Source organism: Rosa chinensis, chromosome 4 (genome assembly GCF_002994745.2).
Source record: "Rosa chinensis cultivar Old Blush chromosome 4, RchiOBHm-V2, whole genome shotgun sequence".
NCBI lineage: Eukaryota > Viridiplantae > Streptophyta > Magnoliopsida > Rosales > Rosaceae > Rosa > Rosa chinensis.
The window spans coordinates 45620339-45692427 of NC_037091.1; the positions used below are offsets into that span (position 1 = coordinate 45620339).

General features: G+C 41.7%; 4 protein-coding genes and 1 pseudogene across 9 annotated transcripts; 4 read left to right on the forward strand and 1 right to left on the reverse strand.

Annotated features, from left to right (window-relative positions):
• The first annotated feature begins 4832 nt into the window (after positions 1-4832).
• Positions 4833-6878, forward strand: LOC112199972 (UPF0496 protein At4g34320). Of its 2 annotated transcripts, none has more exons than XM_024340967.2 (2): positions 4833-4903; positions 5429-6877. In XM_024340967.2, exon 2 carries the CDS (start codon positions 5446-5448, stop codon positions 6583-6585), a length of 1140 nt encoding a protein of 379 aa, XP_024196735.1. In that variant the 5' UTR covers positions 4833-4903; positions 5429-5445; the 3' UTR covers positions 6586-6877. The 2 variants fall into 2 exon arrangements, with proteins under 2 accessions (XP_024196735.1, XP_024196734.1); XM_024340966.2 differs by having other exon boundaries at positions 4835-4866; positions 5429-6878.
• A 4690-nt stretch (positions 6879-11568) lies between these two features.
• Positions 11569-14236, forward strand: LOC112199406 (peptide methionine sulfoxide reductase B3, chloroplastic-like). Of its 5 annotated transcripts, none has more exons than XM_040519165.1 (4): positions 11569-12472; positions 12692-12809; positions 13529-13694; positions 13822-14236. In XM_040519165.1, exons 1-4 carry the CDS (start codon positions 12118-12120, stop codon positions 13951-13953), a joined length of 771 nt encoding a protein of 256 aa, XP_040375099.1. In that variant the 5' UTR covers positions 11569-12117; the 3' UTR covers positions 13954-14236. The 5 variants fall into 5 exon arrangements, with proteins under 5 accessions (XP_040375099.1, XP_024196198.2, XP_040375100.1 ...); XM_024340430.2 differs by having other exon boundaries at positions 11569-12138; positions 12264-12809; XM_040519166.1 differs by having other exon boundaries at positions 11569-11806; positions 12264-12809.
• Positions 14237-17693: 3457 nt separating this feature from the next.
• On the forward strand, positions 17694-18128 carry LOC121052856 (pentatricopeptide repeat-containing protein At1g63130, mitochondrial-like). The gene has a single exon (XM_040518766.1). It carries the CDS (start codon positions 17694-17696, stop codon positions 18126-18128), a length of 435 nt encoding a protein of 144 aa, XP_040374700.1.
• Positions 18129-18150: 22 nt separating this feature from the next.
• Positions 18151-18691, forward strand: LOC112199407. The gene is made up of 2 exons (XM_024340431.1): positions 18151-18474; positions 18527-18691. The coding sequence occupies exons 1-2, from the start codon at positions 18151-18153 to the stop codon at positions 18689-18691; spliced, it is 489 nt and encodes a 162-aa protein (XP_024196199.1).
• A 9592-nt stretch (positions 18692-28283) lies between these two features.
• LOC112199408 lies at positions 28284-31430 on the reverse strand (annotated as a pseudogene).
• Positions 31431-72089: the final 40659 nt, after the last annotated feature.

Genomic DNA, 72089 nt, shown 5'->3' on the forward strand with positions numbered 1-72089 from the left:
AAATGTGGTTATGTTCGAATGTATTTAATTCAATAAACTTATTTATACATGTGATCCATTGAATTAAATAAATGAATAGACATATTCTGTGGGGAAGTTTGTTGTCTGGTTAAAAGTGTTATTACGCACACCATACTCCCAGATCGGAGATGTTTTCCAAACTTATTGTCTATTCATACCTCTGTGACAACCGTATCAGGGCAATCCAACATGATAGAGGGCTATGGCAAAACCCACAGTATGTTGTCCAATGGTACTGAACCTACCATTAATGAGGCCTAATAATCTCCACGTTTCAGAAGAACGTTATTGAGTATTAAGGATATTCGAACCAACAGTTACCACATTGAAACCATTGAGAAAAATGCGTGGAATATCTTTGCATAACCTCTGAGTGTGCAGTCAGAAGCGTACATTGGAGAAATTGAAATCTGTTAGCTAGAAGCTAACTAATTCAAGCAACTACTTGCTATGGCATGACCTTTTGGGACACCCAGGTCAAAGTATGATGCACTGTATCCTCAACTCATCGCAGGTGCATCCCCTTCTGAATAAGGGTCCTGTATATAATGACACACTATGCCATACTCGTTAAGAATATTTAATACTAGACCATCATATGTAAAGACTAGTACATACACCACCATTTTTCTGCACAGAATGCAAGGGAAATTTGTGGACATATCCAACCACCATGTGGACCAGTTAAATATTAATGGTTTTGGTTGATGTATCGACAAAGTGATCACATGTTACACTATTGTCCACAAGAAAACGCTGCTTTTGCTAAACTCTCACCCAGATCATGAAATTGAGGGTTCACCACTCGGATTATCCCATAAAGTCTATAAGACTTGATAATACCGGAGAGTTTACATCGAAGTCTTTCGATGATTATTGCATATCCTTTGGGATTGAAGCTGAACATTTAGTTCCCTATGTTCACACCCAAGATGGTCTCGCAGATAGAATCTTGGTAATGCGCACCAAGCTTCTAATTTCTGCATGGAACTATGCAATCTTGCATGCAGCTATGTTGGTCCCGTTGAGGCCCGCTGCTACCAACCTTACTCCGAGTTACAGATGGTGACTGGGTACGAACTTGATGTTTCGCACTTACGCGCATTTGGTTATGCAGTCCTCGTGCCAATTGTGCAGTCACAACGTACAAAATTGGGTCCTCAACAAAGGACGGGCATACATGTCGATTATGAATCCCATCTATTATGTGCTCTTTCGAGCCCTTGACAGGCGATCTCTTTACCACTAGATTTGCTAATTGTCACTTTAATGAGACAGTCTTCCCGCTGTTAGGGGGAGATAAGAACGTTACTATTCCTGATGAACGACGTGAATTGACGTGGAATGTCCCTACTATGTCTCATCTTGATCCCCGAACCGCACAATGTGATAATGAAGTGCAAAGAATTCTAGATCTACAGAGTGTAGCCCAAAATATGTCAGATGCTTTCTCTGATCTAGCTAAAGTGACGAGATCATATATACCTGCTGCAAATGTGCCTGCAAGGATAGACGTCCCTGACTCCCTGTAGGATGTGTCGTCCCAGATGGACGAGGTACGACCATGGCGGCTAACCAGTCATATGTCCATGCCCTGAAGTGAGGTAGACCATTAGGTTCGAAGGATTCTTATCCCTAGAAGAGGATAAACTTGGCACAAATGAATCCTTTTAACATCTCAATCTCAAACCGATTCATCTCATGAGATAAATCCGGATTATGGGTCTGTCCTAGAAGAGACGATGTTGGGGGACGCTCCAACATTTCAACCCACTCCCAAGAATAGAGAAATCTTGGTAAATTTAGTGAGATTTGGAATCGGATCGAGATTATCATCGATGATATATTAGTATTTGCGGTGGCCACCAAAATTATAATAAGCGATGATCTCGAACCCTGCTTTGTTGATCAATATTAACGAAGAGACGACTGGCCAAAAAGGAAATAAGCAATCCAGGTCGAATTAGATTCCTTGATAAAGAGAAAGGTGTTTGGACCAGTTGTTCCTACACCTCCCCATGTTAAACCCGTAGAATTTAAATGGGTATTTGTAAGGAAGCGTAATGAGAAAAAACGAGATTGTGATACACAAGGCTCGTCTAGTGGCACAAGAATTTTCTCAACGCCCTGTAATTGATTACGAGGAGGTGTATTCTCCCGTAATGGACGTCATAACGTTCCGCTACCTTATCATTTTGGTAGTTTCTGAAAAACTGAATATGCAGCTTATGAATGTGGTCGTAACTTATCTCTATGGGGATCACGATACAGAGATATACATAAAAGTTCTTGAAGGACTTAATATACCCGATGCAAATAGTTCTAGACCACGGAACACGCTCTCCATTAGTTTTGAGGCATTCACTTTATGGATTGAAACAATCTAGACGGAGGTGGTATAACCGTTAAGTGAATTTTGATCGGGATGGGATATGTGAATAATAAACTATGCCAATGCGTGTTTATTAAGGAAACAAGTTCCGGGTTTGCAATTATAGCGGTCTATGTCTAAGACATGAATTTGATTGATATTCCTGAAGAGATCAAGGAAACCGCAAAGCACCTGAAGTCGGAATTTGAGATGAAAGGCCTTGGGAGAATAGATTATTGTCTTGACCTGAAGCCCGAGGACAAGTGCATATGAAATTTTGGTCCATCAACCAAATTACATCTAGAAGATGTTAAGTTGCTTTAATGAGGATAAAAGCAAGCACACCCATGGTCGTCTGAAGTCTAGAGAGAATCGTATCGTCCTACAGATGATAACGAAGAGATATTGGTGCCAGAAGTCCCATATCTAAGTGTAATAGGCGCATTATTGTACTTGGCTTAATGCCCTAGACAGGACATCTTATTCGATGTGAACTTGTTAGCTAGATATAGCTCTGCGCCAACACGCTGCCACTGGAATGGCATAAAAGACATTTTTCGCTACCTTAGAGGTACGGCGGATATGGGCTTATTCTATCCCTATGCATCAAGGAATGGATCAAACCCCCTTGATCGTCAGAATGATGCTTGCCTTGTTGGATATGCTGATATAGACTATCTATCAGACCCGCACAAGGCACGTTCCCAAACTGGTTATGTCTTTACCATTGGGAATATTGCAATTTCTTGGAGGTCTACGAAATAGACACTTGTTGCTACCTCTTCGAATCATGCTGAGATACTAGCTCTTCACGAAGCAGTATGTGAATGTACATGGCTAAAAGCCGTTACAAAACTTGTTTGAAGCACATGTGGACTGCGTTCCACCACTGATAAACCAACCATTATCTACGAGGATAATGCTGCTTACATAGAGCAGATAAAGACAAGTTTCATCAAAGGAGACAACACCAAACATATTGCACCAAAGTTCTCCTTCAATCAGCAACAACAAGAGCATCAGAAGATTGAAGTTAAGCAGATTTGATCTGAAGACAATCATGCAGACCTCTTTACCAAGTCACTACCAAAGTCTGCATTCCAGAAGCATGTTCATGGTATTGGTCTACGTAAACTATCTGAATTACCTAACATGTAATTTTTAGGGGGAGTCGAAATCAGGGGGAGTATCCTGAAGCATACCCACTTGACCATCGTGTACTCTTTTCGTCCTTCGTCCAGGGTTATTTTGTCCCACTGGGTTTTGTTACCTGGCAAGGTTTTAACGAGGCACATCTTTAGCATGGTCACCCCACTTATACTACATCCTGAAGATGGTTTGATTCGACATATACATGCATTTGCTCATTTTTTCCCTTCGACCACGGGTTTCTCCCACTGGGTTTACCGGGCAAGGTTTTGGTGTAGCAACTCTAATGCATCTCTCTCATAGACATACTATCTACTTATGATGCTGATAAGAAGACTTCACCTATCTCTATTGTGATACGACTACTCCACATTCACTCGCGTTGTGCTCTTTTTCTCCTTCGACCAAGGTTGTTTTTCTCCCACATGGTTTTTATTACTTGGCAAGGTTTTTGACGAGGCAACTTAGAAGCGCATAGCAGGGGCAACACTATTGACATGGAATATCCAAGGAGGAGTGTTGTAAATATTAATGTGGCTATTCATGTAATAGCAATTAGTGTTGCGTGATATACGCCAATTAAAATTGATTGGTGATTAACAAAATATAATTAGCGATTGATTGATTGTAATCAGACAAGTGATTGATGTAATCGTTAAACAGTTACCTTTTGTAAACCTGAGGTACTCCTATATAAACCTCATTGTGAGATGACTAGAATCACTCCATTTCTCATACTTCATTCTTGGTGTCTAAACTCTCCCCCTCTCAAATTCTTTTACTATCGTTTTACAACATATTTGGAAATGTGTAAAAAACATAGAGGTCAAGTGAGTAAATTTGAAGGTTCCAATAGCAAAACTCTAAACCAATAAAGCAGATTACCTTAGGACGCGGTTGGATTGGGTGATTTCAATATGGAGATTTTGATTTCAGCCTTCCAGATCCAATAGTCCCCACCATCTTAATTTGGACGTAAAGAACTGGGCAATTGTAGGACGAATCTTCCACAAGATATTGATGAATTCTTCGTTAGAAAAAGCCTTCTTGATCCAATAGTCCCCACCATCTTAATTTGGATGTAAACAACTGGGCAACTGTAGGACAAATCTTCCACAAGATATTGATTAATTCTTGGTCAAAAAAAGCTGACCGAGACACTTGGCAATAATACAATTTTTATTTTTTCAATTAAGCTTCTTAACACACTACCTTCCTCGATCAGCAAGTGGGGGACCGTTTTGGCTCTTATAAATACAGCCGAGAGACTTTGTAGTCTTCACAAGCATTTCAAGTTCTTTCATTATTCTCAACTGTGCTGAAAGGTGATCACTCCAATTTTCTCTAAATTTTCATTTTCAGGTACTGGCTTTCTTGTTCCCTTTCTCCTTTTTTTGTTTGTTTAGTTTCTCCTACTTTTTATGCGTCTATGCAGGGAAATTCTAGTGTAGTGGTGGGTATCTCATACCTGCATTTACAAAAGTGAGAACAAATTTTGTTGTCAAAGTTGTAATTTGAGTCCTACTTTGTGTAATCTTAGTTCTAATAATGGTAATTACATCTCTTACGACATTTTACAAGTTTTTGAACAAATTCATTGTCAATGTTGTAATCTTAGTTCTAATAATGGTAATTACACCTCTTATGACATTTTTACAAGCTTTTGAACAAATTCGTTGTCAATGTTGTAATTTTTGTTTAACTATATGTAAATAGTGTAAATGAATATGGTAACTTTTTGTTCTCAATGTTGTAATTTTGGTTCAAATACTTGTAAATTTTTGTTCAAATAGTTGTAAATGAGGGTATCTCATACCCACCAGTAACTTGTCTCGTCTATGCATATGGTTTTTATATTTTCTCAACTTATTGCTTTTGGGATTTCAGTGACAGTTTGACAGATAATGGGTGGAAAGAGAGAGTTAATCCGCAGGTCGTGGATGTCACTTAAGGACCTTTGCAGGCGTGAAGCAGACTGGAACTCATATAAGGTCGCTTGCGAGGAAGATGCAGATTTGAAATCCTTTGACGCCGACGTCCAAAGCCGAACCACAAAGGTCATCAGCACCCTTCAGAATGGAGGTGTTTCAACTGATTATGTGAGTGATGCCATAGCATATGTGACAGAATTTAACAAGCAGACTGTGGACGCAATCAGGGTGTGCAGAGAAGATATAACGAGTGGTGCGTGGAAGAATAAGAAGAAGAAGATTAAGAGTGAAGAAAGCTTTAAGGTGGTGGTGGAGGAGTACGTCGACAACAGCCAGGAGATGCTGGATTTCTGCTCTGTATTGGACAAGTTCCTGAAATCGGCTCGCAACAACCATTTTGAGATTGAACAAGTAATTCAACAGTGCGAGATGGAGACTGATCCTGAGGGAGGAAATAAGTACGTGAGGATTTCGAGGAAATTGAAGAGTCTCAAGGCTAGTGCACACCATTACGATTCTGCAAACAGATTACTAGAAAAGATTCAAAGCTTGCAGGCCAAGAATCAAGGGCTGATCGATAAACTGAAAATTGAATATGAGAAGCTGGCAAACAAGCGGAAGAGCGTTCGCGCTTGGAAGAAGGCGGTGAATATGATATTCATCACCACAGTGGCTGCCCAAGTTATTTCTGCAGTCGCGGTGCTAGCTATGGCTAATCCAGCTGCTTCTGCAGCTATTGCTGTTACCATTGCCCCAGTAATTGGTGGACATCAATGGGCTCTTGGTTTGCTGGCAGAATACGAAAAAAGTTTGAATGATGACAAAGTGATACTGCAAACAATGCATGATGCAAGTGTGTTTTGCATCAAGGAGTTGGGCGACGTAAAGTTTCTCATCGATAAGGTTGTAAATGAGATCGATGCTGTGTTGTTTCATGATTGTCATGCTGATTCTGCCATGGAGGAGGGACAAGTGGAAAACGCTATCAAGAATATTAAGAGTAAGCTGGACATGTTTCTCAAGAAAATTGAGATATTGGAGGAAAAAGGAGAGACTTGCAGCTCTGAGGTATTGAAATCAAGGGATAAGGTTGTGAGGAGCATGAAAGCATAGATAGCAGGCAGCTCTGGCTGGATGAAAAAATGCTTTTGATATTTTGGTAATAAAACTGGAGAAGCTTTTCCATCATGCATGGTCAAACTTTTAAGATTGTATGATCGATAATACGGACTGGTGAAATGAATTCATATATATTTTATTCTATGTTTTTATATATGTATATTGGCCAAGTAGTGAAGTGCGGTATGCCTGTATCTAGACTGCGAGAGTTCTGTCTTTTTTGGTTTTTAAAGCTTTAAACAGTGAATAAGTCATCGACAAAATGTGGATCTCTTTCTAAATTAGTAAATTTCAATATGTTCTTTATTTATGGGTGTTCATCGGCCATGATTGACTTTGCCATTTTTATTTTATTTCTAGAAGTTTTTTTTTTTTGGAAAATCATCCAAAAAGTACATGATTTTTGGCTCATTCTAAACTTTGATACCTCAAGTTTCAAATAGATCAGAATGGTAAATTCGTCGATTTAAGTATTCTATAATAGAAACAAAGGATATCCAACAGTCGGATTCCCGTAAATCGACAACCGAAACTCCACACTTTGGAAAATCACAATCAATACCAAACTTCCTCCGATTTCCACTAAAGTCATCTCTACAAGTACTACACGCTACAATCAACCAAACTAACCAAATTAGGAGGCCAGAATCAGCCCCCATGCGCCATCAACATTGCCAATTTCTTCCTCTCATCAAGCCCAGCAAATTCCATAACTACAACAAAGTGACCCCGACCCAACAATAGTACTCGGAGCTGTTAGCCTAGTTACGAAGGCTGTCAGTTGCCATATTTTGAAGGGTAGTTTCATCCTTTCACCATTCTTGTTCTCCAAAGTTTCTAAGTAGATCCAGAAACCATATTTGCAGCAAAGCCCAATGTGATTTCAGAAAACCTAGTCAAGGCAGAGTAAAATAGAAAGCAACTTTGTATGTATTTGCGGCAATCATAATTTATAGACTCAAATCGGAGAAGAAGACGAAAGGCTCAAAAAGATTGGATTTTGATTCCAATATCTGAAACCCAATACGTCACCGCCACCACCCACTTTGATTCTTTTCAAAGCCAAATCATTCATCATAACCAAACCCAAATTCAAAATTAAAATCCAGTTCCATGAGGAACCCATTTCCAAGAGTCCCTTTAAATCAAGGGGGACCATGTTCTCAACTCACAATTAGAGTTGAAATTTAATTAACCAGTGAAGGCTGGAGAAAAAGGTGTATAGTTTTACACTAGCAATGGTACCCACGCTTTGCTGCGGGATTTGTTGTTGCTAACAATTTACAATAATGTATGATAAAACTGAATAAGACTTGTTTTTTTATCAAAGTGATAAAACACCATATATCACACATTTAATAGGAATAGTGCAGCAAACAGTAATGCTAAATGTAAGAGACAGTTTCCTGCCTCCAAACTTGTTTTGAGTTTACAAAGCCTTTAGCCTGATTCTTCTTTAGAAGAGTTGCTAACATTACCAATATCTTCCACTTCAGCAACCCTGGACTCCTTCACCTCAAGCCTTCCCTAATCTCATCCAGCTTTCCTGCCATAAGTCTCACATGCTATTTCAAACTCAATATCTGTGCTTCCAAGGAATTCGAAAAAGTTTGTCCAATGTTTTCAAAACTCAACACCCTTAACTGAATTATCACCTCGTAATATAGGTTTTTTCCCACTCCCCAAATTTTTGAAAACACATGATTCAGTTAACAATAGCCATAGAGCAAACTTCCCCAAAAATTGAACGAAATTTTGAACCAAAGAATTTGACCCCTCCAGGAGTTATATAAGAAGTCATAAATAGCTTTTGCATGAAACCAACATTTCTACAAATAGATGAGCATATAGATACACTAAGAATCGCAAAATAGCAGGAACAACAATCAAGCTCTATGCTCCGAAGAATTCAACACACCCAATAACAAAGAACAAAACTTCATGTAGACAAACAGATCAAACAGTGTACATAATTACATAGCCATATTAATAAGAAATGACCAACAATTAGATCAAGAACTGATCTTTCAATGCAAACATTGACACCCACATTGAAACAGATCGATCAAATGGCACAAACAAATCAAACAAAATACTATGTTCACACTAACAATACTTCAATTCACAACACATAACCAAATTGAGAGTGGAATACCTTCAATGGCATCCCTGAGGGGTCTTGAAATGGAGCCCAATATCCTTCCAGAATCGATTGCCTCTCTTTCCAAGTATATATGCTTAAATTTCTTCCGTTACGTCTTCTGCAGGTGCTCACAATCTGAAGATCCCCCATAAAATGGACCTCTGGAAAGCCAGATTAAGAAAACATGAAAATTAAATAAAGAAGATGGAAGCAGAGTTTTTTTTTTTTGTATTGTTTTTCATCTTAAATGCATTAGAGATGTTATATTGTTGACCAAAGTTGCCATCCATGTGACACATTTCTTTGTTTGGATAGAAATAGAACCGGTCAAGTAATGCAATTCTGAATAGTTGATTGTAAAAGCCTCAAATCCCTTCTTACCTGATTTACATGCATACACATATACAAAATTAAAAAAAAAATTTAAAAAACTTAAGCTTAGCAACCTAAAATTATCCAATTGCTGCTATTTGGATTACTTAATGTATATTGAAATCTTTTCCTTTTTTGTGTTCCATCAAATTTCTCAGCTACCAAACAACAGAGTAATAACCTTAGAAGTTAGAATTAATAGGCAAGGTGTGAAAAAAAAAATCAAAATTAAAATTAAAATTAAAATTCTCCTCATCTTATATCTGAAAATGGTTATGCGAACTACAAAGATAGCTAAGTTTGAAATCTAACTCATTCTTATACAGTTTGGCAAATCATGGCCTTTCGCTCAGAGATGCTCAATTTCACAAAAGGCCTTCCCCTAACTGCTCTCTCACCTTTTAATTTCGACTTGTTTGGCACTGGATGCCTTTAACTCTTTAGTCTTTCACTGTTTTCTTAACTTTTGTTAGTCTTTTAGAAGAGATTGTATCTAGTTGTTTTAGACTTGTTTGTCCTCTTCACTTCTCAATTTTCCATGCAAAATTCTACTAAATAATTCACAATCATAAACAGGGTGGCAGCTATCTGTAACATTCCATTGTCTACTACTCCTTGTTCAGATAAACTGATTTGGCACTATACAAAAGAGGGAGTTTATACGGTGAAAAGTGGTTACCAGCTTGCTCAGAATTTGAGGGTTAAAGGTGATGGTCAGGAGGGAAGCTCTTCTAATCATTTAGATTTGGTTTGGTAGGTTGTGTGGAAATTAAAAATCCCTGAAGGAGTAAGAGTATTTATTTGGAGAGTGCTTCATGAAATCTTGCCAACAGCATTTTCACTCCATCATCGACATCTTCTTGCTTCTTCAGTTTGTTCTAGGTGCCAGGGAGAGGAGGAGACTATTCTACATGCCCTTTGGTCTTGTCCAAAGGCTAAGGAGGTTTGGAAGACTACTCCTTTCAAGAGTGCAGTGGGTAGTGGACAGTTTGGGACCTTCACAGACCTGTTTCAATATGCAGCATGCATCAGTTCTTACTTTACATGAATTGGGTTTAGTGGTGCTAATATGTAGAAGGATTTGGCATGCTCGAAATGATGTGATTTTCAACTACAAGCTGGTCAATCCTCACTTTCTGTATGCTCAAGCTCTACAATTGCAACAACAATTTTTGGAGCAACGTCTCCAAGCTTGCTACCCTGCTAATAGAACTACTGCTCAAGTTAGATGGACTTGACCTTCTTTTCCTTTTCTGAAACTAAATGTGGATGGTGCTGTGGACGATGTACTTGGCTTAACAGGATTAGGTGCAGTCCTCCGTAATGAAATAGTGATTTAATGATTGCGGTTTCAAAAGGGATAAGGGGTGGTTTTTCTGTCAAAGCTACAGAACTATATGCAGCAGTCTTGGGCATTCAGACTATTATCCAAGCAGGTTTTCAATCGACACAATTAATTCTGGAAATGAATGCTTTGGGAGTGATTAATGATTTGAACACAACAGATTCTGTTTGGTTGGTTGAAGGTTATTTGGTTGATGAAGTGCGAAATCTCTTCCACTTATTCTCTTCAGTTATATGTACATATATCTCAAGGAGATGTAATCAGACAACACATACTTTAGCTAAAAATGCGTTTTTATTTCCTACAATGAACGAGGAGCCACAATGGCTCTTCCGTGTACTTATTTCTGATGTAACTATCTAAATTGCTCAGTCCCTTCGCGTCTAACTGTTGATTGGGTTAGTTGTTGTACCATTCTCTCCTCTATGCAGATTCGATTTTCACATATTTATCGAGAAGGGAATCAAGTGGCTGACTGCTTAGCTAACTATGGGGTGGATAATGAGAGGTATTATTGGTGGGACTCTTGCCCCTCCTTGTGCTTCGGTAGCCTTTGTTCATAATCTGCAAGGTTTACCGAATTTCCGTATTAGCTAATTATGTGGTGCTTGATAGACTTCATGAAAAGGTGTACTTGGGTTATGGTGGTTTTTGCTGCATGATTGCTGATGACCTATAGGCGTGTTCCATTTATGTGGTTGCCGTGTGGTCACATATTTATAATATGCATGGTTACTGCATGTCCTTCTTCTATCCTTCAGTTTGTAACTACTGCTTAGTGCTCACTTTGAGTATTTTACTTCATTTTATTCTCAGAGAGGTTTTGGTTCATGTCCCCCTCTCTCTTCTTGTGTTTTCTTTTCTTTTATTAATATCATAAAATACAGGGATGAGCGGTGGGTTCCCGGTTGCGATGACTCCCTTTCTTTCGATAAAAAAAAAATTTATATATATATATATATATAATAAAAAAAAAAACTAAAAATCTGTATGCAATTCTTATTTCTCACGCGGCAAAGTTTCCCTCCAAAAAAAAAAAAAAAAACAAAAGGAAAGAACACACACACAAAATTCCAATAAAGCAATGAATCAATTCCAGCCCTCCATTTATCACAAATCCAAAACCCAGTACCTCTGCTCTCTGCTCTCGCTCTTTGCGCCTTCGCCAAATCCCCTTCCAGACTTGGCAGTTCTGGTATTCCTCTAAAAACCCCATTTCTTTCTCCCCAAACAAAGAAAACACTATGAATCATTCAAAGAAAAGACTTGCCTCAATCAGAAGCAGCAAAGGGCAAAGAGACCAATGGCAGCCCACAGGTCCTTGCAGATTCCGGCAACACCCTCTTCAGCTGCAGGTGCGTTTGCAAATCATGGCTTTTTATGATTTCCGACCCTCATTTCAATCGTCTCCACCATTCAAGATCACCCATGGGAATCTTGATCCAGACCTATCCTCATCGCCATAATTGGAAATCAAGGAAATTAGATTTCACCCAGACACTAGAATGTGCTGGTCCTGATTTGCAGCTAGAGAAAATGAGCTTTCGTCCCAAAATTAGCATACCCCTCATTGGTGACAGAACTGATCCGACTGTGAAACATGGTTTGATAAACTCGTGCAACGGTTTACTCTGTTTGTCTGGACCTCAAAATAATAAACTTTTGTATGTGTGCAATCCCATTTTGGGTGAGTTCATCACCACTCCACCTCTTGATACCGGTGTTAAGCTCAGCTCTTTCGTTGGACTTGGTTTTAGTGCTGCTACCAATGAGTACAAGGTACTTAACACTTGTTGTTCGCGTCGGGCGCAGATGTACACCATTGGAACAGGAGCCTCCTTATGGCGCTGTGCGATCGCCATTCAATGCTTTTCTACATGGAGCTCTTCATTGGGCTACGCAGTATTGGACTGGTGATGAATTTATGCATTCATTCAACTTCGAAACAGAAAAGTTTGAAACAATACCCCCACCTAGCCACCTAGCCCTTAAAGAGTGGTTGACCTTGGGAGTGTTAGAAGGTTGTCTCCTGTTATGTGTGTTTGATGATGATTCTAGCAAATTTGAAATGTGGATTATGAGAGATTATGGTGTCCAAGACTCTTGGACGAAGATTTTTGTTATTGAAAACTTGTACCTAAGAAGATATCAACCTGAAGAGTATGGACCAATTATGTTTTTGAGTAATGGTGAAATTCTAATGTCCTATGGTGTTGGTGCTGTGGTTTGTTATAACCCAGAAACAAAGAGTTTCAGGAAAACTAGTATTGCTCCGACTGAGTCGGAATTTGTTGCAGTTGCCTACAGTCCATCATTTGTTTCACTCTACGATATTGCAAAAGGAGAGGAGGTGGAAAGGTACAAAAGCATACATTACAAACATGCATAAGTTTTACTACAATTCTCTGTTATACATAATAATTGTGTTGATTCCTAAGTTTTCTACAGTATAAACCAAGTAGTAGTAGTCAACTTATTGGTGTGTTTCTTCCAACATATTATAGGAATACTGATAACAGTTCTTGCAGAACTTTGTGGGACTCAACAAAACATAAATACTCTGTCAATGATTAATAAGTTATCAACAAGGTTTTCAGGCTCCTTCACACGAGCTTACAAAAGACTGGACAAGATAAATAAGTATGATTTATTAGTACAAATATCTAGATATTTCTTAAAAGTTGCTTGTCACTTGTTGGTGTAGATGATTAGCCAAACCTAAAACTTCTGTCAAGTATTAATTGGGTTTTATTCAGTTTTCATTTTTTACATTAAAGATGAGTTCTTCCCCTGAAGATAAGATAGTAACAGATTTTCTTTGGTTCAATATGAGAACAGCTTACTCTTTATTAGTACAGTATCTTCCTGTGTAAGTGAGTTTTGCTGAACTACAGGACATTACATAAATAACCTGATTTGGTAATACTACGGTAATACTCGAAAACTTCTTGAAGAATTTTGAGGGATTCAAGAATTTTGACTCAGTGACACCTCAGGCTGCAATTGTGATAGATTTTGAGTTTGTACAACTCATTTTACCATGCTTACTAGTTACTACTATATCATATGATATGCAGGATAAGAAACCATGAGAATTTCAACAAGCTGTTTAATGAAGGGAGACGTAGTGCTGCTGTTTCTGGAACGTCAGCCCACCAGTGCACAAATCTAAACCCAGGCTCTTGCTCACCTGGTGTTGAAGAGGCTTTCCCTAAACCTATTATTACAACTTCCTCTGCAACTGTAAGCTGTCTAATTTATTTTCTTGTGCCAGTGTTTGGTTGGGAGTGTTTTCCTGAAAGTATCTGATTAATTATTGTTGTTACCATCTCCTTTTGCTGAATGATATTTTTTCGCATCATTTCCCTAGAGCAATGAGCAAGTGGATTTTGCTCTGAGGATTGGGAGTAAGTGCGCTATATGTGGTGGGCAATTGGGTTATGTTTTCAGAGGTAAAGGGTTCGCAATGTGTCAAAAATGTTTTGATGCTAGTTCCTCTTGAGAAATCTTCAATTCCTTTTCGTAAGGCAGCAAAAGGCTTCTTTTTGGTACTTACATCCCTCACTGTAACTCTATCTCTACAGAGCTGGTGATGATGAACTTTTGTTATGTTTAGATTTATTATTTTGCAAGTACTTGTTGACTATGCATTTCCCTATTTTACAAGTCCTTTAGCTAAAATATTCCAATGGCTTCATTTACATGAACATTAAGTGTACCATAAAGTTTATGATCCTGAACTGTACTTTAAAGTATTATGCAAAAGTTTACAAGTCTTTGCGACCTTTTTGTTGTGCTTCTTGGATTATTTCCTTAATACTAAATGTGGCTAATTTTTATTTCGGCCTACTATAATTTCAACATGGCATTGTTTTGAAGGTCTTATAGCAATGTTATTGGGTTTACTGTTTGAATCAATGTTATTGCTCTGAAATTCATCCTTCTAATAGGAAATTGTCATTATTGGTAATGGATCTTATGGCCTGCTGGGGGTTTGATTGGAATTGTAGTTAAAAGTGGTGATGCCATGAATCCCCTGCTGGTTAAAACTTATAAGCCGTCATTGCTGATATGTGCTGCCTCTACTCTGTTCTGGTTTGCATCATTTGCTGATAAGTGTCTAGTCGTTTCCTCCACAGACATGGATCATCTATTGGCTACAACTGCTTGGTTTTAGTTGTTTTTAAAGTTCTAAGTTCTAACTAAAGTTGGCACTTGTTTATTCAATAAATTTAGTTCACTGCTGAAAAATAAACTGTGTGTGTCTGGAATGGGTAATGTTGAATTTTTGTTGAATTAGCAATGTGTTTTCTGGTTTAAACTTTGGAAATCTTGGCCAAATATTGTAAATGTCAGCCTAGACTGACAACAATTTTGTTTGGTAACCATTTCTTTTTTTTTAAGAATAAGTAACTTTATGTTCTTCTTTGTTAGGTAACCCTTCCATTGTTTTTGGTTTTCAACTTTTCATTATCTGCTTGACGGATATTGGGAAATACATGAAAGAAATGAGGGGTAAAAATAAAAAAAGAAGTGAGGAAGAAATGGGAAGTACTTGCAAAATCGTGAAATTGGTATCATCAACGGGACAACGTTGTATTGCGTTTGAAATTGTTCTCAGTCTTTGATACCAATTACAATCTTCAACTATGTTACGTATGGATCTGGATTTGTTGCAAGAAAAGCAATCGATTAGATTATGCTTTTTACTATGATTGGTTGCTGATAATGAAGATCTATAGATGATCTTATTATCAAGATAAAACAAAATAGCATGTACGTTGTAAACCAATAAAGCAAAGAAAATAGGTTTTCCCATAACTAAAACATAATACACCACTAGTTTTTAGTAAGAATCAAATTTAAAAATAAAACCGAACAAAAATTTGTATGAAAAAGACTGCATATTCTATTTTAAAAAAAATAAATAGAATTGAAAAAAGTAATGCTAGGAGAAGTTCAGTTTTTTCCCAATCGACATAAAAAATAAAAAGAGAAAAAAAAGAATTCCAAGAAATAAGTCATCCATCACACTCAAATGAGATTTTGGCGCCAAGGTTTCCCTCCAAAACACCATTTCAAAAGAAGAAAAGAAAAGAAAAGAAAGGAGAATTGGAATAAGCAACAAATCATGACAGTTTCTTACTATACATTCTTCAAAGATCTAAAACCCACTAAACCCAAATCGATGCCCATTCTTAAACATTTAGCAGTAGTTATTAGTAAGTGCTGCTTCTACTCCCTACTGGTTTGATAAATTAACATCTGGCTCATCACTTTTCCCTACCATTGCTTATTTTTCAGTTTTCTGTAACGCATGGGATTTTACAGAGTGATCGATTAACCAATTGTGTATTCTGGTTCATATATTATACTTTACAACTCCAGATCAATCACTGTAAATTTCGACCTATACCAACAACAATATCGTTTTTTCTCTTCCCCTCTTTGGTAACCATTTCGTTTTTGTTTTTTAGTTTGCATTATCTGCATAGCTCTAACCATGGTTAAATTAATGGCTCTTGGAGGAGTGCCTCAGGTCAGGCTGGCTATGGTGGTGTGTTTCGGGATTTCAAGGGTACATTTCTTGGTGGCTTTTGTTCTAATCTTGACATTCCAAGTTCAGTGGCAGCTGAGGTAATGGCGGTTATTAAAGCAATTGAGCTAGCTTGGATTCGAGATTGGAAACATGTGTGGTTGGAGGTTGACTCAACTCTAGTTCTTCATTTTCTTAAATCACCCAATTTGGTGCCTTGGCAAATTCGAGTGGAATGGGGTAATTGCTTACACCGCATCTCTCAAATGCAATTCCGGTGCTCTCATATATTTCGGGAAGGGAATCAAGTTACAGATGCTTTTGCAAACTTTGGTCTCACTTCAGATACTATGGTTTGGTGGGACTCGCCCCCGGATTTTGTTGCTTCTTTTTGCAATAGAGATTTTATGGGGCTTCCTAATTTTCGCTTTCGGTAGTTTTTTGCTTGGTTGTTTGGTCAGATGTCTTTCAATTTTCTTACTGGAGGGGTTAGGTTCATGTCCCCCCCTATCTAGTTAGTATTTCTTCTTTCTTCTTTTATTAATAAATTTGGGGGGAATTTTCCTCTCTCATTAAAAAAAAAACCATGGTTAAATTAGTTGTACAAGCTAAAAATCTATCAAACTGCAGTCCAAACTCCAGATAATTACTATACTCATGACAAGCAGTAAGCTAATCTCGTATGACCAAAGAGGTTATCTCACCATTTACTTTTCAATTCTTATGTAAAGAATGCAATTTAAACAGCCCCAATATTAGCAAGAGTTCCGGTTTGAAATTAGGCTATTCACCACCACCATTGATCATAGCATTAGCAAGTGACTAGCTTCATTCCAAGAGTTTAGACAAGATCGTACAATGAAAACAATGGAAATTACTATCATGAAATTTGCGATCACGTATATAGGAGAAGCTTGCCTTCCAAAAAAGCCGTTCTTTCTCATGTTTTCGTCTGAGATTGTATAGGTAACCAAATACCTAGCTAGCTAGTTGCAGACCTGCAACCTTATGAATGAATTGAAGTGGTCTTTTGGCTTTCATCAACGTTCTTAATTACAATTTTCTCCTACAGCTTTCATCAAGTGGTCAACCTTCCCGGTCTACTGACCGTTGAAATGTGGCTTCCGGTTGACTGCCACGTGGCGAAAGTTCAACACTATTCCCCAAGTTTGTTGTATCTTGATAAGACATCCTCCCACCGCGTTTGTTAGTTTATTTATTTCTACTTCTTCAAAATTTGAAACCCCCTTCGCTTCAGAGGAAGGAGGACCAATGCAGAAGAGAAGATATTTGCTCGGAGTCTGAGTTCGCTCTACCGCTCAGGCAGGTCTATCGCCGTCAGCTTGCAGCTGCTCACTCACCCGCCACGTCAGCACTACTTCTGTTACTCCACCCGGCGTTGCTGCTCGAACAACCCTCCTCAACTTCTCATCTCCGATGACCAAGCACCTCTCCTCCGGTACTCCCTCTCACCCATTCCACCTCATTGTCTATAAACTACATGTAAAGTTCAAACCTTTATTGAAGTAGAAGCAAAAAGTCCATAAATTTTGGACTCGATATTTGAATTTGTGATAGAGTTTTGGTACTAAAGTTAGGTTCTTGATGAAATTGCAGATGATTATGGGTCCCCCTTTCAAGGGTTTTGGGAAGTAGGAGACCATGTAAAAAGTTGCAGCAAAGATTATGACGTATATGTACAGCAGATGTTTGAAAAGATTCAGGTAGATTTGAATGACAGTCTTGTGAAATATGCATTTGAAATGTTTGATTCTATGAAAGATGAGGGGCTGGCCGACGAAGCCAATAAGATTTTCAAGCCTTTCCTTCAGATAGAGAGCCGAGTGCCGGCCGTGGCAGTTTTCACTTACATGATTGATGGCTTGCTCAATACCGGCCAGACCAACATGGCTCTCAACGTTTACAGGTACATGTTAGCCACTGGAGTCACTCCCAGCAGCTACACGTACAATTTACTCATCGTGGGACTTACGGTTGCAGCTCAATCGGACACTAATATGCTTGGTGTTGCCAAGAAGTGTTTTGTGGAAATGTTGGATAAGGGCAGGAAGCCCAATTTTGATGTTTACTGTAGGGTGTTTGAAGGCATTGCCTGTGTGGAGAGTCAGGGGGTTCCTTGAGTTGATAAAGACTAAGGTGTTTATGCCTCAATGTGTTAATTTTGAGAAAGAAAACCTGGAGGATGTGATCAAGGCAATGAAGTTGCATCATTATCTTGAGAAGACGGCTGATGAGGACATGCAAAGAGTCTTACATGACTGGCACATCCAAGGCACCCAGAAACAGGCAGACAACATGTACAAGGCTTTACTTGATGATGGAAATAGACACGAGGCGTGGTTGCTCTTTCAGAAGCAGTACCATGAGTCGAGTGTGCACCACATGGTTGTCCTGTATACCTGTGTTATTGAAACCTTCATCAATGCTGGCAAGACCAAAGGGTGCTCTGGAGGTGTAGCAGCGCATGTTGGATGATGGGTATTCCCCGTGCTCCTACACTTACTCAATTTTGATCAAGGCACTTGCTGCTGACCCCAGCTTCTTCGAAGATGCAAAGAAATACTTTCTTGAGATGATGGAGAAAGGAATGCTGCCCAATACTGCTATCTACACTGCAGTGTTAGAGGGGTTTGCGAGGCAGGAGGACAATGCAGCTGGGGAGGAAGGAAAAAAAAGTTTGTGAAGGTGATGATGGGCAAGCGGTTTGTGCCTTACGTCGAGGATGTAAGGAAGGTTCTAAGGGGGAAACCAGCACCTGTAGTTACAATGGTCATGGACATCATCTCTTCCAAGTGTAAAGACTGATGGGTTATCAATGTTTGCACTCTCAACAGCTAATGTTAGGATTAGGGTTCAGATAGGGAGCTAATCTTCAGAATTAATGACTATTTCAATGTAGAAAATCATCTAGGCTGGTTTCAAAATGGATTTTGTGCTGTTCTATGATTGCAAATCTTCAGAAATTAATGACTATGATTGTGAATCTTGACATTGAAATAGTTTGTGGTAATGAATTCCTTTACTTTGATGTTCTGCATGTTTAGGTACATCAGGTATCCTGCTTTCAATAGGTTGTTGGTATGAAGAAGAAACTGATGCAAATATCAAATTGTACAAGTTGGTATACTTGCAATACAAAACACTGCCTCTCCTTTGGTATATCCAAAAGAAGAAACGATCTGAACTTGATGGAAATTAAATGACATTTTACTGATTTTAGTCATGCTTGATCCACAGTTCAGAAATTCAAAATGAGAGATTGAGGGAAAGCAAATAGTTTCAGGACATATTGTGTTTCTGATCATGGTTTTGTTTCATAACTTCATGCAATGGTTAGTCTGGAACACATTTAAATGATTCTTCATAGTGTGCAATCCAAATGAGGTCTTCTCTGAGATATCTTAGATCATATATCAATTTTTTCTTTTGGCTGAATTTTCTTTCTTTTCATTTTTCATCCGTACTTCAGAGCTAAGGAGTTCCCCAATGTATCAATGGTTAGATGCAGGTACCTGGCAAGGATACTTCAGTTACTTGTATAAGGGTTGTTGTAATGCCAGAGCATCTCCTTCAGCAAACAATACAGAAAACAGATGTTTCTCTTTTTCTAGCCAGTAATTACTTTGGATCTACAGACCATAATCCAACTGCAATTACTTGCTTAACTAGGAAGTTTGGTGATGAAAATAGCATAACAGCTGCAGCTGCTACTTCTGCTGCTATGTAAATGTGTTCAGATCATTATTTTCTGATAGAAGAATTTGAGGCTGATCACCCATTTATGTTTCATTGTTTCTCATCGGGGAAGACAAGACACTACGGGAAACACGTCGTTGTGGCAACTGGCAATCTCCTTGCTGGATGATTATTCTTTAGTTTACGTTAACTGTAGTGTGTGTTCTCAATATATTTATAAATACTGACCTCGAAGACGATCAAGAATGGACTTAAAGTCGATAACTATCACCCTATCATTTGTGCTCTCTCATAATATCAGTAGTTCTCAAAGTCCTTCTATATCCATGCCTTTCTTGATCACAACCTTCAAGTTATTCTTCATTTGTTTTTTTGTAAGTTTCTTTTCCTATACCTCCTTTGATGTTGGATTTGATTATTGGGTTTTTGATTTAGATTTTATGAACTGTGCTTCTCTTTTGATTTTCACATATGAAACCACAGATGATTATATATTTTCGAACAAACCTGTTGCATATAGAGAAAAGAAGAGGAAGCAACACAGAGGATTCGTCTGTGTGATATAGAAGTACAGCATTTTAGCATGCGTTAGATGTGCAGTCAAGCTGCAAATTGCTACTCATGTAACTCACTCGATGATATGCCATGTCATTTTCTGTGAAAGGAAAAAGCATCATTTTCATGACCAAGAAGTAACTAAGGGGCAAGCAGGTTTGAATTAAAACCCTCAAACAGAATTTGATACTGTGATTAAGATAACAAGAGAACTATGAAAAGAATATTTTCATTCCAGAAATAGATCATTTTAGATTTGGTATAAAAGTTCATTTGGATGAGATATTAGAAAAAACTAAATGATCATATTTTACATTACTATGGTGTAATCAATACTTGAGTTGAGTTATAATCAACATAATCACTTCAGTTGAGTTATAATCAACATAGTCAATTTGTTCTAATACAATCTAGAGGAGGGAAATGGATATAATTTCTTTGTATAGCTCTGCACATTTGCTTGTACGATAGATGTCGATCTCATGTACTCCTTTTTCATTATGTGAGAGTTACTGCAATTCTATTAATATAATTATGTTTAGTCTTTGTATTATGACCATTTTTTCGTTTTAGTCCCTGACATTCTTAATTAATCTGAAAAGTCTTTAACGTCAAAATTTCCGTCTGATTGGTCATTCCCGCGTCAAATTAGGAGTTGGCCTTAGGTGAAATGTCTAATATACCCCTATGTTATTTCTTTTTCCTTTTTAATTTCTTTTTTTCCTTTTTTTTCTTGTTTTTTTCTTTAGCTGGCCTTAGGTGAAATGTCCAATATACCCCTTTGTTATTTCTTTTTCCTTTTTAATTTCTTTTTCTCCTTTTTTTTTTCTTTTTAATTTATTTTTGCTTTTTCTTCTTTTTTTCTTGTTCCTTTTTAAATTTTTTTCCTTTTTTTTTTTTTTTTTTTCTTGTTCCTTTTTAATTTCTTTTTTTTTTCTTTTCGTTTTGTCTACTTTCTCTTTCCTCAACCCACCAATCCTATTCCGATCAAACTTCACAACCTATCTGTTTCTCTCCCCAAATTGAAACCAAACCCAACAAAGACCTAGCTTGGCGGTGCAGAGATGGACATCGAGCAAAAGCAAGAGGCTAGGAGCTGATCGATCACTTCTTCACCTTCTCTGAAGCCATCTCCCTCTGTTGGGATCCGCCCTCGCCTCCATTGTCGCCGACGCCATCTCCCAAACACAAGCAGATCCCAATCAGCTCAGAAATTCGCCGCTAAACCACTCCCCTCTTGTTTTCATAGCCTACTTCTCTCTCTCCCACTCAAATCTCACTTTCTCTCTCCACATCAAGCCTCAATTTGGAAATTTTTCACTGAAAACTACCATTTTTTAAGACCTTGAGGTTTTTGGGTCTTGCTCAAAATGGTGATTTAGATTTTGGGTCTGATTGAAATGATGGTTTTTGATGGCCAAGTTGACCAAAACCAGAAGTGAAGAAGAAGAATAGTGATGGAAAAGAAAAATGGCCGCCGGCGTGGAGAACAATAATTGGGATTTCAGGTCAATCTGGATTGGTTCGCCGACGTGGCGCTATTGATGCAACAGGATATGATGGTCATTAAAAAGGAAAAAAAAAAAAAAAAGGGCTACCAGCGTGGAGAACAAGAATTGGGGTTTCGGGTCGATCTGGATTGGTTCGCCGACGTGGCGCTACCGATGCAGCAAGATACAATGGTCATTAAAAAGGAAAAAAAAGAAATTAAAAAGAAAAAATGAATAATAAAAAAGGAAAAAGAAAAAAGAAAAAAAGATATTAAAGAGGAAAAAAAAAGAAATTAAAAAGGAAAAAAAAATAGCAGAGGGGTATATTGGACATTTCACCTAAGACCAACTCCTAATTTGACGCGGGAGGGACCAATCAGACGGAAATTTTGACGTTAGGGACTTTTCAAATTAATTGAGAATGTCAGGGACTAAAACGAAAAAAAGGTCATAGTACAGGGACTAAACATAATTTAATCATTCTGTTTAATTACTAATTAGTGAATCAAAAGTAGTTATATGGTTACAAAAATTAACAGGCATATTGTATAATAGGATTCATCTCAATCATAGGTTACCACAGATGAATTGTATGTAGAAATTTCTTAGTGTATTTGTTTTTTTTTTTTGTAATTAATGTATTATTATTTTATTTTTCTGGAAATGGGGCCAATACGGTTGCCCTCAAGTTTTGATCATTAATGAAACCGCATAATACATTTTTTGGTTGGTTGGGGGGGGGGGGGGGGATTTTGCCTAAACCCCAAAATACAATCAACATAAAGAGAACATTCCGAGATAACAACATGAGTCTTACCTAAATATATGCTTCTAACAAGCACCAATTAGCGAAGAATGCACAGTTGGTTACTCTAGATATTACTCATGTTGAGCCATAATTTACTAATATTACTCATGTTGTGACAGGACCCGCCCCGGATTTCACCCTGAAATCCGAAGAGGCCCTGCGGGGCCCACTTTAGAAGAAATTCTACCAAAAATTTGACAGAACTTCCCCTAAAAATGGACAACCCAAAACCTGTAGAAAAACATCCACACTTCTAAATCATCCATCCTTATTCTCCTGGAGCCACCATGCTCCCTATATCACAACATCTCACATCTCTCATTTCATAAACAATTCTGAATTTAAGAATATTAATCTCATAGGTTATCAGAGCAATCTAATATACAGGCGAACAAGAGAATAGAAAGCAAGATAAATGACCGATGCTTTTATAATGCGGAAGCTATGACAGCTATGCCTCAACCCCAAGTACGCTCGACCTCAAGCTAAACTGGCCGGCAAACTGGGCATTTAAAACCGAAGGGCCCAGGGGAAAACATTTAAAATCCGTTAGAGTGAGTGGACGAAAAATAAGTACTTTCAAATGTATAAGTAAAACTTAATGCTTTCCCAAGTAATTCTCTAAAATCTCGCATGCAGTAACAATCTTGAAAACACTCTTAATCATCCTCTTTACTGAAATCTCAATCACGTAACAAGAACATCTTGAAACCTCTTAAAATCTCATCCTCAATCTTTATAAAAACATCATTTTCATGAGGCTCGTTTGATGACTAGAAAGGACTGCTGTCTAGTCATCTCATGCCATCTAGGAGGGACTGCCACCCAGATGACGCATCGGAAGGGACTGCCAACCGGAATAGGAGGCGGTGGATAGAAGGGACTGCCAACTAGCCACAAGTAGTAGACGGGACTGCCGACTAACCACAGGTAGTAGACGGGACTGCCGACTAACTACCTCATGTCATCTGGAAGGGACTGCCAACCAGGTGACGCATCGGATGGGACTGCCAACCGGGCTGTAGTCTGGAAGGGACTGCCAACCGGACTATTACCTAGAAGGGACTGCCAACTAGGTAAGATACGCATGCGCCAAAACTGGCCTCCTTAATAAATTGAATAGCCTCCTCAAGAACTGAAAATAACCTCTTTCAATCACTTGCTTTCGGAAAGAAACTCGATATTACCTCAATAAATCAATAATAATTCACCGAAAGCATAACTCAGTAATAACTCGCTAACTCAATCCTCGATATCTCAATAAATCCTCGAAAGCATAATCACATACTCTATAATTCAATAATTGCTTTCGGAAAGAAAGCTCCATCTAACCCAAGTCTGATAAGTGCGGAATTCAAAACCCAATAAATCTCGATAAATCAATCATGCTCAAATATTTGCTAAATCCCTCGCACTCGTATATCTTCATAAAAACTGATATTCGAAAACAATAATTCTCATAATATTTTTCCGAATCAGTCACTCCCCGAAAATCATTTCCCAACTCAATAACTCATGAATGACTATCTCAAAAATCTACTAAAAGCCCTCGGGAAGGAATTTCAATACTAATCTCGTAATCCATAAATAAATCTCGATAAACTAAATCTCAAATATTCAAAACATAATTAAATCTCAATTGGAAGAAAATAATAATAATACTGCATGCGGAATTAATTTAAAAACAAATGTCCACTCACAGTACTATTTAGGCGACCACACAAACGGTTTCCTTCGTCGAGCAGTAGCTCGGTACGTCGCCCTCAACAATTAAAGAGAAGCTTGGACCCGAATCATGAATAGTAACTCAGAATTTCAAACCTTCGATTCGACCTCCACACTGCAAATCGTGGCTCAAGGCTAGGGGCAACATGATCCTTGGGAAAAACCGCTCCTTCGACGCCGGTTTGGTGGCCGGAGATGGCCGGAATCGCCGGAAATCGACGAAAATCCCAAACTGCTACAGTGAACTTGTTGGCTTCGATTCGTCGTCTATGGTGAATGATAGGGTGCAAGGCATATATAGATAGAAACCTTGTTTCAAGACGAAGAGATGGACACCAATTTCATGGCCATAGGTGGCCGGACGAGGCGGCAGCGACGCCGGAAAGTTACGTCGGCGAGAGGAAGAAAACTGGAAATTTTCGGGGCTTTCCCGAAATGGAAAGTCCAGATTTCTATTTATAGACATGAATTCCACAAAATTACAAAACTGCCACTAACTTAAAACCCTTATAACTTCTTCGTTACTACTCCGATTTTTACGTACCACATATGCACGCGCTCGGTTTAACGTCCTCTACAACTTTCATGAAGGAAATTTTCTCAAATTTTGACCCGAACAAAAAGTCAACTTTTAGGGCCCCCTAAAAGCATTGAAACAACAGTAAAAGTGAAAGTAAAAGTTGTTTACCGTCCAAATGACTAGTAAACCGGTGAATTCGGGTTCGGGACGTCACATGTTGAGCCATAATTTACTAATATTATCAGCTTCCCACTATGTTGCCACTGGAAAAACAATCTGGCAACACTTACTTTCATCCTACCATTGGGAGGTTGCGACCATTTGACGAAGTAAGAAACTCGCCGCCTAACCAGAGCAGACAAGGCACACAAGATGTGCAGTCCGGGACAAAACCCACGTTGCCTTACCATAATAGGGTAGGGACTTATTACCAACGTTAAGCCACATTTAAATAAATAAATAAAAAACCAACATAAATAAAAAACAATAAAAACATAACCAGCTCCTATCCATCTACATCGTGCTAAGGCCACATTTGGCAACACTTACTTTCATCCTACCATTGGGAGGTTGCGACCATTTGACGAAGTAAGAAACTCGCCGCCTAACCAGAGTAGACAAGACACACAAGATGTGCAGTCCGGGACAAAGCCCACGTTGCCTTACCATAATAGGGTAGGTACTTATTACCAGCGTTAAGCCACATTTAAATATAAAAAAAAACACCAACATAAATAAAAAACAATAAAAACATAATCAGCCCAATCTAGGCCAAATGTCTTTGTCCAGTCAGCTCCTATCCATCTACATTGTGCTAAGGCCACGTTTGGCAACCAAGATAGGAATGGATTATGATACATAAATGGATTAGATTGGAGAAGAAATCCTTAACCTTATACTTCATTTGTTACACTAGATTTTGAATTGGATTGGAACTCTATCCATTTAGAAGAAGAAAAAAAAACAGAGATGAAGCAAAGGAGATTGCATCTAGTCGTTAATGGAGCATGAGCTTAAGCTTCGCATCGGCAACCGGAGATGGCCGGAGAAGAAAAACACAACTATAATAAGCTGTAATGGAGGTTGGGGATGGCTGAAAATTTCCCGGAGATCGCCGATTTTTAGCCGAAGAACTCTTGGTGGAAACAAAAATTGCAGAGATCGAATTCACAATCGACCAATCATTCTGAGGTTCCTTATGAGGACGTGATGATATTTTAGGAACCAATAGTTAAGATGCAAGAGGAGGAAGACGTTGCCTGACTTGGCTGCAGATGTCTGGGTTTCGCCGGATATGGCCGGAATTCACTGGAATTGGTCGACCATAGGGGTAAGAGTGAAATCATTTGATCATCTTTAATTGTATAAGAATTAACTAAAAAAATTATAAAAAAATGGAATTGGTCGACAAAGATGTGATGAAGATGAAGGCTAGTAGTTGTTATTGGCGTGTATATGTTTCACGATAAGGTCGGTGTCTGTCAAATTTTATATCCACTTCTTATTCCACCTGTTCAACAAGATTAGATATCCTACTCTGATAGGAATTGAAATTTCCAATCTATAGAAATCCAGATTGCCAAACAGATGAAACAGTTAGACATGAAATTTTTAATCCTTATCAGGCAGCTTAACCAAGCAAACAAACGCGGCCTAAGCCTAATAGCCGCTAGGAAAATTGGCTCGGGTTCGACCATTTTCTTTCATTTCTCAAGTTCAAGTCCAAGTCCGTTGATGTACTCAACTCCCTCGCCCACAAGGCATTTTTCCCTGGTGGTGTATCGTGTTTGAATTTCATTAACGGTCTTTGGGTCGACTAGTCACACCCACTAGAGTAATTCCACAAACAGTGTGAGTTTTACATGACCGCTCTGAATGAAGTGGATTTCAAAACCAATAATCTGGGACATCTGATAATTGAAGCAAATTCATGGGTCCAAAAAGAGACAAACGGCTTCATCGATAGTTGCTCAGTCGTTTCTATATCTCCTTCCTCGACGCTCCCCCTAAAAACTTTCAAATCTTCACACCCACCCGGAGCAACAGCAACAAGCCCAACTCAACCCGACATTCAACCCCTCCAAAATCTCGCCGAACCTAACCCAACCCAGAACTAGCTGGTAAATCTCACTCCCGGACTACGACCCCTCACAAAGACCTCCGCACACCAATACACTCAGATAAACTTAGAAAGGTTTAGAGACGGCGTACCTATTCACTCCTCCGATTGAAACACAGAGACAACGGTGCTCACAATACGACAATTTAGACAGCTTCACGAAAAACTCTGAGCTCTCCACACACCAACGACCCCAAATTCACCTAGTTATTGTCTCAATCTCCAACACGAACAGAGGAACAGTAACCATCTCCATATTTCTCCTCTGTCCTTATATAAGGACCTCGAGAACACCACGACCATTGAACGTGCATGGACGATGACCCCAGATCTCACCACGTGTCCGACATCCCTGAACGTTATAGAAGTCATGCGCCGTCGCCTCGGCTCCTCACCACTATGCCATTATTACACGTTACGGACTCCAGTACACTGGTCTTCCAGCACACGAACACCAATAGGATCACCACACGTGTCACCAAGGCATAACTTATGCTCTAAAAGACGCATGCAACCCCAACCACCGATTCGCGATAGCGACACAACGTTGAATGCCAACACGACCTACTCACCCCAGCCAAGACTTCTCTTTAGTGGGGACTTGGGGGACTAGGGGTAATGGTTGTACGGAAGCCACGTGGCATAAACTAGCCTTGCATTTCCGATACTTTCACCAACGATAAACTCCCCACCCAAGAGAACTCTTAACCGGGGACTTGGGGGACTTGTTGGTATACATATACCTCCTAGGCACAGGTATCGGAAGCGCAAGACTCGTATCGCTGATATACCAGCAAGATAAGCTCCCAGCCGAGGGTTCCGATACTCCTTGGGCGATATCGGGATCCCGAGAGTCCCACATCGAAAGAAACGGAACCAAGCTCCCACAAACCTTCTACATTGAGGTCATCTCCAACAACCTAAAGAGGTAACTGTTTACTACTGCTTTCCATTATCATTATCTTATCTGATACTGACATAGGCATCAGAGCGTTGAAGGCCGGCACACCCGGTCTTCCCTCTGACCTTCGTCTGTTTTGTAGATAAGCAAGACCGATAGTGATAGTAACGGATCGATACAACCCGTGTTCAGTTGGATCAGACACCCCTCGAGACAACTGAAACAGATTAATTATGAAAAGTTTGTTTGAAATGTAGTATAATATTTTGATAAGTTCAATTCATGAATAAATCTAGACACAAAATTGGACCAAAATAAAGTGATACAGACCTAGAATAGTAGAATGTCAATTCATACATTCCCAGTTATTTTTCTTATCATATCTAAATTTATCCAAGTGTAATGGATAATTGTACAATCGATTCATGCTGCGAGTTTACAGTGAAATGAAAGGAATTTAACTAAGCATAGAGCTCCAATTTAGTTAACCTGAGCGTTGGTATAGCAATCAATGGAGTCACCTTCTTAGTCACAAACCTGAATTTGTTCGAAAGGTCAACCTTTGTATCCTCAAGCAACCTCCACTCGAATGAGTGCAAGAATGAAGCCAACAAATAGATTAACATCCTCCCTGCCAAGGGAATCCCAGCACAGATTCTTCTCCAAGAACCAAATGGAAGATACTGAAACTTATTGTCCAAGTAATCAAAGCAGTTGTTGGGGTCGGTGTTTGGGAACCTCCCAGGTCTAAATTCCAAGGGATTGTCCCAAACACTAGGTTCTCAATGAATGGACCAAACATTCAGAAAAACCCTGGAACCTTTAGGAATGTGATAGCCACCAACGGTGGTGGATTGGCTTGGACAGCGCAGTGGTAGAAGGGTCCCCGGCTTGGACAACCACCAATTTCGGCAAATGAAAGTCCTTAACTAAGTGGTTCATCACCACAATTTCTGCTAGTTCTTCTAGCTTGGACTTTTCTCATTTCATCTGGATGCTGCAAAAGCTCAGACATTACCTATTCTACTGTTATAGCTGTGGTGTCGGTTCCTCCCACCACAATGTCCTGTAGAATTTTGTGAATACGAGTGCACATGAGTTTAGTGAACTAGAAACAAAAACCTCATCGGCATTTTCACAGAGTATTGAGGGAAAAAAAAGGTTTCATATCATGTACGCGCATAAATGAAGAATTAATTGAAGTATTAGAAGTGTGAAAATAGTTTAATTAAAGTCTTTTTTTTGTTATAGATTTAACTTCAGTGATTTTTTAAGTAGCAGAATGAACTTCCAATTGTTTTTCTACGTAAAATTTTTATTTTTTTATTTTTTTTATTTTTAAGTACGTGATATGCTCCTAACAAAATTGCTTCCATCAATAGATGTTCCTCAAGAAAACCTACCAAATTAACTGTTCCTCAAGTTATATGGAACTAAAAGCGACAAAAAGAAAAAGAAAATAAGTAACTAGAAGCAATTTGTAGATAGCGCACCATGAGCAAGGCCTTCATTTGTTGTATCATAAGCATTGTTGCACTATCTTGATGATTATTATTTTCCAAGAGGAACTGCAGAAAGCCCTCTGGCACTCGCTCATTTTGAGCCTTATTCATTTGCGCTTCTATGGTCGAATATAAATTTTTTTTTTCCGTTACTGACAGAAGCTTCTTTGCTTGACTCCCAATTCCCTGTATATCGAACCTTGCTAGCGCAAGGAAAAAGTCTGAGACGTTTGGTTTCTCAAGTAACTCGATCATTTCTTCCACCACCTTTCTAAACTCGATCGGATCCAACATCAGATTTCTTCTCTCCTTGTAGAGTCCCACCCCATAACATGGTTGTGTTGATAGTTATGGATAATGCAAATTGCCCCAAATCAATTGGGGTCCGAATTTTGTCACTAATAAAAAATGTGACTAATTGACTTCACAACCTCTTCCTTTCTCAGAGCATAGCAACCGTCAAGGTTGGTTTTGCTTAGCATTTGACTCATGAGCACCTTGCGCATCCTCCTCGAATCTAGACCATAGGTTCAAAGACTATATCAGATCCTCCATATGAGAGAATTCGTGCTGCGACTGTAAGGTCTCGGTAGGCAAATATTGTGTCTTAGTCATGAACCACTTCTTTCACAAGCGATAGTGAGCTGACCATAATGGCCAGTTTGGTACTGAACTGGTGGTGACAAGTATGGCCATAAACCCGTGACAAGTCATGAACCACTTGTAAATCGGGCCATAAACCCGTGACAAGTCTGTGAACTGGTGGTGAAGGCTGGTACTTGGAAACAGAAGGTAACCGAGTAGTGGAACACCATTTGGGCCTGGCGGCAATGGAGCTTGTTCCGGGTTCCTTGAGTGCTTCTTCCAAGTCCGGAGGAACTAGAAACTGACAGTTTCCATGATGATTAGGAAGATGGTGACAGCTTCTTTGAGATTTTCATGTTTCTCACTGCTAGCATCCCACATTGATGACCTCATATGGCACAATTGTTGGTACTAAGCTGGTTAGAGAATGAAGTTGGAGATTTTTGTTGGCTTCTTTGGTCAATTTATAAGAACCCACAAGGTTGACTGATTCGTCGTTAAGTATATAACAATACACAATTGTGGTGAAAGTTTCAAAAAAAAAAAAAAACACAATTGTGGTGAAGGCAACTGTTGATGTCTAAGATTTAGAGGTGGCTAAACCTTGGTTAACGTTGGTCATGTGGGCGGACCGCTACTCGTGATATTCTCAAAGTTTCCGCTATCTGTCAAATGAAATACAAAGGGCGTCAGAGGGAGACTGCGTTGGGCGGTTTTCTCTTCTCTGATGCCTAAGTTAGTCAATGTATTTGTATTGACAGAACAACAGTAGATAAGTAGTAAATGCGTAATTAATGAGGAGAGAGGAGAAAACCTTTTATAGGTGGGGAAGAGGCTGACCTCTTCCATGTTTTCAATGTGGGACTGATGTGCTTCAATTCCCAGCTTCTGGAGCTTCTGATGCTATCTTGGAGCGGCGCATGGCGGCGCGTCAGCTATGATATGGGGGTGAGCCGGTGCTCAGGTGGTAGCCTGCTCGGCTGTGTTTCTTTAGGTCACTCCGTTGGCTGGAGTTGGTACCGCTGGCTGTAGCATGAGCGTGGCTCATTATAGCTAATTATGCTTGGCAAATGCTCATATAAGTACAAGTCCCCCAAGTTCCCAGTCAAGGAGGGCAATCTTGGTTGGGGAGTTGCCTAGCGGTTTGAAGCGTTACTTTTGCTAGACTTGCAAAAGAATAATTAGTGTCAGTGCGTTGTCAACCATGGACTTACTGAGCAAACTCTTTATACCCTTTCGGGTAGGCCCATGCTAGGCCCTCCAGGGAGTCCTCCACTCCCTGGCTAAGATTGATCTCCTTTTGGTCGGTGTATTATTTGTTGAGGGGAGCTGCGCTGAGCAGAAGGTGTTGGGTAGTGAGCCCAATCTTTGATACCCTAGTGGCGGGGGTCAACGTGCCTGATCAGGGCCGTCGTTGACTGTTGACATGTCCCCGTGTCCCGGAGGGAAGTAACATGACTGTAACGCTACGTGGCGGTCGTTGTCAGGCCTCTGCTGATAGTAAGCGGCAAGAAGTGTCATGGGGACCTGCTTGGTTGCAGCAGAGACTGTTGCTTTTAGGATGAAAGGGAGAAGTCCCGCTAGCGAAGTTGCGCTTAGCGGAGACTGTCTCACTTGGCAGATGAAAGGGAGAAGTTCCGCTAGCGGAGTTGTGCTTAGTGGAGACTATCTCGCTTGCCAGATGAAAGGGAGAAGTCCTACTAGCTGAGTTGCGCTTAGCGGAGACTATCTCGCTTGCCAGAAGAAAGGGAGAAGTCCCGCTAGCGGAGTTGCGCTTAGCGGAGACTGTCTCACTTGCAAGATGAAAGGGAGAAGTCCTGCTAGCGGAGTTGCGCTTAGCGGAGACTGTCTTGCTTGCAAGATGAAAGGGAGAAGTCCCGCTAGTGGAGTTGCGCTTAGAAGAGACTGTCTTGCTTTCCAGATGAAAGGGAGAAGTTCTGCTAGCGGAGTTGCGCTTAGCGGAGACTGTCTCCCTTGCCAGATGAAAGGGAGAAGTTCCGCTAGCGGAGTTGAGCTTAGAGGAGACTCACTTGCTACATGAAAGGGAGAAGTTCCGCTAGCGGAGACTGTCTCGCTTGACGGTTGGTATGCCTGCTTTGTGGAAGGTTACTTCAGATAGACACTTTGTCTGACAGCTACTTACACGTGGCGGTCATGCATTGGGTTGGCGTGTTTGCGTACGCCTGCTTATCATGCTCTTCTCTTCGCCATTAATGCGAGTAATTATTGTTTTTGTAACCGAGGTGACGCTTCGATTAATTCGGATAGTGGGTGAGATTGTGGGACACGCGTACGGTGCTCGGTTGATGTCGTTTTTTAGCAGACAGCCCGGATTTGTTTGATGTTGACATAAAAGAGAGGGAAACCACAGTGGGTTTGACATCTTCTACACTTCAAATCCTAAGTAGTTGTGTTCAAGCTTTTTTGTTGTTTGAGATTTCGAGGGTTTCGTTCTGCAAATCGAACGAAATCGTTGCTGTCGACGAAAAGGTCCGTTGGAGTGAAGAAAGGCATCCCCATCCGCATCAGAGATAGTGTTTTCAGGTTGGTGATCTGAGCCTCGTGTTTACTTTGTTGTTTCTGTCAGTTTCTGCTTCTGCCATTTGAGGTGACTTTTGTCATCCCTCAGTGTGTTTGAGGATCTAGAATGATTTTGGGGATGGGGTTAAGTGTTTGTGGCAAAGAGTTTGAGGTTTATAGCTTCTAGATGGTCGAATATGGGTTTTGAGGGTGTGCATTGTGTTCTTGTTTTGGTATTTTCTAGGTTTTCTGGGTATGGCTGTCCTTGATGTTCTTGGCTAAAATTTGACATAAGGTTAGCTTAGATCCTGTTGGAACTGACTGACTTAAGTTTTAGGGTTTGTGATGGCTAACGTCGTAGAGATCTTAAGCGGTGAGGATTTCGGGTCTGACGTGTCGCTCAGTGGTTCGGATAGGATATTTATTGACTCGTTGCATCCGTCTACTATTGCAGGAACCTCACTGTCAGAGTCGATAGACATCGAACCTTTACAAACTATACCTTGGGAAGTAGCGATGGGTCGTGGGCGTCTAGAGAGTTCTAGGGTAAGGGAGGATGCTGCTGCTCGCAATAGGTGTGAGGAGAGGCTGGTGAGCAATAGCGCCGCTAGTGGTTCCGCTGATGGGGGAGAGGCTGGCTGGGTAGAGATAGAGTTAGCTTGGGTCCTCCGCGACGATACCTCATTTGACGAGGTGGGAGGGCCGATGACCGCGGTCGTCGTGAATCGATTGAAGCAGGTGTTTCGCCTTCCTGGCATAGTGAAGCTGCGTCCGCCGACTAGGGATGAGAGGGTGTCGATTCTGCCAGCTGGGTACTCCGCCGTTCACGAGGCCATTTTCCGGCAAGGGGTCTCGTTTTCGCTACTGCCAAATCTCCAAATCCAGGACTGTGAGTTCGATCTTGCTTTTGGGTAAATTTGCCTCAACATGTGGCGGTTGTTGATGGCGCTGAACTCATTGTGGTGTTTATCTGGCTGCGAAGGACCAGTCATGGTAGAGATACTTCATTTCTAAGAACTCGTCTACATGAGGCGTCAGGGGTGTAGCGGACAGGTGAACCTGACCCGTTGCCAGGGGGCTCCCAAGTTGATCGAGAATCTGAAAGATTTCGTGTCCCCCGGGTTGGCTACCTTCTGCGTTGCGACCACGGGGTGGGAGTATGATGCTAGGGTAAATGAGCAGGCGCCGATGTTTAGGATTAAGTCGGAGTTCCAACCAATCCGAGGTTGTCGCCAATCCCCGCTGACCAAACTTGGCGGTTTTGGCTGTGATATGCCTTTCTTTTTTCTTTGCTTGTCTTTGTGCAGCGGGCTTGCGCTTTAACTTGACGGGTGAGGAACAGTGCCGCGTAGCAAGGATTAAAGGTTGTTGGCAGAACCGCAATCTTCTCGACCTTCGCCTATTCACCGGTTGGGAGCTGTTGGTCGATCTTCAGTTGACGCGCTCCCTTGGTAAGTATCTCTCGCCAACTTGTGGTTTGAACTCTTTGCCCCATACTGACTAGCGCTGTGCTTGTTTAGATTCACGGTCGAGTAACAAAGCGAGTCGCGACGCGTTTGACAAGACCATGGACGGCGCGAAAATATAGAATTTCCTGGAGGGCATGTCTGCCCCTAGGTTGGCCGCTCAGCAGACCGTCGTCGATCCATAAACCTTGGTGGTGGGCCAGTCAGAGACTCTGGTGCTGATGTTGATGCGCACCACTCTCATCTTAGCGCCGGCGGTCCGCCCGTGGTGCAGGTAGAAACTGGAGCAGATCGCGTGGCTGCAGGCTGGAGCAGGGCAGAGGCCCCCCCCCCCCCCTTGAGAAAAGGGAGAGAGTGCCGGCCAACCGTCGTGGGCCCCAGAAGGAGAGGGTGGTGTTGGGGAGGGAACCCGTTACCACTGCGGGGTTGGAGCCCCAAAGGTCACCGATGCTTGTTGTCGAGGGTACCGCCTAAGGTGCCTTCCTTCAGAAGAGGAGTCAGAATGACATCGATGACAACGAAGAGGCAGTCGACGCAGTACCGATCGGGGTGCACCAGTAGAGGTAGAAGAAGGCCAGGCAGACGCTGCCGACAATGACTATTGTTGCCGCTAGGGAAGGGCCAAGTAGAGGGCTGGATTCTTTTGGCGCTTACGCCGAATTCCTGACGGATCCAGAGCGGGCGTTCCTCTTTCACCTCTATGAGCGGCTAGGGTTTGGCGGATTGGACGGGACCGTCCTCTCGACCACTTTTTAACAATCGCCATTCAGCTCGGCATTTGGGCATCTGTCCTTTGGGTTGCATGAGTTGTTTCTGGCAGCCCAAGACAAGCTGGCGGAGACCGAGAGGCATCTGACCAAGGAGGAGTGCGATGCTTTGGATGCCCGCAGCAAGCTAAGTGTTTCCATTGAGTGGGACCTTGAGCGGAACAACCGCGTATCCCAGCTGAAGCAAGACATTACCCTGCTGAAGGACCAGCTAGTGGCGAAGGCTAAGAAGGTTGAGATTCTTCAGAGGGAGTCCGCCGCCAAATCTGCGAAGCTGAAGAAGTTGGAGGGTGAGGTTGCCCGACTGGGAACGAAGAAGAGTCATGCAGAGGTGGCCGTCGTGGAGGCCTATAAGAAATCTGCTGCATTTAAGCAAGCTCTGACTGAGGCGGCTAAAATCGGTGCAGCCACCAACCTGGAGCTGCTGAACAAGCAGGGCGCCATCAATTGGGTGAAAGCATTCGGGCCGATTGGGCCATCAGGTCAACAAGGACCTGCAAGCGGTGTGGCTCCTACTCAAACTGAGGGTGCCTACTCAGGTAGTGGTGAGAGCGGTGAGTGTCCAGTGGATGACTCTTAGCGGACTCCGCCCCCAACCCAATCAGAAATTTCTCGTGCTGGCTTCATTGCGGCTCACACCCAAGTGGATGGCACCGTGGTTATGCCGAGCCCTATGGCTCCTGGGTCCGATCAGACGAGCCACTTGGCCTAGCGACAGCCGCCGGTGGATGGTGAAAAAGTCTTTGTTGCGCCCAACAATCCATGAAGATCATTCGAGCCCTGTGGCCTTGCATGTGTTTTTTTTTTGTAATGCCGCTAAGGCTTCTTTTTTGTAACTTTGACAATAGTTTTGGGCAGGGAGTCCCGACCCTAGATTTATGAAGTAATGCTATTTGCCTTCGAAATTTTACCAAGTGCGGGATTGTTTCTAATGATATGATTATGTTGTGTGTATGTTTGTATACCGCTGGAATTTTGACTTTGCTTTTGTTAATCAATGAAACATTAAAGGAATTAAAATTGTTCCAAGTGCACAATGTAGAAGACGTGGTCCGCCGAATGTTGTTGGCGTTACTAGTTAACTTGTGCTGGACTTGGTGACAATGGTTTGAATAATTCCTCTTTTCATTAATAGCTGACATATTAGCGTTTACAAAAGCGGGGTTGTACCCGTTGGGTAGTTTACCTTAGCTAAATATTGAACAAAAATTTAGCTAAGTCAAGATGCTCTTGGGTAGCGGCATGACTATTTGTAATAATACCGAAGGTGTTCGGTATTCCAAGGGTGGGTCGTTGTGATGCCATCCTTGTCCATTAAGTAGAAGGTGTCGGGGCTAACAACTTCCACTATTTTGTATGGTCCTTCCCAAGTTGGGCGGAATGCCGTTGGTGGAGGGATGACCTCCTTCATGACCCAGTCCCCCAGTTGGAGGTTCTGGGCTTTGACTCTAGCATTGTAGAAGCACGACACCCGCTGTTTGTTTTGCAAGTTGTGCGAGTGGGTCTGATGGCGTTTCTCCTTAAGGAGATCCTTGTCGAGGTTGACACATTCGCCCTTGGTCTCGGGGCAGTAATCCTCAACCCTAGCGATAGGTTGGGTGACCTCGCTGGGTAGTACGGCTTCAGTTTCGAACATCATACAGAATGGTGTTTCACCGGTGGCGGAAGTGGGGGTAGTCCTGATGGCCCACAGAACTTCCGAGAGCTTCTCCGCCCATAAACCCTTAGCGTCGTTGAGCTTCTTTTTTAGTAGCTTTTTGATTATCTTGTTTTCTACTTCAACTTGGCCGTTGGTTTAGGGATGAGTGACAGATGCAAAACTCATCTTGGTGCCCAGGTTAGCAGTGAAAGATTTGAGTTCCTTGTTGTTGAACTATGTGCCGTTGTCTGTGATGATTGTGTGGGGGATGCCGTAGCGGTAGTAGATGTTATTCCAGAGGAAGTGAGTTACCTTGGCTGTAGTTATTGCTGTTAGCGGTTCCGCATCTATCCATTTGCTGTTGTAGTCGATGGTAACACTGATGTATTTGAACTGGCCCTTGGCGGTTAGGAATTTTCCAAGCAAGTCCAGGCTCCACACGGAGTGAATCCATGGGCCGATGATTATTGAAAGGGGCTCCGCCGGGGCGTGGGGGAGGTCAGCGTACTGTTAACATTTGTGGCACCTTCTTGGCATCGTCTCTGAGCGTGGGCCAGAAGTAGCCCTGTCGCATTGTTCGATTGGCCACGGATCTGGCGCCGGAGTGGTTTCCACATTCCCCAGCGTGTATCATTGCTAGAACAGACTTTCCCTCCTCTGGGGTGAGACACCAAAGGTTAGGATGGGTGAAACCCTGGCGGTAAAGCTTGCGCTAGCATGCTTCGACCTTATCTGCTAGCAGCGTCCCCTTAAGCTTGTATTCGATGATTTCATTCATCCAGCTGGGATTGACCTCAATATTAAAAATCTCCGCTAGGGTTTTGGTGATGCTTGGCTTGTCAAGGTATTCCACCCTTGTGTCCGCTGGACTTTGGTGTGGTTGAGCGGTTGCCAATCTTGCCAGTAAATCGGCCTCGACGTTCTTTTCCCTGGGGATCTGTGTGATGGTGTGAAATTTGAATTTTTTTAGAAGTGTCTTGACGTACCCCAAGTATGCCGCTCACTGTTGGTCCTTGGCCTGGTTAACGACTAGCTGGGAGTCGCTGAATATGTTGACACTGTCAGCCCTTGAGTCGATGGTGAGAAGTAAGCCTGCAATGAGCGCTTCATACTCCGCCATGTTGTTTGAGGCTGTGAAATTGAATTTTAATGCGTATTCCACGTTCAGTCCCTTTGGGCCTGTCAAGATAACTCCTACGCAGCAGGCCTTGGCTCAAGCGGAACCGTCCACGTGTAGGTTCCAGTATGATTGTTGCTCGGGCGCTGGTTCCCAAGCGGTTATCATTTCAGTGTTGGCTTCTGCCCTTAGGCTGGGTTCATCACGATGAAATCTGCCACCGCATGGCCTTTAATAGCGGTTCTTGGCTTGTAATCAATGTCAAACTCGCGAAGCTCGATGGCCCACTTGCTGAGGTGCCCGAAGTGCTTAGGGTTCTGCATTACTTGCCTCATCGGCGGGTTTGTTAAGACATGAATTGTGTGGGCCTGGAAGTACTGGTGGAGGCTTCTAGCGGGGACAATGTGTGCGAGACTGATCTGCTCCAGGGGGTATATCTTGTTTCCGCCCCATTCATGCCTCTGCTGGCGTAGAATATCGGGAGCTCCTCTTGGCCCTCTCGTCGTACAATGGCGCAGCTTACCGCTGATGGGGATACCGTAGGTATATGTACAGTATCTCACCCTGTACAGGAATGGAAAGAAGGGGAACTGCTACCAAGTATTCCTTCAAACTCTGGAACCCCACCTCATAGTTTAGGGTCCAGTTAATTTCTTTCTTGTGGGTCCTCTTCAAAACTTTGAAAAGTGGGAGGCATCTGTCAGTGATTCTGGAGATAAACTGAGAAAAGGCGGTTAGCTTGCCCTGGAGGCTCTGAACGTGTACCTTCCACTCCGGTGACCTCATGTTGAGGATGGCTTGCACATTGTCAGGGTTAGCCTCTATGCCTCGTTCACTGACGATGTATCCTAAGAATTTGCTGGCGGTGACGCCAAAGAAATATTTTTCGGGATTGAGGCGCATACCATAGGCCAAGAGGATGGCAAACTATAATGCGTAGGTTTGCCACGTGTCCGCTGGCTTTGATGCTTTTGACCAACATGTCCTCCACGTAAACCTCTATTATCTTGCCAAGTTGCTCCGCGAACATGGCGTTCATCAACTGCTGGTAGGTTGGCCTAGCGTTCTTCAAATCGAAAGGCATGACATTGTAACAGTATAGGTCCTTGTCAGTTGTGAAAGTGGTGCACTCTTGGTTGCCGGGGTGCATCTTGATTTGATTGTATCTTGAGAAGGCGTCCATCATGCTGAGCAACTCATGTCCCATTGTAGCGTCAACCAGTTGGTCGATGCGGGGTAGCGAGAAATTATCCTTGGGGCATGCCTTGTTAAGACTCTTGAAGTCTACACACATCCGCCACTTTCTTTTGGGTTTCTTGACCCTGACCAGGTTGGAAATCCATTGAGAGCAATTGACTTGGTGGATGAACCCAATGCCTTGAAGCTTGGCGACCTCTTCCCCTATTGCACGGTATCTCTCTTCGTCGAAGGCCTTAGCCGCTGCTTGACCAGATAGAAGGATGGTTTAATGCTCAACTTGTGCGTGATGATCTCAGGGGAGATGCCTGACATGTCAGCGTAGGACCATGCAAAGACGGCGGCATTGTCATGTAGAAATTGAATGAGTTATGCCGCTATCTGACTTGACTCATAAACTCTCGCAAGCGTACGAATAGTTGTCAAGTAAGGGAAGTATTTCAACCTTGATTATCGTACCTCAGGGATTAGGTGTTGGACCTAATCGAGGTAATTGGCGCTAGAATCACTCAAATGCATACAATGAAAAATAAAAATAAAATAAAGTAAAATAATATTCACAAGGCACCAAGCCTCGGCAATGCTCGGCTTAGCTCACATAAATTTAATCAAAGCCACTAACTTGTAGGCCAAATGAGTTATGCACAATGGAATGTAGAATTTTGTTTGGGAGTTTTGAATTGAGAATTAACTAAATTAAATGCAAACTAAAATAAAAGCAAACAACTAATTATCAAGCAAGAAATTAAATTTGGATTTTCAAATTAATGGGAACATGGGAGTGTCGGGTGATTCACACCAACTATCTTGCAATTATCGACGCCAATTTCACAAATGCATGCATTTCCTATATGTGTCGAGTCCCATATCTAGTACAGGTTAAGGCTACTAAACCAATTATCCTTTCGGTGTATTGATTATGCCGGTTAAGGCCACAATCAACTCTCTAATTTGGGCGTTACGCCGGTTAAGGCCGCAATATCCAAAATTAGAGGCCTAGAGAGCAAGATAATAGAGACGCAAGCAAGCTTAGCTACAATTAAGCTAGCTAATGGTTACCACACTTAAATCCTAGATGCAACAAGACCAATGAGTTGTCAATTTATCAATCTACTCATCACAATTGCCCACAACATAATTTCAAAGGGTGACAAAGCCTAGAGACATGCTTCTAAGGACCAATAAATTTGGATTTAAAGCATACACAATGGAAATTGCATTTATTAAAATTAAAGCATCAATATTTATACAAGATGAGTTAGGGCTTCACAACCCTAACTCCCAATTTAAACTACTCACTACCCATACAAGAATTCATCAACAAAAGTACACAAAAATTATGAACTAGATAATAAGGACGAGAGGGGAGAGTTAGCTTGGTCACTCCTAGCTATGGGCTAGTATGAACCAAGAATTTCTTCACCCAACTACCCAAAAAAATAAGATGTGTGCTCTTGATGATGATTTCCTTGAGGCCTTGAGTGTCCAATCCCAAAAGATGAAATTAAAAATGAAGAAGGGAAAAGGAGAGAGTGTGAGGTGACGTGGGTGGTGGACGAGAAAATGGGAAAGATGGATCTGGGGGTGGTTGCGGCACTGTTGGAGAAGAGAAAGGATTTGGGGGTGTACGGCTACTGCAGGGTTGGTCAAAATAGAGAATGATGGGATATATATATATATATATATATATATATATATATATATATATGGAGAGAGTGGTGAGAATGGGTGGCTGCTGCTTTCGTAACTAAGAGGAAATGATGGGATAGGGGCTGCCATGTGGCAGCATGGGAGTGGGCAAGGGGAAAGAGAGGGATGGCCTTGCACTCTAGCATGTGGTAGCCTTCAATTAACAAGCAAGCAATTAAGGTTTAATTGCAACATGGGGCATTTGGCTGAGCATGATTAATTAATTGATCTCTTAATAATTAATTAATATAAGGGTTAATTAATCAAATAATTATTTAATACAACTTTTTCTTTGCTTCAATTTTCTTCTTCTTTTGCTTTTTCCGAGCTCAAACCAATGATTTTCACATATTTGCTTGGGGCATTGACTCCTTACCATTGTTGACTTTTTGTCGATCACTCCAATTAGCTCTATTTTTGCGCAACTTCTTCCGAAATCCATAACTCCACTTATTTACTACAACATAAATAAAAATGGATTAATTACATAATAATTAGTTTGAGGATTAGCTTAATTCTAGTGTTTTAGATATAATTACATGCATATAAATGCATGTAATCACTATCTCTGGGGCTAGTTGAGCGCCTATGCGGACCATCCGCTCAGGGTGCTCGTCGGAGATGCTGATAACCCTCAAGGATGTCTCTGGGTTGACAGGTTCCTTTTTTACATATTTCTCCTCGTCATCCCTAGGGTCCTCAAAAATATTTGTCACCGGTGCATGGTTTCCTACTGTTAGGATTTCATGGCGGCGTGTCGACCGTGCCACAGTTGTTGAATATATAACATTCTCGTGCCAGTTGTTGACTTCCTTTCACACAGCCTGTCCCGTTGGGTGTGGGGAACTTCATGAAAAGCATGTATCTGGCTATGATGCACTTTAGCTTGTTAAGCGCTGGTCGACCGATGAAGGCATTATATGAATTGAACCAGTCAACGACGATGAACTCTGTATGTATCTCTGCTGTGCATGGACTAGCATCGATAACTAGTTGCATGTAGTTAGAACTGAGTGGTTGCGTGACGTCACCGAAGAAGCTGAGCAGTGGCTCATGATCTTGGAGTAATTTTCTATTCTGCTAGAGTTGGTTGTAGCAACCATTGAAGATGACATTGAAAGTGGATCTGCTGTCAACAAGGACCCTTCCCACAGACCATTTATCGAGCATGGTGTCGATCAAGAATGGGTCGTCATGGGGCAGATGCACTCCGCGCTCTTCTTCCTCTGAGAAGGTAATGGGTTCCCAACCAGACCTTGGGAGTTTAGCGGATCTCTCATAGCGGATGTTGCAAATTTCTTTGGGGTGGTTAGCGCGTGCATAGCGCATTCTTGCCCTATGAGACATGTCGGTGATCTGAGCACTGCCATTTATGGTATTGATGCGGCGCATGGGTTCGATGTTGGCGACCACAGGTGGCGGTTGTTGCACCTTGAATTGTTCCATCTTACCGTCACGGTACAAAGTCTCAATAGTTGTTTTGAAAGCATTGCAATTGTTGGTGTTGTGACCGCTGTCCTCATGGTATTTACACCACTTGCCAGTGTTTCTTGGTTTTCCCACTCTTGGGTACTTTCTTGGGAGTGGCGGTGGGATCTGGTCTTTGCACTGGTCGTATATCTCTTTATACGAGGTTGTGAGGACTGTAAACACCGCGTACCGCTGGGAGGACTCCGTTTGTTTGTTACCGTTATCCCCATGGGATGAGCGGTTGTACTTGTGGTAATGTTAGTCCTTTTGTCGCTTGCTCTGGTAGCTGCCCTGTTGCCATTCTCTCTTCTTATTTGTTGGCGGCGTAGCAGAGTTTTTGTTAGCGGTCTCCTGATGGCTAGAGGAGGGCTGAGTAGACTTTGCTGGTGTTGGCGGTGATGGTGGGGTTTCTCCATATGTGATGAACTCTACCTGTGAATGGATGACGGCTTCGCTCATGACATGGTCATACGCAGCATTTGGATGGTTGTAATTGAGATGAGAGAGAAATGGTCCCTTTAGGAGTCCCTGCTTGAAGGCTGCCAATGCCATTGTTTTATCAAGGTAGCGGCACTGAGATACCGCCACTCGCCACCTGGTGACAAATGCCTTCAATGTTTCCTCTGCGCCCTGCTTGACGTTGAACAGTTGAGTTGTGTTGTGATGTCCAGCGGCCAACAGGATGAACCGAGAAAGGAAAGTGTTTGATAGTGCATGGAATGAGTCAATGGATCCTGGTGGGCATTCAAAGAACCAGCTCATTACCTCACTATCTAGCATTTCGCAGAACAAGTGGCAGAGTGTGGCGTCATCAAATCCCTTGTTGTTAGTGACTTTTTTGAAGGTGTCCATATGGACGAATGGGTCAGTCATGCCGCCGTAATGTGGCATCTTTGGCGTTTTTGCATGTGTTGGCTGGACGGCATGTAGGATCCTAGCGATGAATGGCCTGGTCTGGACGCAAAGAGCAGATTTGGAATTAGCGCTGGGGCTCCTATCTCCTCCTGGATTAGCCTTTGCTCTAATTGTTGCATCCTTTCCAGGATTTGGGAGGTTGCATCGCCAACGGGCCCCGCTTGGAGGTTTCGCTGCGCCCGCTCCCGCTTGGGGGCAGGCTGATTACCCTTACTTCTAGCCCTGGTCGAGAAGCGGTTGGTGTGTGGCCGCTTCCTGTTCTAGCATTAGTCGGGGTAGGGGAGGTGGTCCCATTCCTAGTAACTCGGGTGGGTTCAGCGGTACCTGCATCTGTATGATTGGTGCAGGTACCAATCTGCAGGTACTGGGTCGACTACGTCTGGTGCTCTGCTATTGCTCGCTTTGCGCTGGGTTAGAGTTTGCCTCCAGCGCCTTCTTCAGTTAATCGAATTTTGACATCAGCATGGCCACTTGCTTTTAGGCCTCGACCTTTTCTCTGCTCTCTTGCTCGCACTCCCTATTTTCCTTGTGGAGGTCCGCCAATGCCAACTCATACATAGAGGCGAGATCCTGGCCTGGTGGTCGACTGCTGCCCGGTCGGGCCTCTGCTACAATCTGAGTTAGCAGGACCTGGGATAAGCCCTGGGGTTCCACGCTAGGGTTGACCGGAGTGTTGAATAATGCGTGGTTAACTTTAGTCGCGGGGTTGGTGGGATGAGGATTGGCGGACTGATCTACTTGGCCCTCAGCGTTTCCCCCGCTACCGTTAGTCATGGTGATTGTTGTGGTGGGATGGCCTTTTATTCAAGGATTCCCACAGACGGCACCAATGTTGATGTCTAAGATTTAGCGGTGGCTAACCTTAGTTAACGTTGGTTCGGTGGGCGGAACGCTACTTGTGATGTTCTCAAAGCTTCCGCTATCTGTCAAATGAAATACAAAGGGAGTCAGAGGGAGACCGCGTTGGGCGGTCTTCTCTTCTTCGATGCCTAAATTAGTCAATGTATTTGTATTGACAGAACAACAATAGGTAAGTAGTAAATGCGTAATTAATGAGGAGAGAGGAGAAAACCTTTTATAGGTGGGGAAGAGGCTGACATCTTCCATGGTTTCAATGTGGGACTGATGTGCTTCAATTCCCAGCTTTCTGGAGCTTCTGATGCTATCTTGGCGAGGCATGTGGCGGCGCGTCAACGGTGATCTTGGGGTGAGCCAGTGCTCAAGCGGTAGCCTGCTCGACTGTGTTTCCGTAGGTCACTCCATTGGCGGGAGTTGGTACCGCTGGCGGTAGCATGAACGTGGCTCATTATAGCTAATTATGCTTGGCAAATGCTCATGTAAGTACATCAAGATTTTCTGTCTTCATTATGTATTGATGTTCATTTGTATACAAAGTGCATATGATTAAGTAGCAACCGAGATTGATTTTCAGCCCACTCACTCTGAATTCATGGTCATCACGTGGCCTAGAATATATACATTTTCACATTCTCTCACTCAAAAAAACATAAAATGAAAAACAAGAAGGAAAAAAAAAATAAAGAAGCCAAAAATAGAAGAAGTCAACTCTCAGATTCTCCTGCAATAATATGTTTAAGACATAAAACAGAAAAGATATTAAAACTATTGACATGTTTACTTACTTGGAATGAAAAATAATCATGAATTGGAAACAACTGGAATGAGAGAAAAAAAGGAATCGGTATTGATTTCGGAGGAGTTGATTCCTTAACCCATCTCCCCCCTTCGTAATCAAATTCTTGAGTATTCAGGAATCGATTCCTTATAAGGAGGTGAGACCTACACCCATTCTAATTCCTTCATGTACGTGTTAGTAAACACATGCCGGGATCATTCTGATTCCTTTATGTGTTAGTAAACGTAGGAATAGTTTTGCTCCGTAATCATTCCCTCTCATTTCAAGTAAGTATATGTTCCCACAGCATTCAATTCTCCTAGTTGATTACAGGAATTGAAACCACAATGTCAAAAAGGAAATTTAAGCACTCAATTGTTTCAGGAGTGTGCTTATTTTTTGAGCTAATATTATATTATGTTCAAAACTAATTTTTCAAATTTCAAGTGATGCTAAACTGAACACATTTAAATCAATGATGCAATCACTATTATGATTGACAATTAATGTGACAGTCAAAAATGGATCTAAATCATCTTTATTCCTCTTTAATTAGCGTTGGCGGAATTTTAAATGCATTTCACATTAGGTATATATATATTTTTTGATTTCAATGAGGAATACCTAAATATGTTCTACGCCTTATCATCATTCAACTTGCAAATAGGATGACATATCTTTTTTTTTTTTTTTTTGTGAGAGTAAGAGTCAACCATTTTATTAATAATAAACATAAGAAAAATTACAACTTATAGATGTAGAAACTACATCAAAATATAAAATACCAAGAGAAATACTAGATGCAACAAAGCATCGGAAATAAAACCTAGCAAGGATACGAAGGGGTGCAATTAAGCATTTGATGAGGCACTAGACACAATCCGGGCTATGTAAAACGGTACCAATAGTATGGTCGACCATACTTCCATGCAAAGATATATGTCGAATAGAGGGTAACCTTCTATCAAGGTAACCGCCTGTAGTGTGACCGATCTTACCTACTCCACGCAAAATAATGCGCTGAATAGAGAGCAATCTTCTACCTAAGTAACCAAAGAAGCAATTCCAACCAGATAAATTTAGGGCCCAAAAAAGTCTCCCAGATCCCAAATGAGAACCGTAACAGCTTTGGCCTCATTCACTAGCTGCCAAGCCCCAAGAAGGAAGACCTAGCCTAAAGCCCTACTTGAGCAACCCAACAGAATAGAGGTCCAGGCCTGCTAGGGTCTACTTTGGGCATCCAAAGCCTCTCTAGGCACCAACCTTGATCGCGGCTCCAACAACTGCTCCACCGCCCGTCGTAGGAGAAAGCACAACCCAGTCCCACCCGCCTTCATCAGATGTAGTGCAGGTCCAGCCCAAAGCCCAAGCGCTGCTCCACTCCGATCGTCGCTCCAACGCACTGGGAAACTGGATCGAAAACTGGCCCCTCACAAGCCCCTCACTCGCCACCAGTCCACGGCCTCACACCGTCGACTTGAGCTGTACCCGAGATGGCAGAAGACGTCAGACTCTCGAGGCCGTTTTGATCCGAGAAGGCAACGTAGCCATTGCTACTCCCTATTGAACAGAGATACGATCAGAATGGGTCTGAAGGGAAGAGATTGCCACAGGCCAAAATTGAGCCACCAATTTCGGCCACAGCGCTACCAGATCTGAAACACTTTCCTCCGATTTTAGTTGAGATCAAATTGGATGAAGAGGTCGAACTCTCGGTGCCATCCCAGTCCAGGTATGCACCGCAACCGCTTACCTCCTCAGAAAAGAACTGGCATGATCAAATAGCGTCTGAGAAAAAGAGGTCATCGCCGGCAAGATTGCGAACCACAACCTATCAAGCAACATGGTATGAGCCATGCGCCAAGGTATCGGCGTCGAGAACGATGCCGGAATTTTGCTCCATCATTGATGGAGTAGGGTACATAAAGGCCAAGAGCGGCGCTCTCCCAACCCTAGCAGAGCGCTAGGTATTTTCATTCCAATAGGATGACATATCTAAATAGGCTAGTTCGTTTATTGAGTCTGAACAAAAATTCAACAAGATACAGGTTCATATTCGAATCTTAAATTAGGGTTTAGGTAAGGTTTCAGGCTAAGCTCAACACTATTATTATATACGGCGTTGGATTTCCTTCGTATTATTTCAAAGGCAATTCATTATGCACCCAATTCCTAAAAAATCTAATGGAAAAAACCCACATATTATTTCTTTTCAATCTACACCCAATTATTGCCAACTATGATAAAATATTAGATTTCGTTTTTTAAAGAATTACACAAATTGTCATAATTTAAATCTGACAAACATAAGTCAGCTAGCAAGATTAACGACATTTTTAAATACTTTAATTGTAAATTTTTTTATTGGTCCCATTATTATCGTAGTTTCATTAAGAGTTTTTGTCTATTTACCCCAATTTTAGGGATTTATTTTTCCACTTACCCCATTAAGTTTTTTGAATTCCCTCTTACCCAAAGTTTTTTTTTTTTGAGACTATTTTACCCTCAACCCTCTGTTACATAGAGAGAGAGAGAGAGAGAGAGAGAGTGGAAGAGCGAGAAACCATGGATACTTCACCGAAGCCCGGTCATCGGTAGCCGGATTCCCGTCACTGGCTGCAACCCACCAGACTTTTATGAAAACCTCGCCCGAGATCCCCAAAGAGGTTGTCAGGGATTTCATAGGTCGCCAAAAAGGTTTATTGCCCTCAAATAGATCTTTATTACCCCCTAATAGACCTCTATTTCCCCCAATAGACGTCTATTGCTTCCCAATAGAACTTTCGGTCGCCAGAATAGAAACTAATCTTTCTAAAATTAGACAAATAAAACTTTGATTAAAGAAAAAAAACCAAGGAGATTACATCAATTCAAAATATTTATTGCCCCCCAATAGACCTCTATTGCCTTATAACACCCTGACCCTGGGTAGTGAGGAGTGCTCGGAGAAGAGAAACAAGACTGATGAGAGGACTTAGAAGTATGGGTTCTGGCAACGCATCAATGAGATGAGTTTTCCCGAAGCGAGAGGAAGCTTCTCCTCTTCTCGTTGTGTCTTCTCCCCCTCTAGAACTTCCCCCTCTCTCCTTTTCTTTCTCTCTCTTTCTTTTTGCCTCCCAAAGACTCTCGACCTTTCCCTTTCTCTCTAGATTTGCTGTGTCAACAAGAAAATGATAGCATGTGTAAGCTTAGAGACCTACATATATTTGTTATTTGAAAATCTAATTCATTTAAATTTCCTTGAATACTCATTGATAAAATCAATAGTAGTCAATTTCTTCATTTACTAGAAATAACTAATTTATGTTCGAATGTTTTATTCACTTCTCAAATCTATTGAGATAATAAGAAAGTATTTATTCTATTTTCTCGTGGTCTCATAATCTTTCTTATATGAGAAAGATATTATTTGTTAATAATTTCTTATCACTAAACAATAATATAATACGCAAATAAAATTAATTATTTCTAGAATGTCTCGGGTATTACAAATCCACCCTCTTAAAAAAATTTCGTCCTCGTAATTTATAATTGCCTCAAAACATCAACTCTGTATTATCTCAAAAGAACGCATCTCTTTAGACGTCAAATACTAAAGGCTTCACTTTAGAGTTTGTAATATCCGAATTAAAAAGCATGTCACCAAGCTGGTGGCAGATTTTTAGCCAATTGATTTCAGATACCACTCGCTAGCCATTTCTTACATGGTATGATGCACTTTCTAAGAAAGTAGGAGAATGATTTAAAACCGTGGAAGACACAAAACTCAATATTCTTCTTCTGTAGTATGTAGATTTCAATTAGTATCTCTCTCAGTGCAACTATGTTGCTGAAACAAATGAAAAAGTGCAGCAAAAGTAACATCCCATTCTCATTGTTGTCCTAGTCAAACTGAGAAACGGAACGCCTACTGTATAACAGTACAGCACTCACTATAATTATTTCCCAATTAGTTTAGTTCCAGTACGAGCAATTGACTATTATAAAAGATACTGCCACAATATCAGAATATAATCCCAAACAGTCAAACTATTATACATGAAATTTATGAGATGATGCACTTATATATAGATCTAAGAGTAGATATAAGAAATTAACTGGACTTCCTGGTCTTCTCACAAATAGAAAGTTAAGAACACTACAATTTACTGTGGAAGCGTCATGATTCATGACACCGGAACAGAATGCATTCCAGGTATGACACCAAAAAATATATTCAGGAATGAAAAGATATGGATATGAATATAGTGTTTTCAATATCAGTACTTGAGCAAAGCTCAAATTTAATAGATTATTCCACACGTATTGCAATTCAAGATGACCATACCTGGTCTTCATATCGATAAAGCCACAAACATTTGACCATACCTGGTCTTGCAATTCAAACTGAATATTGCCATTCATAAGGTAGATCCATTTTCATCATCAAATTTTATTCCTTTTCCTTTTTCTCCCGGTTAGGCCCTATACCTCTTGAATTAAGGCCACCGAGAACACCCCGTACTGAGCAGAACCTCAGATTAAGGCCACCGAGGACACCCCGTACTAAGCGGAATTCCCAATTGGGTTTTGGGTTTTGGGTTTTTCACCCTAGGGAGGCACAATCCCTACTTAATTATCCGCTCTAATCCATGAGCCCCAATCAGGTTTAGGGTCTTTCACCCAAGGGAACTCGATCCCTCCTTAATTATATCCCAGGCCTAACCGGTTTCAATCCAAATATTTACTTGCATTCAGATCACATAAGCCATCCATGATCTTTGATTTTTCTTTCAATAACAGATCATTATGATTTGAAAATAACAAACACAACTATAGCCCTGAACAGGTCATACATACAGAATATATATACATTTATATAATGCAAAACATTTATACAAGCTAACTGATTATTTAGAAGAAGTAATTTACCTCAATGTATTACCTGCATTCCGGAGATTATTGCATCCTTCCCAGGCTTCGTTGACGAGATATATGTATAATTACATATACAAATACATAGCAAAAAAAGAATTATATACATCTATATAAACAAATAAATAAACGAGGGAAATAAAGAAAACCTTCCAAAATCAAGTATGGAGGCTAGTTTAAGTCCACGTGCATCTTTTACTTCTGCACAACTTCTCTATAATTTTATTGGTGGCATCTAAATGTCCTTTTGGTAAGTCTCTGCTGGATCACATGAATGCACCCATACGAATAAACTTCTTTGCAAAGTTGCTTCATCAACAAAGAGATCATGCAAACAACAGAGGTGTTAAACTAAGACAATGTCTTTCCACACAAGGACAGAATAATTAAACTCAAAACTAAAGTAACGAAGAATCTCTATGAATTTTAGCAAGCTTCTTCTCTGGAATTATCTTGATACCAATCAAAATCGAGCAAATCATATTGCTATTGCCTATTGACTCTCCTGAGAACTATTGTTACTTCAAGTTGGTGCTTGATGAAAATTACCATGCTTGGTGAATAAGTGATCCAATTCAATCCAAAACTAAAATGCCGACATGCACAATTAGGATAAAACCCATAGAATACTTGTCTGCACTCTTCTCTGATCTATTTGACTCCATCTTTTTCCATATGGAAGCTTAGCTACTTTTCCACAACGCACATTTGTCAATATAAGAAATAGATGTATAAATAATATTTGATCAAGAACATCAGTAAAGCTGAAATATGGGGAAAATCACAATGTTACAGCTCTGCAAGTGCTCCACACCATACCCACTATAGCAGCAAGTAACGCAAAATCGTTATCATTCTTCTAATTATCTTAACACGTGCACAGACATGTATGTAAGTAACTATATAAGCATTCATACCTATAAATAAAATATATAGAAGCTCTAAGAGCAAAACTAGGGATGTATATATTCTCCTACTTGTTGAAATGACTGTGATCAATACGTATTAAAAGTGGTTGATTCTAATTTGCATATCATCAATGCTTTTATGGATTTCAGAAAACAGGTCGCAAAGACTGATCTGCCTTTAAAATAAGAACTAGACAGCACCAGAATTAAGTCCTATAATTATAGAATTAGAACGTCAAATAGGAAAAGGTAGAGAAGACATACCATTTTCATTGGGATGGGAAGTCTTGTAGTAGCTAGCCTGAGCAGAATCAGGAAAAAAAATCTATATACTTCCTTCTAAGTTCATGACAACCAAATCTGATTGCTCTTAATAAATCCTAGAGGGAAGATAATAAGCGAAGATAGATAAATGATAAATTGGAATAAAATTTGGAAGTCAAGGCCCCAATTTAAGCAAACCAAAACACGGCTAAAATTCCACGATCAGATCCGATCTCAATCACAATTCCAAACTTGCATGTAGTTATCCTAAACCCAATTGCCCAAAACCTCCAAACAAAATAAAAAGAACGAACCAAAACCCATCAATCATTGATCTAAACGACACAGGATTCCCAACAATTCAATCCCAAATTGCATCGCAACACAGAAACAAAAACCTAAGATTCAGAAACATACTTGAATCACTTAGGACTGCCAAATCACAAATCAGAAAGCGTCGTGGTCCGAGGTGTGAACCCATGCTCTGATACCATTTTGTAACACCCTGACCCTGGGTAGTGAGGAGTGCTCGGAGAAGAGAAACAAGACTGATGAGAGGAGTTAGAAGCATGGGTTCTGGCGACGCATCAATGAGATGAGTTTTCCCGAAGCGAGAGGAAGCTTCTCCTCTTCATCCCCCTCTCTCCTTTTCTCTCTCTTTTTCTTTTTGCCTCCCCGAAGACTCTCGACCTTTCCCCTTCTCACTGGATTTGCTACGTGTCAATAAGAAAATAATAGCATGCGTAAGCTTAGAGCATTTTTAGCCGACTCTCTATTTTAGCTCATTAGTTATTTTAGAGAGCATGTTTAGTTTTTTCTATATTTTAGCAGCTACACCAAACTCCTAAGTGGCTCTCTATTATAACTTTTAGCTATCTCGCTCCTAAATATAGAGAGCGAGATGAGACTCTCTATAATTTATAACATTCATTTTGAGTTATTTTATGTAATTTTTAAATACATTTAAACTATTTAACATTCCTTTAAAAAATAATATTAATTCAAAACTCACTACAATAGAGAGCGCTGATGCAGAAGTAATTCTAAAGTGGCTAGCCAAAATGACTTTTTAGCTACTTTGACTAAAATTTGACTAAGAAATAGCTAACATTGTTAAAGATGCTCTTAGAGCAAGTTCACCCGTTGGGTCACCAGGTCACCAGGGCAGGAAACTATTCACTGCCACTGGATCTTTGCTTCCACCCGTTGGGTAAGGGTCACCAGGTCACCAGGGCAGGAAACTATTCACTGCCACTGGATCTTTGCTTCCACCCGTTGGGTAAGGGTCACCAGTCAGTTACTGTTCATCGATTATTTTATTATTATTATTTTTTTTTTTGAAAAATGAGAAATGTATGATGTAAATAAATAGTATTGATAAACAATTTGAAAATACAACCAAAGAAAATTTTATTGGTAGACAAATTATATGTCCACCGACACTTTTTTTTTTTTTTTAACTCCACCGACACTTTTATCACATGCACACCACCGACAAGTTTTTTGAAATGAGTGAGTGATAACCCACCGACACTTTTATGTGTGAAAATTTTCAATAAATAGACATGATGTTTTCACTACATACACACACCATCCGAGCTTAACAAACCTTCACCATTTTCATATCTCTAGCATCACATATTTCCTAAATTTCCCTCCTTTCAATGAACAATTTGTGGGATCAAATTCGACGGTTTCAGGATGAAGATGATGAAGAGATGATGGCCACCAATGCCATTGTCATCACTGCAGTCGCAGAAGAATCTGGAAACCAACACCGAGGGCGCGGTTCTCATCCAGGTCGTGCACCAAATGAGGAACGACTTAAAGAAGAAAGGGGCAAAGGTATGTTGGCCGACTACTTTGTCAACCGGCCAGTGTTCAAAGATTGTGAGTTCTGAACACGTTACAAGATGAGTCTCAATCTCTTCAAGCGTATATCTACTGAGCTTTGCCAGTATGATCGTTACTTTGTTCAAAGGTCAGATGCTACCGGCAAAGTTGGACTGTTTCCGGAGCAGAAGATGACAGCTACTTTGCGAATGCTTGCTTACGGTGCAGGGGCAGATCAATGTGCTGAGTATTGTCGGATGGCGAAATCCACCTCCGTCGTAACCCTTCAGCAATTTACACGAGGAATTGTTGATCTTTACTCAGCAGAATACCTCCGCGCTCCTACTACTGTCGACCTCAGACGACTTCTTGCTAAAGGTGAGAGGAGAGGTTTTCCAGGAATGATTGGGAGCATCGACTGTATGCATTAGCAATAGAAGAATTGTCCGACAGGTTGGGCTGGAGAATATAGTGGTAGGAAACAAATCCCCACTATCATCCTGGAAGCAGTCGCATCTTACGACACCTGGATTTGGCACGCAGTCTTTGGAATGCCCGGGGCATGCAACGACCTGAACTTCTTGGCAAAGTCTCCGTTGTTTGATGAGCTTACCGCCGGTAGAGCACCTCTGATCCAATTCTAAGTTAACAATAGAGCTCACAGTTTAGGGTACTATCTCGCCGACGGTATTTATCCTCGATGGGCGACTTTCTTGAAAACTGTTCGAAATCCGACACGCCCCAAGGAAATTGAGTTTGCAAAGGTTCAAGAGGGGTATAGGAAGGATGTAGAAAGATGTTTTGGTATATTACAGTCACGGTTTGGTATTGTTAGAGGAGCTGCTCATGGGTGGCATAAAGAGGACCTTCGATACATCATGTTGACGTGTATTATATTACACAACATGATTGTCGAAAATGAATGACCTGAAGACAGCGATGATGAGGAGGATAACAATATGAGGCCCAGGATTGCTGAGGTATGGGAAGGACCAACCGGTAGAGACTTTGATCCTGTTGGTAAAGATGCTCATCATATGAACGGATTCATGGACCGCTACCAACAAATTAGATCTGAGCACAGTCACTCCAACCTTCAGGAAGACCTCATTCAACACTTTTGGGAATTTTTCAAGGCAATAAGAGTATCTAGATCTGCTATTTGTGTGTGTTTTCATTTAGTTTTATGTTTTTAATTATGTTTGTGTGGTTTCTACTTTAGTTTTTATGTTTTTAATTATGTTTGTGCGGTTTCATTTAGCTTTTCATTTGTAAGGGTATTATTCAAATAAATTTTCATTTCATCAATCCAATATTACATAAGTGAAAAACCAAGCATTGGAATCATAACAATACAATTATTTAAAATATATAACTCCCTAGTTTTCCTAATCCTCATCTTCATTAGGAATCCAATTTGTGTTTGTGGGGTCATCCATATGGTTGGGGTTGGTGGATTCGCCCGAAGAGAAAGGTGGGGAAGAGACTCCACCGGTGAATGGTGGTTGTGGATAGCCACCGGTGAATGGTGTTTGTGGGAAGCCACCGGTAAATGTTGGTTGTGGAAAACCACCGGGGAAATGAGATTGTGGATAATACCCACCGGGGAATGGTGGTTGTGGATAGCCACCGGGGAAAGGAGGTTGTGGATAATATCCACCGGGGAATGGTGGTTGTGGGATGTTAGATCCACGGGTTGCATCTGCAGCTTCTTTCTCCGCAATTTTTTGTTGTTTTCTTTGCCAGTAATTCTTTTTGGTTGGCGTCATCTTACTTGTGTCCATCTCCATAATACGCTATTCCCTCTCTTGAATATCCAATTGCAAGCGTATATAATCTCGTTGTTGTTGGTCACGGAGATGTCGAGCATATTCCTCATCACGTTTCTCCTTGGCAGACAGCATTGATGTTTGGTTGGTTGCTATAGTCTCCACAGCGGCTGTCAGAGGACTGGAATCATTCGGTGCTTTCTTTCCTTTCCGAATAGCTTCTTTGGCAGCCTTCTTTCCTTGAGGCCTCACCGAAGGATTGGGAGTTGCATCGGCGTTTACCTCATCTGCATCTATGTCCAACTGGACATGAGAATCAGGAACGGATTGTTGTGTGTGCATCCGTTCAGTTCCTCCCCTGGAGGTTTCTCCCACTGAAGAGGAATGGCTTGCAATGTCATTAAATTGTTGAAACCCCTTAACAATCTCGTAACATTCTAAATTAATGAAATCACCTTTTTTTGGTTTTCCTTTCGATTTGGTCATCCCAGCTCTCCACAAATCTTGTGCTTGATGTAGCTATGTTAATTTAAACAAAAAAATATAAATCTATTAGTATAAATATAAACGAGGTACAATGTATCAACTAATTAAATCCACCAACATCACCTACTAACTTTAAGTATAAGGTGAGTATAATGTATAATTAAAATAAATTTAAGTCTAAAGTTTGATTATGAAGTACTAATTTGAAGTATAATTATCAACTAAATTTTAATATATCTACTAACAATTTAAAGTATAATTATCAATAACATATTTCAACTAATAATTTAAAGTAAGATGTATCAACTAATTAAATTTTAATATCCACTAAAAGAATCATAAAAATTAATATTGGTGTTACACTACAAATTCATACCTCATCAATCATATTCGCACCACTCTTGTACCAACTTTTCGCTTGCCTTAATGCACAATGCCAAGCATAAAGTTCGACTTTCAAGGTTTTCCACCTCCCTTGAAAAGCTTGCAATGATCGGACATATCCATCCCAATGTTCGGTATAGTGTTGGCGTACCTCTATCCATAGATCATATTTTCTTCATTCCGTACCCTTTGCCGGATATTTGCTAACATCCCTCCAAGACTTGCATAATTGAATGTCTTCATTAGTCTGCCAACGTGTCCCGTCAATACTTGGATCTGATACAGGTTGGACAATCGTATTGCCTCGTACGTTCATATTAGAATCAAAAAATTTCGGAAGATGAAAGCTATGAGGAGAAGGAACAAAAAATTTTGAGGAAGAAAGATGATTTTTTTTGGTGTGAGAAGTAAAATTAGAGGTGAGGTATTTATAGGAAATTGTGGGTATATTTTTTTTGTTACCGTTGTAATCTAACGGTTAGTTTTTTTTAATTTTTTTTTAACCTCTTGTACCAGATTTATAGCCGTCAGATCCCTTTAATTATCAAAATCAACGGTCCAGATCTGTGGACCGTTTCATTCAAACTGCAAAGTAGCCCAACGGCTATACGCCACATCGCACCCCCACGCCATTACACGACAAAACCCTGGCGGCTACGCGCCCTGCTATCGCCTGCTGTCTTGTCGCTGCTAGAAGACACACGGTTGGCCTTCAGTTCTTCGGCTACGCGCGTCTCCCCTCTCCTCTTCTTCTTGGGCCAGCGTGGCAGCCTGGGTCAAGGCCTCAGTCACCATGGTGCCCGAGATGGTGCCCTGGGCCTCCCACTGTGGTCTTGCCCTAGATCCGGTGGAAGGATGAACAGTGGAAAATCCTTGCCCCCAAGCCTCCTTTTGACGTGGTGCTCGGGCATAAGGTTGCCCGGTGAACTTGCTCTTAGAGACCTACATATATTTGTTATTTGAAAATCGAATTCATTTAAATTTCCTTGAATACTCATTGATAAAATCAATAGTAATCAATTTCTTCATTTACTAGAAATAACTCATTTATGTTCGATTCTTTTACGGTGCGTTTGGATGAGAAAATTATAAAAATCCATAGGAATTTATAAATGATGGAATCTTTAACTCCATCAATCTAAAATTCCATTAATTGCAATTTCTATTGTTTGGTTACATCTATTTAGGATTTGAAATGTGTAATAAATTAAGAAAGTCTAAAACAAATAAAAAGATAAAATAGAAAAAAGTTTTGTTTTGGAAATATAAATTGAATACTGCAAAGGAATTCGTAAATGACACATATTTTGGTGAAAATGGAAGTGAGGAATTTAAATAACGAATTCCTTCGTTTTTTTCCACATAGAAATTTAAAATTTCCAATCTGATAATGCCAAACGAGGGAATTGGCTTTTAAGAATTATGAAATCCTCACGTTCAATTAAATTCCATCATTTTTTCCCTTATCCAAACACACTTATTCACTTCTCAAATCTATTGAGATAATAAGAAAGTATTTATTCTATTTTCTCGTGGTCTCATAATCTTTCTTATGCAAGAAAGATATTATTTGTTAATAATTTCTTATCACTAAACAATAATATAATATGCAAATAAAATTAATTATTTCTAGAATGTCTCGAGTATTACATGCCTCCCAATAGAACATTTTCTTTTTCATTTTTCTTTCATTCTGCACCCATTTAAAAAAAAAAAAAAACTAAACTGATTTGGGCACCTAGAAAATGCTCTGGGCACCCACGTCTCTTCTGTTCTCCACCGGTTGTAGACGGTCCGTAATCTTCGGCATCATTGATGACTGGAGATCTCACTCCTCATCCAACGGTGGGAAATTAAGATCAAATTCTAGGGTTCTTCGACCTCAACCACCGAGAACGACGAGTTCCAATTGCTATGAAGGGCTAGGTGGCGAGTTCCAATCGAATTTATCCTTCAGCTCCGATGTGTTCCAATCGGATTTATCCTCCAGCTCCGAAGCTTCCATGGCATAGAGAGAGAGAGAGAGAGAGAGAGAGAGAGAGAGAGAGAGAGAGAGAGAGAGAGAGAGAGAGAGAGAGAGAGAGAGAGAGAGAGAGAGAGAGGGTGAGGCTGGTGAGAGTGAGACAAGATGCTGACATATCATCATAATACAAAATAAGAGAGCAGATGAGGCTGGATTTCAAATCGGTATGGCGACTGGAGTTGGGTAGCCAGAGATTGAGCTCTGAAGCCGGAGAGAAGCTCACAATAATCTGAGCGTGATGGAGAGAGAAAGGGACAATGAAATTCTGTAATTTATTAATTGTGTGTAGGATAGAAAGGTAAATTCTAGGCTAAATGAGTGAGTGAGAATATTATTCTGTTAATGAGGTGAGGGAGAATGTTGTCTCTAAAAAATGGGCTATGGGTCAAGGCCCTTTCATTAAATTCATCATGATTGCTAGAATTATGGAGTTTTTCTTTATATAATTTCTATATTTACTTTTCGGTAATTTAAATTTTCTATTTTAAAGGTAACTTTCTGTTTTACTTGGAATATAACTTAAAGGTAGAGGTTTAAAATTTTAACCCAACTAATATATTGTTTTTTTTTTTTTTAATTACAACCTGAAGATTAGACATATGTTTAGCTACCCTGAATTCTAGAAATTTTCATATCAACCTATTTATTAGAATCATTTTTCACATCAACCTCTATCTTAGGTATTCTATCATTGCAAGTTGACCATGTATATTAGGTTGAAAGTCTCTATATTATACCTATATGCATATACCTATATAATAAGGTACCTGATCATTAAAACACTTTTTCTAGTTAATTTGATTTCAAGTATGTATCTAATATATATGAGCTTTATTTTTTATTTCTTTTTGTATGACAACTCTATATTAGAATCAATTTTTTATTTATTTTTTGGTATCATATACCTCTTTGTTAAGTTTTCTACTATATTATACCTATAATCGTAGAAGATACGATCCTTTTTTAGCTTGAAGGTTTATGGTATTTAAGCCTCACTTGGATATAACTATTCAGCAGGTAAACTAAAAATATAGTAGTTGAGAGTGAAAAGCTATCATGAGATCAATATGACAATATACCTAAATAAAAGTTGTACATACTAGTACATACTGCCACAAGATTTCATACCATCATCAAGGCCCGCAAAGCCGCCAAAGTTCTACGTCATGGGCCGGGTCCAGCACTCACCATGACGGTACTCAAACTAGGCAACAATTTGGGTGACGAAGGCCTCGGGCCTACCCAGTAGGACTCTTCGAAGTACACACCAAACCCTGCTATAACTACAAAGGAATGGGTTGCATCCCACATCAAACAAATGGGAAACACCTGTCCCATGCTCAAGTATATAAGTTAAACTCAACCACCTTCAAAGGGGTAATAACTTCTCCTTCATTATTGTTACTCTGTCAAATTAGCAATAGAACCTGAATTCAGCATCAGAGAGGCATAAACATTCCGGTACGGTTTTATACCTCTGACGTTGTGTGTTCATTTTGACAGGGTCCCTGAGTTATCTTGGTACCCACTAAAGGATATAGCATTCTGCCTGACGTACCTGAAGAAGTCACCAGAAACATTGGCACTGTTTGTGGGAATCAGTAGCACTACCTACTCTATACCATGGCTGAGCAAGAAGAGGCAGCAAGCGCGAGTAGAAGTGTCGTCAGGGAATTGGTTTTTAGTCCCGGCACCTTCTCTTTCGAGACATCGAACACTGGAATTAAAACTCATGGACAGGGAGCCTTGGACCCGGTGGCTGGCACCAACTCCTCACCAGTCCGGGATCCTCTAGAGCCAGTTTCATAAATGAAAGCCATGAGCGTGGAGATCACAGCCTTCCATGAACATAGTCAGATCGATTGGGAATATCAAAGAATTAATTGAGAGATTAACCTCCTCTCGCAGTAGAGGTTGCAGGAGTTGGAGGATGAGAACACGGCACTGGCTCGCTCACTAGACAGACGACACCAAAAGAATGAGGCCCTTACTCAGGCAGTCACCAAGGCCGCAACCTTTTGTAGCAGGGACAACAATGGCCCTGGTGACTATAGCCGTATGAACCCTCGGAGCAGGATCTTCCAGAATAAATACCGTTGGCCAGAGACTAATACACCTGCCAATCTAGCTGCACCAGGAGAATTTGAGGGACTTGCCGCCCCTTCCCCGCCAATGTTGGAACAGGCAGAACATCCGATAACTGACCCCAACACGGCGCTCCTTATACAAATGAGCTATTCCTTGGCAACCCTACAAGTGAGGGTGGAAGCAAGCGAGAATCGAGAATCATGGCACCCTGTAACCACCTTTGAGGATTGACTGAGACCTTTCACACCAGCGGTCCGGAACACCGTCTGTACAAACGCCACCAAACCACTTAAGATCGACTACATTGGAGTGGGAGACCCGTATCAACATTTGCAGGCCTTCAGTTCACAAACAAGTGCCAAGGGGTACATGGACGAGGTTTGCTGCAACATGTTCCAGGAAACACTGTCTGGGGAGGCTTTGAGTTAGTTCAACCCCTAATAGGTTCTGCAGCTGGTGTCTGCTGATAGGTCATCTGCCTCTTACAGGACTCGCCCTGCGTAACTTGCCCTCTCCTTTCCCTAGGAGCCTCTCAAATCCAACATCTCACTCTCATGCATCTTGGCCTCCTGCTCATGGGCCATAGCACTAGCAAAGATAAGTGCCTTTGTAGGCAGCATAAGGGGGTACACAATCTCCTTGATCTCATGCTTTAGTCTCCGCAGAAACTTCTTGGCCAGGGACGCTACATCCACTTGCGGGACGAACCGATAAAACTGGGAGAACTGTGCCTCATAGCCTCTGACGCTCATATTCCCCTGAACTAGAGTAATGAACTCAAGCTCTAACTGCTCCCTCACTGCAGCCGGAAAGTATGTGTCCCGGAAGAGTTCCACAAAACTCTCCCAAGTCAAGGTGGACACATCTACAGCCCTCTGTGTACCACTCCACCACACTCGTGCCTCACCCTGGAGAAGATATGCAGCTATCTTCCTCTTCTCGATCTCAGTACAGATGGCCATCTCGAAGTACGTCTCCATGTTCTTGATCCACTGATCGGCCAACATGTGGTCCGTACCTCCCTGGAATAGGGTCGCTCCCAACCTAGAAACCTCCTTAGCCAGTCTAGCTAAACAAATGGCCTCGCCTACATCAACGGTAGGTGGAACAGGCACCACATACGGTATCTCCACCTCCTCCTCAAAGAACTCCTCCACAAAAGGGACCTTGCCTCTACCCTTAGCTCTACCCCTTCCTTAGGGCCTACCTCAGCCCCGAGCTCTGCCTCTTGGAGGATCCATCACCTGAGAAGCAGCAACACTTGGTTACTACTTGTATAAAACTTAAACACATGTATAACTTAAATACAATACCACATTAACCAAGACACTAACACAAGGAGGGCACACAAAGCTCTTATGACTACCTAACATTCTAGACGACACCTAACACCCCTACATACCCAATAACTATATCAATACCGAAGAGTATAGGATGGAGATCCGCTACAAACGCTCGAGTAGTACTGACTATCACGAAATATGTATCTTACGCTCTAATACCAAACTACCACGTCCCGAATTTTGAATAAAGGAATTCAAATCCGAAACGCAAAAACTTAACAAGCACAAGAAAACACTTGGAAGATTTTTCATTTCCAAAAATAATTTACAATTTATCAATTAATTTTGAATAATAAGTAAATCCGTTCATAAATGAATCACATGAGATTTACTCGCCTCTAAATCCCGTTGCGTCTTGTCTTACTACAAAGATAAGGTATCGAATACGCTCCTTCAATCACCTAAGTAATATACGTCACAACTTAGTATACGAATCAAAAGCGATTAAGTTTCGAACCCCCATTTGAACTAAAACCCTGAAAGTAATGCCAATCGAGGCGAGACTTCATCCAAGACCATTCAAGGTCTCCGGAATACTTATACGATTAATATATCAAAGATACAAGTCGATTGAATGGTCGGATCCTCATAGATTTTAAACCGATCGAATCGAAAACGCTAAAACCCTAACATGCTCATACATACGTTCTCCAAAAATTAAGCATTATATATCAAAATGCTCATATCGACCAGTAGATTGTAATCAGGGACAGAAACTGTCCCTGAAGTTGCCGGAAAATGCCACCACAAATAGTGGCAGAGCTGCCGCCGACGTCCAAATTGGGCTGTAAGACCTATGCCAAAATCTTCCTCTCAACATGTACATCAACATTCATAACTAGCACAAAGTATGAATCAAAGCCATTTGGCCAAAATTTACCTCGAAAGATTTGAAATCTGATAAACCTTAGAATCCCAATCTTCAAAATTCGATCTCCACAAGTTGAATCGTTGCAAGCCACCTTAGGAGAGAGCTTCTACGTCCTCTGGACTCCAAAATCCCCCAACAATCGCCTTCTGAGGTGGCCAAAAACGTGAGTTCTGATGAGGTCCCTGATTGCAGGGCCACCTCCTCTGCTACGCTGTCCACGGCTCGACCCAAGTGATGAAACTTACCCAGACTTGGAGATGGGAGTGAAACGAAGAGAATGGAACAAGTGACACTCTAATTGGTGGCCGGAGGAGGAAGAAAACTCCAAACAAAAATCAGTCCCCGATTGCGGCTCGGGAGAGAAGAGAGAGAAATAGTTTCCGAAAATGGAAACTTTAGGTTTTTTGATTTTTTTTTCTGAATTTTTCCTATTTAACCAAAATGGAAACTTTTTCTGATGGCCATAACTTCTTCATACTAACACTGATTTTCATGTTTTGCATATGCACGAACTGGTATCGACGCGCTCTATGACTTTCGTGAAGGAAGTTTTCACAAAATCTAACGTATAAAAAGATAACCCTTGAATTGAAGCATTCCGAGCGAATAATTGTCCAAAATACTTCTATTTCATCCTCGGACTACGTACCCATACCCATAACTCTGGAAAATCTTCATAAAATAATAACGAATTTCTGGGGTATTACATTACTTATCTCTCTCGGTCTCTTAATCAGAGGAGGAAACTTTGGGATTCCGATGACCATTGAAAAGAAGAACAAATCGCTATCCAACTTGGTAACACTATCTTTAAAGGAGGGATGGAGTGAGCAAGAGAGAGACAAGGCTTCGGGTATTCAATAAAAGGGTTTGCTTCCCATTGAATCATTCAATTTCTTCCTCTTGCTGGTGAATTAAACATCACCTGCATGGAATTGGTATGAAAAGTGTTGGGCTCTCTCAATATAATCACTGTTAATGTTTAAGATTTGAGCGGTAGCCCAAGTCTTAGTTAACGCTGGTCCGATGGGCGGACCGTTACTTGTAACGTTCTCAGAGCTTCCGCTACCTGTCAATTGAAACAAAGTGGAGTCAGAGGGAGACCGCGTTGGGCGGTCTTCTCTTCTCCGATGCCTAAGTTAGTTAATGTATTTATGTTGACAGGATAACAGTAGGTAAGTAGTAAATGCGTAATTAATAAGGAGAGAGGAGAGAATCTTTTATAGGTGGGGAAGAGGCCGAGCTCTTCCATGTTTTCAATGTGGGACTGATATGCTTCAGTTCCCAACTTCTGGAGCTTCTGATGCTATCTTGGAGCGGAGCGTGGCGCGTCAGCTGTGATCTGGGGGTGAGCCGAGGCTCAGGTGGTATCCTGCTTGGCTATGTTTCTGTAGGTGACTCCATTAGCGGGAGTTAGTACCGCTGGCGGCATCGTGTGCGTGGCTCATTATAGCTAATTATGCTTGCGAATGCTTATGTAAGGACAATCACTGATCTTTATAAAATTGTTACTGTCTATGTTTGTTATGCATGATGAACGCGATTTATTAAGTTATGCCTTTATATATTTACTTTATTCCAGATTTATACACCTTTATGCATGATATCAATGGTTTGGTTTTATTGGAATTTGAAATCTACTTAAATCTTCTGTGAGTCTTACTGTGAGGTATTTGAAAGATGAGAAAGCGAGTTTGATAAAATTGCAGAATTTAATTGAACGTAAAGAAAGATTTGAGCCTTAATGAATTTAATCCGGTTAGGCCCAGGAAAAATAATTAAGTAGGGATTGCGCTTCCCTTGGGTCAAAGACCCTAAACCTGATTGGAGCTCGTGGATTGAGCGGATAATTAAGTAGGGATTGTGCCTCCCTAGGGTGAAAGACCCAAAACCCAATCGGGAATCCGCTTTGTACTAGTTGTAATTATTAAAATACATCCTAAAAATAAAAACATTCTCACTTTGAGAGTTTAAGGACGTTCTTTCTTGATGCTCCCTCTCTCTCTCTCTCTCTATATATATATATATATATATATCTCTATATATATATATGTATATAAAATAACATTAGTCTCTCTTTTATAAGTTATGGACTTCGGTTTATATTAATTACTAACCATACGGACAAAGCAAGGCCTTCAGTTGTTACATATATACTTACATGTAACTATGTAAGAAATGATAGCTACACTTTCTCCATGATTATGAATTTATGATGCTCAAAGAGAAACAGCAGAAAGCCTTCGTTTCATGTCTATTTGGTACCACTACTTTACATAGATGTCAAAAGAAGAAATGAGAATCCATCGAGTTATAATAACAAGCTTGTTTGTAAGCCTCTCCATTCCTCGTGGAAGTTGCCATAATGTTTTTGTACTTACATGAGCATTTGCCAAGCATAATTAGCTATAATGAGGCACGCTCATGCTACCACCAGCGGTAAAAACCCCCACCAACGGAGTGACCTAAGGAAGGACAGCCAAGCAGGCTACCGCCTGAGCCCCGGCTCACCCCCAGATCACGGCCGACGCGCCGCCACTCGCAGTGTCAAGATAGCATCAGAAGCTCCAGAAGATGGGAACTAAAGCATATCAGTCCCACATCGAAAACATGGAAGAGATAAGCCTTTTCCCCACCTTTAAAAGGTTCTCTCCTCTCTCTTCATTAATTACGCATTCACTACTTACCTACTGTTATTCTGTCAACATAAATACATTGACTAACTTAGGCATCAAAGAAGAGAAGACCGCCCAGCGCGGTCTCCCTCTGACGCCTTTTTGTATTTTACTTAACAGGTAACGGAAGCTCTGAGAGCATTGCAAGTAGCGGTCCGCCCATCGGAACTGCATTAATAAAGACTTAGGCCACCACTCAATCTTAAACATTAACATTGGCGCTGTCTGTGGGAACCCATAAATAAAATGCCATCCTACCACAATAATCACCATGACTAACGGTAGCGGCGGAAACGCTGAAGAGCAAGCAGATCAATCCGCCAACCCTCATCCCACCAACCCCGCGGCTAATATTAACCCAACGGTTAACGTTAACTGAGCACTATTTAGCACTCAGGTCAACCCTAGCGTGGAACCCCAGGGCTCATCCCAGGTCCCGCTGACCCAAACTACAGCTGAGGCACGACCGGGCAGCAATAGCCCACCAGGCCAGGTTCTCGCCGCTATGTATGAGCTGGCGTTGGCAGAGCTCCACAAGGCAAATAAGGAGCGCGAACAAGAGCATAGAGAGAAGGCCGAGGCCCAAAAGTAGGTGGCCACGCTGATGTCAAAATTCGTCGAACTGAAAAAGGCGCTGGAGGCAAATGCTAACCCAATGCAGAGCGAGCAATCGCGGAGCACCAGACATAGTCGACCCAACACCGACGAATTGGTACCCGTACCAATCATACATATGCAAGTACCGCCGAATCCACCAGAACTACTAGGAATGGGCCCACCTCCCCTACCCCACCTAATGATGGAACAGGAGGCGGAGTCACAGCCGCACACCAACCGCTCGGCGGCTAGAGCTAGAACTGAGGGTAATCCACCTGTCCCCAGGAGGGGGCTGATTTAGCGGAATCTCCAGGCAGGGCCCACTAGCGACACAACCGCCCTAATCCTTGAGAGGATGCAGTAATTAGAGCAAAGGCCTATCCGGGTGGAGGCAGGCGCCCCAGCGCTAACCCCAAATCTGCTCTTTGCATCCAAACCAGGACCATTCACCGCTAGGATCTTACAAGCTATGAGACTGGCATATGCAAAAACACCAAAGATGTCACATTACAGCGGTATGACTGACCCCTTCGTCCACATGGACACCTTAAAAAAGTCACTAACAACAAGGGATTTGATGACGCCACCCTCTGCCACTTGTTCAGTGAAACGTTGGATAATGAGGCAATGAGTTGGTTCTTTGAATGCCCACCAGGATCCATCGACTCATTTCACGCGCTATCAAACGCTTTCCTTTCCCGGTTCATCCTATTAGCCGCCGGCCATCACAACACAACTCAGTTGTTCAACGTCAAGCAGGGCGCAGAGGAAACATTGAAGGCATTCGTCACTAGATGGCGAGTGACAGCATCTCATTGCCGCTATCTTGACAAAATAATGGCATTGGCAGCCTTCAAGCAAGGACTCCTCAAAGGGTCATTTCTCTATCACCTCAATTACAATCACCCAAATGCCACGTATGACCACGTCATGGGCGAGACAGTCATCTATGCACAGGCAGAATTCATCACATATAGGGAAACCCCACCATCACCGCCAACACTGGCAAAGTCCGCTCAACCCTCCTCCAGCCATCAGGAGACCGCTAACAAAACCTCTGCTACGCCGCCAACTGAAGAAGAGAGAGTGGCAACAAGGCAACTACCAGAGCAAGCGACAAAAGGACCAGCATTACCATAAGGGCAACCGCTCATCCCATGGGGATAACCGTAAAAAACCGATGGAGTCCTCTCAGCGGTACGTAATATTCACAGTCCTCACAGCCTCGTATGAAGAGATATACGACTAGTGCAAGGACCAGATTCCGCCACCACCCCCAAGAAAGTACCCAAGGGTGGGGAAGCCCAGGAACAACGGCAAGTGGTACAAATACCACGAGGACAGCCGTCACAACACCAACAATTGCAATGCTCTCAAAACTACTATTGAGACTTTGTACCGTAATGGTAAGATGGAACAGTTCAAGGTGCGCCAACCACCACCTGTGGTCACCAACATCAAACCTGTGCGCCACATCAACACCATCGACGGCGGTGCTCCAATTACCAACATGTCTCATAGGGCAAGAAAGTGCTATGCACACTCTAACCACCCTAAAGAAGTTTGCAACATCCGCTATGAAAGATCTGCTAAACTTCTAAGGTCTGGTTGGAACCCATCACCTTCTCGGAGGAGGAGGAGCGCAGAGTACATCTGCCCCACGACGATCCATTCTTGATCGAAGCCATACTCGACAAATGGTCAGTAGGAAGGGTCCTTGTTCACAGCTGATCCGCTGTCAATGTCATCTTTAATGGCTGCTACAACCAACTCCAGCGGAATAGAAAATTGCTCCAGGATCATGAGCCGCTGCTCAGTTTCTCCGGTGACGTCATTATTGGTGCTAGTCCATGCACAGCGGAGATACATACAAAGTTCATCGTCGTCAACTACTTCAGTTCATATAATGCCATCATTGGTTGACTGGCACTCAATAAACTTAAGTGCATCATAGTTGGATGCATGCTTCTCATGAAGTTCCCTACATCCAGCGGAACGGTCTGTGTGAAAGGAAGTCAACAACTGGCACGGGAATGTTACTCAACAACGGTGGCACGGTTGATATGCCGCCATGAGATCCTAATAGTAGTAAACCATCTACTAGCAGCCAATATCTTCGAGGACCCCAAGGATGAGGAGAAAAAATATGTAAAAAAGGAACCTATCAACCCAGAAACATCATTGAAGGTTATAGGCATCTCCGACGACCACCTTGAGCGGACAGTCCGCATCGGCGCCCAACTAACCCTAGAGGTAACGGCTGAACTCACATAGCTTCTACGTGACAACGCCGCCGTCTTTGCATGGTCCTATGCTGATATGTCGGGCATCTCCCCTGAGATCATCACACACAAGTTGAGTATCAACCCATCCTTCTATCCTGTGAAGCAACGACGTAGGGCTTTCGATGAAGGGAGATATCGTGCAATAGGGGAAGAGGTCGCCAAGTTGCAGGGCATCAGGTTCATCCGCTAGGTCAATTATCCTCAGTGGATTCCAACCTGGTCATGGTCAAGAAACCTAGAGGAAAGTGGCGAATGTGTGTCGACTTCAAGGGTCTTAACAAGGCATGCCCAAAGATAGCTTCCCGCTACCCTTCATTGATCAACTGGTCGATGCAACCGCTGGACACTAGTTGCTCAGCATGATGGACGCCTTCTCCGGCTATAATCAGATCAAGATGCACCCCGGCGACCAGGAATGCACCACCTTCACCACCGACAAGGGCCTATACTATTACAATGTCATGCCTTTCGGTTTGAAGAATGCTGGTGCAACTTATCAGCGGACAGCGGTTGATGAACGCCATGTTCTCTGAGCATATCTGCAAAATCATAGAGGTATACGTGGATTGACAGGACCCACCCTGAATTCCACCCTGGAATCCGAAGTGGCCCTGCGGGACCCACCTTTAAAGGAGATTTACCAAAAATTTCGGCATAACCTCCCTTAAAAATGGATAACCCAAATTCCTGCGGAAAACCAAAATTCACTTCTAATAAATCCAACCACAACACTTGGAGCCATCCTGCTCCCAAATTCAACCAATCCCATCTCAAAGCTAACAACATCATACATAATCTCCGAAAGGTACAAGTTACTACAATCACCAAAGTTAGGTCATAGACCTCAAATATAATTCATACAAGTTTGGGTCACATATCCCTTAGTAATCAGAGCATTCTAGGAATATAAGTTTAACATAGAGTACAGTAGGCTAAATAAATAACCTACAAAATATGATGACGGAAGCGGATGCGGTCAATATGGCTCACTTCAGAACGCCGAGCAGCAACACTGAAAACTGGGCATTTGAAACCGAAGGGCCTAGGGAAAAGTATATAAAAACGTTAGCGTGAGTGGACAAAAATAAAAGATTTTTAAACTAAATGGATTTTATACTTTCCCATATTTATTTCTTTAAAATTCCCGATGCATGCAATGATTAACAAAAATAAAATAAGAGGAGTTCCGCTCTTGAAAGCCGACTAGCCCCGCTAGTCAAAAACGAATAAAAGAAAAGGTTGAAACTCCGATACTCAAAGAAATAGAACCAGCCCCGCTGGCTAAAATAAATCGGACTAGCCCCGCTAGTCGAAAATAGTATAAAGAGTAGGGGAAGACGATAGCCATACGAGTGAGCCACCCAGGCTCGGGTGATAGCCTCCCAGGCCAAAATACTCCCATTACTCCCGTAATATACCCTTCCGCCACTAAGTGTAGCGATAGGATACTGGGCTTCAGAATTACTGTCACAGAGACAGTAATCAGCGCCACAAAGGCGGAGGGCTTCGGTGATCCCATCACCTCGCCACAAAGGCGAAAGATCAATGCTAGCAATGATAGTAGTCACCCTAAGTATGGCATAAGAAACCCGAAAACCAAGTAAAACCACAAATACATAAAGCTTCCCCATATCCCGTAAAAGAATTTCCCATGACGTGTCCCACACGCCAAGATAATCTAAAGTTCGAAATAAATAGGAGATAAATAAGTATAAAGATTTACTCCATCGAAATCTCATTAAAAATCACGAATCACCGAATATAAATAAAATGTAAATAGTATAAATCCGGAAATCCCATCGGAGATAAATAAATAAAGGAAAATAAGCATAATCCAATGACGTGACCCCGCACGCCATAAAACCTTCAAATATTCAAATAACCAAACCTTTCCTGAAATTAACCATATACTCAGGAAATTAATACTATAAACAAATTATAAGCTCGGAACCAATTAAATAAATGCATGCATCATTCTTTGAAAAATAAAAGTCCACTCACAATATATGCTCAATCCTGACGTCGCTCGGTATTTTCCTCGTATGGAGACTCCTCTCGTCCTGTACGAATAACATTCATAAATATATATAATTCACAGGACGGAATTTTAACTTTACGATACTTATAATTGGAAATTCAAAACATCCCCCTTCCTAAAATCCGACTCCTCAACACTCTACAACATCCATCCTTAATACTCCAACATTAATCTTTCATCGATGTAATATTTAAAGTGAACTCGAAAGGAATTCGGCAATCGAATTCACGAAAATCAATAATTAATCAATTAAACTCAATTCGTAATTCCTCCGATTTCCACCAAATTTCATGCATTACATTCTACAATCATTATAGGGTATATGGGATTAAAACTACAATTAAATCGCAGCTCTACGCGCCACCACGCGCCGGCGACCACTACCTCCGATGACCACCAAATTCTGGCACTAGCATCTACACAACAGGCCCAACAATTTTCCCAACTACAACATAATCCAATTTTACCTCAGAGTGGCCGAATCAAACCGGTGAAGAAATGCCCCGAAACCTCAAGAACCCTAGAAATGAGAAATCGTTAATTCGACCTCTACAATGCAAATTGGAAAGAACTACCATAGGGGAAATGATCTCCATCAAAAACCGAACCTTCGATGCTAACCTGGTGGTCGGAGGTGGCCGGAATGGCCGGAAATCGGCGAAATCCCAAAACTGCAACCGGAGCAATTCTTGCTTCGATCCGGACTTTCACGGCCAAAACTCCAAAATCCTAGGTCACTAGTGTCAAGAGCGGGTTGAGGCGCTCTTGTGGTGACCGGTTGCACGCCGGTTGGTGGCCGGAAAGTGAAGAATCGAAGGGAAGAGGAGAACCCGAAGGAAAAGGGAGAAGAGTCGGGGGAGAGGAGAGAGAAAGAGGGGTGGGTTTCCGGTTTTGGAAACCTACCCGGGTAACTTTCTATATTTATCCAAATTTTATCATGAATAGTAACTTCCGTATTTCACTCATAACTTTTGCATACGAACTCCAATTTTTACGTACCATATATGCACGCGCTCGGTTTAACGTCCTCTACAACTTTCATGAAGGAAATTTTCTCAAATTATTAACTCATAAAAAGTCAATTTTTAACCACCCCCTAAACGTTAAAATTATAACCGCGAACAGTAACCATAAAGAATTTCATGTAACTCAGTAAAAAAGGTATATCAGATGTGGGGTGTAACATGGATGACATGTTAGTCAAAAGCATCAAGGCCAGCGGACACGTGGCAAATCTCAGAATCATATTCTCCATTTTCTTGGCTTATGGTATGCACCTCAACCCAGAAAAATGTTTCTTTAGTGTCACCGCTAGCAAATTTCTGGGTTACATCGTCAGCGAACGGGGCATAGAGGCCAATCCTGACAAGGTGTAAGCCATCCTCAACATGAAGGCTCCAGAATGGAAGGTACACATTCAGAGCCTCTAAGGCAAGCTAACCGCCCTTTCTCGGTTCATCTCCAGACTCACCGACAGATGTCTCCCATTTTTCAAAGTGCTGAAAAACACACACAAGAAAGTAATTGAATGGACCCCAGAGTGTGAGGCGGCATTCTAGAGCTTGAAGGAATACTTGGCATCAGTCCCACTTCTTTCCATTCCTATACAAGGGGAAGTACTGTACATATACCTGGCGGTATCACCATCAGCAGCAAGCTGGGCCATTATACGACGAGAGGGCCAGGAGGAGCTCCCAGTTTTCTACGCTGGCAGAGGCATGAACGGGGTAGAGACAAGGTATCGCCCCCCTGGAGCAGCTCGCTCTCGCACTCATTGTCTTCGCTAGACGCCTCCGCCAATACTTCCAGGCCCACACTATTCATGTCTTAACAAACCAACCGCTGAAACAGGTAATACAAAACCCTGAGCACTCTGGGCGCCTTAGCAGGTGGGCCATCGAGCTCAGCGAGTTCGATATTGACTACAAGCCACAGATAGCCATGAAAGGCCAGGCAGTAGCAGATTTCATCGTTGAGCTCACACAACGTCAGGATGAACCCAACCTAGGGGCAAAAAAGACCAGCACAGAAATTATAACTGCTGAGGAACCAGCACCCTAGCAACGGTCGGACTGGAACCTCCATGTGGACGGCTCCGCTTGTGCAAGGCCTGCCGCGCCGGAGTCATCTTGACAGGACCAGAAGGACTAAACGTGGAATACGCGTTAAAGTTCAATTTCAAAGCCTCCAACAACATGGCGGAGTATGAAGCGCTCATTGCCGGCTTACTCCTCGCCATCGACTCGGGGGCTGACAATGTCAACATATTCAGCTACTCCTAGCTAGTCGTTAACCAGGTCAATGACAGCTTCCAAGCTAAGGACCAGCAGTTGGCGGCATACTTGGGGTACATCAGGGCACTCTTCAAAAAATTAAAATTTCACACCATCACACAAATCCCTAGGGAAAAGATCGCCAAGGTTGACTCACTGGCAAGATTAGCAACCGCCCAACCACACCAAAGTCCAGCGGACACAAGGGTGGAATGCTTTGACAAGCCAAGCATCACCTAAACCCTGGTGGAGATCTTCAACATTGAGGTCAATCTCAGCTGGATGGATGAAATCATAGAGTACAAGTGCAATGGAACACTGCCCGATGACAAGATTGAGGCAAGGCAACTAAAACGGAGACCAACCCGCTATAATATCCACAATGGTAAACTCTACCGCCAAGGATTCACCCATCCAAACCTCTGATGTCTGACCCTAGAGGAGGGTAAGGTCGTCCTTACAATGATACACGCCGGGGAATGTGGAAACCACTCCGGCGCCAGATCCCTAGCCATCGTACAATGCGACAGGGCTACTTTTGGCCCACGCTCGGCGACGACGCCAGGAAGGTCTCCAAGTCCTACAATAAGTGTCAACAATACGCTGACCTTCCCCATGCCCCGGCGGAGCCCCTGATGATCATCATTGGCCCATGGATCCAATCCATGTGGGGCCTGGACTTGCTTGGGAAATTCCTAACCGCCAAGGGCCAGTTCATGTACATCATCGTCGCCATCGACTACAACAGTAAGTGGATAGAGGTAGAACCGCTAACGGCCATAACTACAGCCAAGGTAACTCACTTCCTCTGGAAGAACATCTACTGCCGCTACGGCGTTCCCCACACAATCATCACAGACAATGGCACACATTTCAACAATAAGGAACTCATATCTTTCACCGCTAATCTGGGCACCAAGATGAGTTTTGCATCTGTCGCTCACCCCCAAACCAACGGCCAAGTCGAAGCAGCAAACAAGATAATCAAGAAATTGCTAAAAAAGAAGCTCGAC

Coding starts and splice junctions, on each gene's coding strand:
- LOC112199406 (XM_040519164.1), top strand. CDS start 12,118: ATGTGTGCAATCCCATTTTGGGTGAGTTCATCACCACTCCACCTCTTG. Junction 12,810..13,528: donor AAAGGAGAGGAGGTGGAAAG/GTACAAAAGCAT, acceptor TATGATATGCAG/GATAAGAAACCATGAGAATT. Junction 13,695..13,821: donor TTACAACTTCCTCTGCAACT/GTAAGCTGTCTA, acceptor TCATTTCCCTAG/AGCAATGAGCAAGTGGATTT.
- LOC112199972 (XM_024340967.2), top strand. CDS start 5,446: ATGGGTGGAAAGAGAGAGTTAATCCGCAGGTCGTGGATGTCACTTAAG.
- LOC121052856 (XM_040518766.1), top strand. CDS start 17,694: ATGTTTGAAAAGATTCAGGTAGATTTGAATGACAGTCTTGTGAAATAT.
- LOC112199407 (XM_024340431.1), top strand. CDS start 18,151: ATGCCTCAATGTGTTAATTTTGAGAAAGAAAACCTGGAGGATGTGATC. Junction 18,475..18,526: donor CTGGAGGTGTAGCAGCGCAT/GTTGGATGATGG, acceptor ATTTTGATCAAG/GCACTTGCTGCTGACCCCAG.